Source organism: Arachis stenosperma, chromosome 4 (genome assembly GCF_014773155.1).
Source record: "Arachis stenosperma cultivar V10309 chromosome 4, arast.V10309.gnm1.PFL2, whole genome shotgun sequence".
Lineage (NCBI taxonomy): Eukaryota > Viridiplantae > Streptophyta > Magnoliopsida > Fabales > Fabaceae > Arachis > Arachis stenosperma.
Genome location: NC_080380.1, coordinates 122,046,440 through 122,118,528, shown reverse-complemented (window position 1 = coordinate 122,118,528; position 72,089 = coordinate 122,046,440). Strand labels below are relative to the sequence as shown.

Sequence of the window (72,089 nt, the reverse complement as noted above, 5' to 3'; positions counted from 1 at the left end):
TATAGGGACCAACAGAGTAATTAAACGTTATTTTTATAATAAGAGTGTTGTAGTTAATCATTTTTTATAAAAAAAATTATTAATTTAGATTAGTTTAAAGTTTGACTCACCTATTTTTCAAGTCAAATCAATTTGTTTGATCTAATTTTGATAAAAATAACACAGTTTAATTGATGTTGAATTTTAATTATTAAAAAATGTCTTAAAAAAAGATGTAAGCATTTTTATGTTAGTGACTCCCTAATATAAAAAATAATTATTTTTTAATTTATTTTTTGATATGATATACGTAATTAGAATACACGTATAAACATATTTTACACCGATAGTACATTATTAAAATTAAATTTATTCTTTTATTATAATTTGAACAACACTTAAAAGTATTACTAAAATTGTATAACTACTATAATCATTATTATTATAACCATAAACAGCATAACATGTAACTATAATTTATACTCATATATTATATTATACGGAATTTGCATACTTGTTGAAAGAGAACACATGTAAACATAAATAATTATATTACCATTTTATAAGTGTTAAGTATAGATTGGCCACTTAAATGTGTTCTATTATAAACTCTCCTTTTACTATGGAATTATGGTTCTCGTAGGGCGATACGGTGAAGTGAAAGGAGACATATAAAAAGTGTGTTTCAAAACGATCTCTTAACAGAAGTTGATAGTAGTGCATTGTCAAACTGAAAATCTTTGACTTTGCAATATGAGAAAAACATACCTCCTCCGAGTAAAATAGTAGTGCATCAGATGACCACTCAAACAAATTTTGACCCTATTTCTCTTTAGAAAGAGTTTTCTGACTGTTGAAAATTAAATATATAATAAAGATTAATTCTATAGTATTTTTTATTTGGCGTTTAATTTTTTGTCTAAATTATTTTTATAATAATTTTAAAATATTTAAAATTTTTTAATTTTTATAATTTTAAATTTAAAATTAATTATTTAACCTATTTTAACAATTAAACAATCTCTTTTAGGTACCATAATAAATATCTATAATAAATAATGTATAAATTTCAATTAAAAACTAACAGCAGCACACCAACGAAAAAATTATCCACTCTAACGTAAATTCTATAGACTAAACTAATCCCAGCACACATATAAATTTTACCAAACACATTAAATTCCTATTGGTTGTTTTCCTTAAACTACAAATAGAGGTAACTAAGTTCACTGAACATATAAATTACCCTAACTATAAAGATAATCTTTTTCTATCTTAATTAGAAAATAAAGTAATACCATTAAAATGATAACAAAAAAAATTGGTCTATCATAAAGAATATATTCTTAACGGTAATCTTTCCCATGAAAAAAGTTTTTACTTACTTTACATGCATGCAACTATAATTTTAATGTATCTTTATTCTGCGGAAATTAAACAAAATTTACAAAAGAGTTAACATGTATTATTAATGTTTTTATTAGTTTTTTTTCTTAAAATTTAATATTAAAATATAAGTTTAATAAAATAATTTTTATAATAAACTTAATATAAAATCTTATAGAACTGTAAAAAAGGTCAAATCCGCTGAATAAACGCGTTTATCCGCTTAAACTAATGGATAGACTTTGCTTCTAACTCAGACCTGTTTAAAAATTAGGATGAACCAATTAAGTTCGATTAATCTAAAAAAGTAGCAAGTTAAATAGGCATTTAACTCCATCGTACCTCAGTGGTGGAACTCATTAGTTTAAAAAAAAAAAAACATAAAAAAAATAGTTGAATTTGGTTTAAAATTTTTTTTTTCACCTATTATTTCTCTGAAAGTAAAACCCATTTTTATTGTGATCGTATGTCACCCAACAGATTAATGATATTCATATAATGCATTAAATATGTATTTATGCAAGCAAGGTCAATCTGTCTAGCCTAGAATTCAAGAGTATATCCAATCAACGATGACATAGGGGTGTTCAAATTCAAACCGATCTAAATTAAACAGTTTATTCAATCTAATCCAAATCGAAAACCGATTAAAATTGCACTAATTCGGATTTGATTATATTCTATTTTTCACAAATCGCTGGATCGGAACAGATTTCGAATCTACTTTTTATAACCGATTCAATCCAATCCAAACCGCACAATGTACTATAATATTATTATTTTGTTATTATATTTATAATTATACTTATACCATGTTCAATTTGTTATACATTTTTATATTATTCAGTATTATTATTATTTAATAAATATTTTATGTTCAAAATGTTATTCATTTATTTATTTTAACTAACCTATAATTTTATTTCTATTGTTATGTTATCGTTGGCTTTTAAAGATATTGTTGAGATTTGTTATGTTATTGTTGATTATTTAAAATTTGATGTTAAGACTTGTTATATATATTTACTTTTTTTAATTTACAAAATCGTAAATCTAATCTAATTCAAACTGCTTGAAATTGGATCGGATCGGATCGGATTTTTTTTAAAATCATTTCATCCAAACCACACCGCAAGCAAAATTAATGTTCGAATCGGATAAAATTTTGACTCAAAACCGATCTAAACCGCACTGCGAACACCCCTAGAGACTCCAATAATTTGCTGAATAAGGAAGTTCATAAACGTTATACACAGGGTTGGACTAAGAAGTAGAAAGCACGTCTAAACAAAATTTTCTAACCAAAAGAAAAACGGAAAATGAAAGACATGACGTAAGTCATACGTATTGTTTTTGTCTGCAGAATTATCTACCTTAATAATTTTATGTGGCCAAAAATTTCTCTCCACTACTAGGAGATATTTAATTTTGAACTTGCCAAAATACGACATTTGAACAACATATTCCCGTTAAGACTTGTCAATCAACAAATTTGACCATGCTAGCTCTGTTTGCCTCTATGAAAAAAGTGAAACTAAGATACTGAGAAATGTTTTTTAATGTTCGCAATCTTATTTTATGTCATATTCACTTTATTATCGTTAGATGTTAACGTGATTTATAGTTAGATATTTAATGGATTATCACGGTTTTTTTCACCCTTAAATCTTATTAGAGAACTTCCCTTCATTTTAAAAGATTATTTTAAAATAGAAGTAACAGCAGTAGATAAAAAATGTAATAAATGAATCTTAGTAATACTTAAAATTAATCAAATACTCAAAAAACGATTTTAAATGTTGTGATAAGAATGTAATGAATACCCATTTATAATTGGGCGGCTAATCTTTTTCATGCAAAGAAATCACCTTTTAAGATTAAATTAAAAGTTAATGAAAGTTGAAAACTAAGACCATCTGTAGAGAACTCATTCCAATCCCTATTTATAGTCCACCTGTCATAAAAAGTAACTCTACATTAGCTTTTACGTCATAAACAATAAATAAGAACTCAAAGAATTTCTCTTTTCTCCATTAAAAGGAACTAACTTTAATCATATTGTGGTCTCACTTAATTAATTAATTAAAGTAATTAAAATTAATATAATTATTAATTTTTTATAATAATATTATTTAAATTTATAAATTCAAAATAATTTAATATTATAAAATATTAAAATAAAAACTTAAATTTGGTTAATATTTTAAATTTTATAAATAAAAATAAATAATCCAACTAAAAATTATTTTATAATATGTAAAAATTAATTTATTTTTTATATAAGATAAATTTAATTAATTATGATTTAATATAACAATATAAATAATATTTGATATTGATTTAACATAATTATTTATATTAATTATAATTTAATATAACTAATTATTAAATAATTAATATAAATAATTAATTAAATAGATATATAAGTATTTAATATAATAAATTATTATAATTATTAATAAATTAATTATAATTTAATTATTTAATATATATTTAATATATTTTTTATTTTTTTATTAACTGACCACATGGCATGATTTTATTGGTTGTTACAAATTCCTGTTTAGAAGGACTCTCAACCTTGATCCATGTGAAGAGCCCTCCTTCTCTTTTCACTCCAATGGTAATTGAGTTCTCATATGTCAGAAGAGAAACTCTATTTCTTAGCATTGGAGTTGCTCTAAGACTTGTTACCTGTATAAATAGGTGAAGCCTAGCTTGGATTTATAGAGAAATAAAAATCTTCTCTCTTATATTATTAATAACAATTCTCTCTCTATTTATATTGCCTACATATAAAACTTTTTCTCTTTCTTTCTTTCATAAGTTACTACATATATTAGTAAAATATATATACGAATCATCTATTTTATATTGAGATAGTAATTATGGTAAATATTACTACTAGAGTTATTTAATTATATTTCATATTTTATATTTGTTACCTCTTTTTTATTTATTTATTTAGTTATTTTACAACATTAAACAAGTAAATATATGTATAATTAATACTTTATTGATTACTATTACAATTAAACTAAGAGTGTTACAGAACTATAAAAAAAACTGATATTATCTCAATATGAGAAATAAATTAAGGGAATATTCATTCTAAAACATCATATATTTTTTTAGACTCTTTATTATTGCATCTTTCATTCTTTTACTTGTTTCCTACTTTCCTTGTTATTTTTACTTCTGTTATTTTTTTTTTCGAGATGCAATGCACATACGAATCAAAATACCAACCATTCTGAGTTAACTATTTCTTAAGTAACATAATTAGATAGAGTTTTTAAGCATATTTTTTTTAATCGTCCACGGTATCCATAATCCAACTAGTTATGGACTGATTTGTTGCGAATCAGAATTCTATTTAAGGATTTATCACAGGCTAGTTACTAGACCAATCCAAGTTGGTTTAAGAACAAATTTTTAATTAAGTTGTAATAACAAACGCAACTTTTACGGCACAATGTATGTTATTGGGTAGCAATATTCCAAGTTCAACTCTCATGACATCCCTATTCGATCGCATCCACAATTTCGAACACTGACTGTTTGTCACAGAAAAAGAAATATATGGCAATTCAAGAAACAAGTCATGAATTCGGTCCGCATCCACAATTTGAAGCACTAAACATAACATATGGCAATTCAAGAAACAAGCTAAGCCACGAGTTCCGGGATTCTTCTACCGTGAAAATTAGGGGGTTGACTTTGAAAAAAACTGGCTATGGCAATTTCATAAGTTTTGAAAGAATTTGACATGTCACTATAACTCTTTATTCTTACATATATTATTATTATATTATATTATTTTAGAAATTAAATACAAGTAAATTTGATTATATATTCTAATATTCATTAATAGAAACTCTTGCTGCCAGCATATTTTTTTAAATAAATAAAATAAATATTAAAATTACTGAAATATGTAATTTTTGAAATTTTTATGATTTTCTATTTTTAATCTTATTTTGTTTATAATGTAAACAAGATAAGTATGGTTATATCTCATTTATACGGTAAACGAGATAAAACACGTATCACAACGTGTTTATAAACGTGATATGTGGAGAAGTGTGCATGCATGTCTTATTTCGTTTACACTAAAAAAGAAATAAGATGAAAAACAGAAAAAAAAATAAAAATAACGTATTTTAGTAATTTTAATATTTATTTTATTTATTTTAAAAAAAATCCTTTGCTGCTAGCAATTTTTAGTATTTTTGACTATTATTTTGTCAACATAAACACTAAATTAATTTTAACAAATAAATTTTATTAATTCATATATACAAACTCTGAAAAATATATTAATTCATGTGTATTATCTTTTATGAGATTTTATCTTACACATGGTAACAATTATTTTACGAAAGAAATTGATGCATTATTTTTTTTTTACCAAAGACAGGAGACTCGAATCCGCAACCTCTTAATTGAGTATGAGGAGACTATGCCATTTGAGGTATAACTCATTGACAATTGATGTATTATTTTACTATTTTAGAAATTTTTTAAAGTATATATTTTAAAATTTGATGAATATATCTCAGTAGATATCATGTGTATTATATCTATGCGTTTTCTCAAGGAATCAAATTTTTTTAATCATCATTTAACCAATAAAATAGTAATAATAAAATGTTAAGGATGTGAATTATTATTGTACATAGAAAAAAGAAATTTATTAAATGAAATTAAAGAGAAATATTACCTAGCGGCATTGTTTTTCTTATATCTATATTCATATATGCTGAATCTGTCAAACAGCACCAGTGCCATGGATCAACAAATTCACATTCAAATATACTTCACTTAATCAAACACTCGGCTATAAAAGGAATAACTTCGATCAATGATATACACAATCTTCACCACACATGAAATCAATCATACAAGGTTCAAACACTTGCCACCAAAACAAAATAATGATGTCATTTCAAAAGCTTCTATTTTCTTTGTTCATAAACTTATGCATGATGAGGTTGATTACCAATATCGATGCATCTACTACTACAAGCCAATGCCTAAGTCATCAACAATTCATGTTGCTAAACATGAAGCACAACCTCATATACAACCCTTCCAAATCAACAAAACTTGTTCATTGGAATCAAAGTGGTGTTGTTGATTGCTGTCAATGGAATGGAGTATCATGCAACAATGGTCATGTCATTGGCCTTGACTTGAGCCAAGAATCTATTTCTGGAGGTCTACACAATTCTTCAAGTCTGTTCAACTTTGAACATCTGCATAGCTTGAATTTGGCTTTCAACAACTTTGGCTCTTTCATACCATCAGATATTGTAAAGCTGAAGAATTTGAGGCATTTGAACTTATCTAATGCTGGATTTTGTGGCCAAATTCCAAAGGGTATCTTCCAAATTCAAACTCTGAAGACGCTTGATGTATCAAACAATGAAGAACTTGAGGGATCCTTACCAGAATTCTCACAACATGGACAACTTGACACGTTGATTCTCAGCAACACAAATTTTTTTGGACAGTTAGTAAGTTCTATTTCCAATTTGAAGCAGTTGTCAACTTTAGATCTTTCTAACTGTCAATTCAATGGGACACTTCCTGATTCTTTATCTGAACTCACCAATTTGGTGTATCTAGACTTGTCATACAATAGATTCAGTGGTCCTCTTCCATCTTTCAATAAGTCCAAGAATCTCCAATATTTGTCTCTTCTTCAAAATGAACTGACTGGAACAATTCTTTCTACTCAATGGGAAGAACTTTTGAACCTCTGCATAATCAATTTAGGTGATAACTTCTTTAGTGGTAAGATTCCCAAAAGTCTCTTTACAATTCCATCACTACAAGAAGTTACTCTATCTGATAATGGTTTTGAGGGTCTCTTGGATGAATTCCAAAATGCAACAGCTTCCACATTAGAGTTGGTTGATTTGAGTATCAACAAATTAGAAGGGCCTATTCCTTTGTCTTTATTTGGTCTTAAAAGACTTAGCCTCCTCAATCTTTCATCAAATAAATTCAATGGAACTATACATCTAGATACAATTCACAAAAAATTGCCATATCTACGTGTATTAGGCCTTTCAAATAATAAATTGTCAGTTGAAATAACTGATGAGGATCCTAGTCTTTCATTCTTCCCTAACCTGACAAATGTATTGTTGGCTTCTTGCAATTTAAAGAAATTCCCAAGTTTCTTGAAGAATCAACCCAAGTTATTTGATTTAGACCTATCCAACAACTTGATTCAAGGACCAATACCTAATTGGATTTGGAAATTTGATTCCATGGTTTCCCTAAATCTTTCCAACAATCTTCTCACAGATTTGGAAGGTCCTTTGGAAAATCCCAATTCAAGTCTTTTGATGATTGATCTTCACTCCAACCAAATTCGCGGGTCAATTCCATATTTCACAAAATACGTGGTACATTTGGACTTCTCAAACAATGAATTCAGCTTTATCCCACCTAACATTGAAAAGTACCTTCCCTTCTTGTTTTACCTCTCCTTAACAAACAACAGCTTTCATGGAAAAATCCCTGAATCCTTTTGTAACTGTTCTTCTATTAGAATGCTTGATCTTTCACATAATAACTTTGATGGTCCCATTCCCAAGTGTTTGATAGCAAGAAATAATACTCTTAGATTACTGAATCTTGCTGGAAACAAACTCACAGGTCATATATATGACACAATATTCTCAAGTACATGTAATTTAAGGTATCTTGATCTTAATGCAAATCTACTTAGCGGTACCATACCGAATTCACTAGCCAATTGCCGAAAGCTAGAGGTACTAAACTTGGGAAACAATAGTTTGAGTGATGAATTTCCTTGCTTCTTGGGCAACATTACCACCCTGCAAGTACTAGTTTTGAGGTCGAACAAACTGCATGGACCTATTGATTGCAGCCATAACACAAGCCATTGGAAGATGCTTCGTGTTGTTGATCTAGCCTCGAATAAATTCATCAGCACACTACCTGGAAAACTCTTGCAAAGTTGGACAGCTATGATGGATGATGGAAATTACACAAAGGAGAATGGAATCTACTTGTATTTTAACATGTATGATTTTGGTCATTATATTCGTTACAAGGATATGTTAGCACTGATCAACATTGCTATTGTCAAAAGATTGGCCAAGATCTTTGCAAATGACCCTCCTTATATATTTGATGACATGTTGAATTATGCTATCAAAGGCAATCAATTGCCATATGGAGGAACCTACTTGGATTCAGTTACAGTTGTCAACAAAGGGATGCAAATGAAGTTGGTCAAAATTTTCTCAATCTTCACTTCCTTGGATTTCTCATCCAACCATTTTGAAGGTCCAATACCAGAAGAGCTTATGAGTTTGAAAGCTCTGAATGTACTTAACATGTCACACAATGCTTTCTCTGGCCACATTCCATCATCCTTAGGAGATTTAACTGCGCTCGAGTCTTTAGACCTATCAAATAACACTTTGTCTGGAGAGATTCCAACAGAGATTTCAAGTTTAACTTTCCTTGCAGTGTTGAATCTCTCCTTCAATCATTTGGAAGGAAAAATTCCAACAGGAACACAAATTCAATCTTTTGATATCTATTCCTTTGAAGGCAATGAAGGTTTATGCGGACCTCCTCTAACTAATAATTGTGGTGATGATGGAGTTCAAGGGTTGCCACCAACACCATCAGCATCTTCTGAAACACATAACTCAATTGATTGGAATTTCTTAAGTGCTGAATTGGGATTCACTTTTGGGATTGGTGTTATCATTCTTCCCCTTATCTTCTGGAAGAAATGGAGATTGTGGTATTGGAAGCATGTGGATGATTTGCTTTGGAGGATCATTCCTCAGCTTGATTTTGTATATGAACAACATGGGCAACGCAAGTACAGAACTCTAAGGTGGATATCTGCATGATTTCATGAATGGTAATGAGCATATAAATTTTCATGCAGTCTTTTTCATATCTAGTATTTAAGATTTTGTACAAACATGGACTTTATCCAATAGTATTTTGAAGTATATATTTATAGCTACTGAATAAAGAAATCCTTATCTAAATTTGTTAATGAATAGTAACAATCAAAATTCAAAATATTTGCAGGGATCGTTTTGAGTTGTTTGGGTTCCGCTAGATGAAAGGTTGAAAGATGAATAGAAAAAGCTAAGAATCAGAGTAGAATAACAGGAGAATTTAGAATATACAACTCTTTTGCTTTTCTCATTAATAATTTTACTTTTTGGCTGGTGTCCTATTATACATTGTTGTTTATCAGTTAATGCAGAGTATAATTTATAAGAATATGAAAGTAAGTTGCAAGAAATAAATTGTATGTAGAAATAAATTGTTTTGCTGCGTGTCAATTTTTAATTATTAGTTTTTAACTGTGCGACGAGATATGGGATAAATTATTAAATGTTTAGTTATACGTATTTGTTTTATAAAAAATTAGCATAATATAATATGTATTGTTATAAGTTAATTTGGATAAATAGTTTAATTAAATCTCTTTTAAAAAAATAATTTAAATAATAAATAATTATTATAAATAAATTATTTTATATTTAAATTTTTAATTCTAAAAATACTTATTTTAAAAGAAATGTGATAAAAAGTTTTTTATTATAAGAGAAGTCATTTTTTTAACTTCTCTATAAGTTTTTAAATAGCTTCTTAAAAATGTGCAATTTAATTTTAAAAATTACACCAAATATTAATACTACTACTTTTCATAAGTCAAAAGTTCAAAAAAAATTATTTTTAAAACTCTTCAAAAACCCTAAGAATATTGGCTTTTATTAACGTCTTTATTGATGACTAAGGAGTTTATAATCTATTTTAGCCATGGATAAAGTTCATGAGTAAAAGTTTGAAAATTTTTAACAAATATTACCGATGAGTAGTTATCTGTAAATAATAATAATAAAAGCATTGTCAAAAAAAGAAAAAGCGCAAAGAAAGATTTATGATATACATTTTATAAATGAAGTTATGATGTAACTAATTTTTTTTTTAAACGAAAGAAATTCAACATACAAGTGGAGCAAGAAATTTACAAAAAAAAAATATCTCTTGAAATCACCTAATAAATCTCACACCAATAGCTATTCTAATTTCATATTCGCCATTGTCATTAATAATAAAAGGGATCGTCGCACTCTCACTTGTAGTGAATTAAGGATATGTTGAAGATTTCTTCAACACCTTTTCTTATGTTCTGAAACAACCTCCTGTTCCTTTCCAACGAGACGTTCCAAACAACCGTGAAGTAACTTATGAACCACTTGTTACACTCATCTTTCCTACTTATAACATTTGTCCAGCTTTAAAAATGTTCCTTCAAATTACCTGGACATGACCATTGTCTGCCAAGATCAGATAACTAATCACACCACACATGCCAAGTAAATTCACAGTCAAGAAACAAGTGGTGAACATATTCAACATCCTTGTTACATAATACACACAAGTTATCACCCTGATTAACAATTCCTAGCCGACATAACATTTCCTTTGTATTCACCCTACCTATCAAGACAAACTAGGAAAACAGCTCTACTCTTGGAGGAACTAATCCTTTCCAAAGAGTCTTCATAAAGCTATAGCTTGTTACATCATCCGGAAGCGTTTCCGCCTGTAGCACCTGCATAAAGGAGTTAGTAGAAAAAATACCTTGTCTGTCAAACTTCCAAACAACTCTATACTCTCTATCAAAGGCTAATTTAACCGGTCTCAAAGTGTTGTGTAATTGATTCACAAGTTCCAACTCCCATTGGAATAGCTCACGCCTCCATTGAAAGTTTCATATCTACTCTAACCAATCCCAGAACCCACAAGCCCCTATGATAGAGCCTTTTTGAATTGAAACCGAGAAGAGCCTTGAAAACCTATCCTTTAGAGGATCACAACTTAACATGACATCTTTTAAAAAATGAGTTATTCTCCCATCACCAACCTCCATGGACAAACTAATTATGATATTTTCTCTTATATGTTACTCCTTAATCTGTAGTTGGCATATGTCCTTCCATAAACCCCCTCTAGTAGGTAAGGCATGGGTGGACAACAGCTCATTAAGGGACAGATTATTACAAGAGCATACCACCTTCTTCCACAACGGAGACTCTTTCTTTGAGAACCTCCACCACCACTTAAACAAGAGTGTGGTGTTACGTATCATCGCATCTCTGGCTCCTAGCCCCCTAGCTTCTTCAGAGCTTGGACAACTTCCCATCTAACCAAAGCCATACCCTTCCTTCCATCTTCCTTACTCCACAAGAACTTTCTCTGTAACGAAATCAATTTCTCCTCCACGGCCTTCGGCATCTTATATAAGCTTAAATAATAAACCGGCAAGCTGTTTAATACTGTTTTGATGAGCACCAACTTCCCCGCTTTGTTTAGAACCTTTAATTTCTATAAGCTGAGCTTCTCCTCCACTTTGTCTATAACTGACTTCCAAGTCTTGATCAACCTCGGGTTAGCTCCTAAAGGAATTTCAAGGTATCTAACCGGCAAAGAAGCTTCCTTACACCCCAACAAGCTGCACATGTTTAGAACCCACTGATGTTCACAATTGATTGGGATCAAGCTGGATTTATCGAAATTGATGCTTAACCCCGACATCAACTCGAAACATCGTAGGAGCCTCTTGTAGTTCTTAATAGTCTCCTCCTTTGGCAGACAGAACAAGACAGTGTCATCGGCAAACTGGAGATGTGACAATTCTATATTATCTTTCCCAATAAAGAAATGAGATATCCGGTCATTTCTAACTACCTCTCCAATCATTCTATGTAGTACATCAATAACAAGTACAAACAAGAATAGAGATACGGGATCACCTTGTCTCTGACCTCTTTTCATCTTGAACGGCTTTGTTGGTGAACTATTTATCAAAACTGACATAGAAGTTGTGCTTACGCCTCCATAACCCACTCTTTCCACCTTTGCTCAAAGCCCATTTTCTACAAGACAATGTCCACGAAGCTCCACCTGACCCTATCATATGCCTTTTGAAAGTCCAGTTTGATTATTGCTGCTTTTCTTTTCCTCATTTTAAGCCAATGTTTCACATGCAATAAGATCCCCATCATGTATTTTATGACCTTTGACAAATGCACTCTGAGTCTCTCCAACTAGGCCTGGCATAACTGATCTCATCCTCCTAACCAATACCTTAGAAATCACCTTATATACACAACAAACCATGCTAATTGGTCGAAGGTCCTTAATCTCCTTAGCGCTAATGAACTTTGGAGCTAATGCAACTGATAAACCACTATTTTATGGTTTATCTTGTGCTTAATTGAGTGGATTTTATCAATCTTTCATACATTTATTCATATGATTTGCATGTTTTACAATTCCTTCCCAGAATTTGTTCTATGATTGAAAACATGCTTCTTTGGCTTTTATTTTCTTTTATTTAATCCTCTCTTATTACCATTAGATGCCTTGATATGTGTGTTAAGTGATTTCAGGGATTACAGGGCAAGAATGGCTTAGAGGATGGAAAGGAAGCATGCAAAAGTGGAACGAATACAAGAAGTTGAAGAAACTGCAAAGCTGTCAGCCTGACCCTCTCGCACTAAAACGACCATAACTTGAGCTACAGAGGTCCAAATGATTCGGTTTTACTTGCGTTGGAAAGCTAACGTTCGGGGCTTCGATTTGATATATAATTTGCCATAGTGGCCATACAGATAAAGGACGCGAACGCGTCATCCACGTGGACGTGTCACATCTGCGAAAATCAGCGTGGTAGAATTCGCAAACAGCGAATCCTGGGCTATTTCCGGCCCAGTTTCAAGCCCAGAAAATACAGATTAAAGGCTGCAAAGTGAAGGAATGAAGGGGGGGACTGGAGATCTAATTATATTTCACTTTTCATATTTTAGATGTAGTTTTGAGAGAGAGAGGTTCTCTCCTCTCTCTTAGGATTAGGATTAGAATTAGGATTTTTAGAAATTAGGGATTTCATCTTCTTCATCACAGGTTCAATGTTCTTATTTATTTATTTTCTCTTTTATTTGTCTATGAACTTTTTCATGTTACATTTGATATTTCTATTTAATATAATTTGAGGTATTTTCAGATTTATGATTGCTTTATTCTATTTATGATGTCTTCAATTTAATTTAGAATTTTCCCTTTTGGCTTGGGTTAAATAATTGGTAACTCTTGAATTATCAAATAAAGCAGTGGTTGAAATGGGCAGATCGCTCTAAAGCTAGTCTTCCCACAGGGATTGACTAGGACTTGAGGATCAAACTAATTATTTCACTTGACTTTCCTTTGCTTTAGCAAAGGTTAACTAAGTGGGATTAAAATCCAATTCTCATCACAATTGATAAGGATAGGACTTCCAGTTCTAATACCTTGCCAAATGTTTTATTAGTTATCAATTTATCAATTCTATAATCTATTTCTCTTGCTTAAAACCTTTTTCAACCCCAAACTTTGTTTTTCCATAACCAATAATAAGAACATACCTCCCTGCAATTCCTTGAGAAGACGACCCGAGGTTTAATACTCGGTTATCAATTTTAAAAAAGGGTTTGTTATTTGTGACAACCAAAACTTTTGCACGAAGGGATTTCTGTTGGTTTAGAATCTATATCTACAACGCGATTATTTTTATAAAATTCTTTACTGGTAAAAATCCTAACGTTAAAATGGCGCCGTTGCTGGGAAATTGCAAACGTGTGCCTTATTATTGGTTATTGTAAATATAAAAAAATTTTCTTTTTTGTTAGTTTTTGTTTTTATTATCTCTCACTACTATGAACTCTCACCCCCTTTGGCTATGAGTTTGGTTATAATTATGTTGCAGGAAGAGGAGATTATAATGACAACATGCACCATGGTTAGAACAATCAAAGATGGAAGGAGCCACAAGGATTTGATCAACCCTCATGGCAACAACCACCTCCAATGGACTATCAACGACCATTCTGTGATGCATATCAAGGCAATGGCTATGGTGAGCATTCTTTTGACTACCAACAAGACCCACCATATGCCTATGAACCCCCTCCTCCTCAATATAATTTTGAACCACCATACTCACAAGCTCCTTTCCACCAAACACCTCCGTATGACCCTAATCCATATCCACTATACCAACCAATTTATGAGCCAAATGAACCATACATAGAACCACCACCTTAATATACACCATCTCCTTATCATTATCAAAATGAACCCTCCTATCCACCCCAAACCTCCGTGGAGAAAGCATTTACCAATCTAAACTCTACTATACAAGCTCTCGCCACCCAAATCGAACCACTGAATACCTTCAATATTCAATCCTCAAGCTCCAATGCACTTCCATCTCAACCGCATAATAATCCACCCATCCCATCACCACCATCCACGGAAGAGCATCCACATCTATCAATCCAAGAGCAAGATGATCCCAATTATGCTATTGATATGGAACAAAAGAGAGAGGATCGTCTTCGTGAATCCATACATCATAAGGAGCTAGAGAAGGTACTAAAGGTGAAGGTAGAAGAGAACCTTGAAGGTGAAGGAGTAATTAAAGGAAGTTGTCATGGAAAGGTAATCATCACGAAGGAACAAGAGTCAAGGGTTCATTTCAAGGAAACAGTAGATCAATTTCATGCAACCCTTCATCAATTGGAGCAAGCAATAAATCAATTACCTTCCAAACGTTCGGACACTCAAGGAACCCCCATGGCTTCATGTGGAGAATCTAATGAAGAACGTAGCATGAAGGAGACACTAGAGACTCCAATGGACAATAAGGAGCATGACTTTGCATTGAAACAAGTGGAGAAAGCCATAATAGTTGCAGAGGAAGAAGTGGTTGAAGATTTAGGAGATGCAGAACCTCCACAGGAACCTCAAGTCACAGAACCCTCTTCTAAGGAGTTTGAATTTGTTGTTGAGGAGGGTGTACAACCTCCAAGGCATATCATGGTTGAAGACTTGGAAGAGGTTGATCAAGAGATGGAGATTCAAGAAGAAAAAGCACAACCCCCATACCCTTGGTGAACAATGAAGAAGAAATTAAATTGGAAGAAATCTACCAAGAGGAAGAGGTTGATATTGAAGAAGCTTGCAAAGAGGTGGTCGTTGTCAAAGAAGAACATAAAGGAGTAGAGCTTGCAAGTTCATTAGAAACCCCTCCCCCTAAGTTGCCATCATGCTTCACAATATTCAAGTGGGTAAAATTCATATCCCTTAGTTTTCTAATCCCACTTGAATATGGGCTACTGGAGACGGATGGTCAACTTAGAGCTTTTTGTGACATTAAGCGTAAGAGGGAGATGGTCCGTGGTAGAAGTTGTCAAGCAAGGTTCGACATGGTTGTGTGCTCAATGTTTAAACGTAAAGGTTGGTGTAGAGCTCAGTTGCATGGGTCTAGGAAGTTGTTTGGACGCTTCAGCGAGAATTCTAAAGCTGAACCACTCGGATGGAGTCATGATAATCAACAAGAAGACGGGTGCAGAAACAAGATTTTGGACCCCGGAGGATATTGGATTTGCAAACATTGGTGGAGATTTCTGGATCAGTACAAGCATAAGCCACCATGACAAGGAGCTCGCCAAATGTCCAACTTAAGGACTTTAACTAAAAGTGCTAGGTGGGAGACAACCTGATGAGCGGATATTTTGTACGCTTTTTGGGGGTAATTTCATGTAGATTTTAGCATGTTTCAGTTAGTTTTTAGTAGAATAATATTAGTTTTTAGGCAAAAATCATATTTCTGGACTTTACTATGAGTTTGTGTGTTTTTCTGTGATTTCAGGTATTTTCTGACTGAAATTGAGGGAGCTGAGCAAAAATCTGACTTAGGCTGAAAAAGGACTGCTGATGCTGTTGGATCCTGACCTCCATGCACTCGAAATGGATTTTCTGGAGCTACAGGAGTCCAATTGGCGCGCTCTCAACGGCGTTGGAAAGTAGACATCCAGGGCTTTCCAGAAATATATAATAGTCCATACTTTGAATGAGGATAGACGACGTAACTTGGCGTTAAACGCCAAGTTCATGCTGCTGTCTGGAGTTAAACGCCAGAAAAACGTCATTATCCGGAGTTGAACGCCCAAAACACGTCATAACCTGAAGTTTGACGCCAAGAAAGGCCTTTGCACGTGGAAAGCTTTAGTCTCAGCCCCAGCACACACCAAGTGGGCCCCAGAAGTGGATTTCTGCACCAATTATCTTAGTTTATTCATTTTTCTGTAAACCTAGGTTACTAGTTTACTATTTAAACAACTTTTACAGACTTATCTTGTACCTCATGACATTTTCAGATCTGAACTTCATACTTTGTGACGGCATGAGTCTCTAAACTCCATTGTTGGGGGTGAGGAGCTCTGCAGCGTCTCGATGATTTAATACAATTCCTTTGTTTTCCATTCAAACACGCTTGTTCTTATCTAAGATGTTTATTCGCGCCTAACTGTGGAGAAGGTGATGATCCGTGACACTCATCACCTTCCTCAACCCATGAACGTGTGCCTGACAACCACCTCCGTTCTACATCAGATTGAATGAATATCTCTTAGATTCCCCAACAGAATCTTCGTGGTATAAGCCGGATTGATGGCAGCATTCATGAGAATCCGGAAAGTCTAAACCTTGTCTGTGGTATTCCGAGTAGGATTCCGGGATTGAATGACTGTGACGTGCTTCAAACTTTAACCTGCTGGGCGTTAGTGACAGACGCAAAAGAGGGATTCTATTCCAGTAGGAGCGGGAACCAACTGGTGATTAGCCGTACTGTGACAGAGTGCGTGAGCATAGTTTTCACTGCGAGGATGGGAAGTAGCCACTGACAACGGTGACACCCTACATAGAGCTTGCCATGGAAGGAACCTGCGTGTGAGAAGAGGAATTCAAGGAAGAGTTGAAATCAAAGGACAAAGCATCTCCAGAACTCCAACATATTCCACAATCCTTTACAAACAAATAACTCTATTGCTCAAGTAACATTGTTCCCTCTTTTATTTTTATAATCAAATCTAGTAATTTCACTTTTAATCCAAATAATCCTTGTTGACATCCTAACCAAGATTAATAAAATAAATATTGATTGCTTCAAACCAATAATCTCTGTGGATTCGACCCTTACTCACGTAAGGTATTACTTGGACGACCCAGTACACTTGCTGGTTAGTTGAACGGAGTTGTGAATTCAACCAGTGCCATAATAAGGATTTTGAATGAACAAGAGACACAATAGTTTTGTGTATATGCCAAAGAGCCAATATTGTTGATCACAATTTCGTCCACCACAACCCACCATGGTATGATCGTCCCTTTTCAGTTTTAATTCTAGTATGTTTTGTTTGTTTTTGAATTTTTATTGAACCTGGAATCATGCATAGCATTCATATAAGCATTGCACTCTGCATACTGCATAATCATAATAAAAAAAAACACGCATGCGATGCGGCAGCGTCGCTGACGCGTCCGCGTCACTAGTGAGTTGGGAAGAAATAAATTGAACAGAGAGTCACGCGAGAGCGTGGCTGGAGGCGCGCCTTTAGCATAATTTGACCCCACGCGACAGCGTCGCTCACGCGACCGCGTCATGTGGGAACTTTGGCCTCCCACACGACCGCGTCACCCACGCGACCGCGTGACCTGAATATCGACATGAAAGGAGTGCATGGCCGAAAGTTGTGCTGGAGTTGGGCAGGACTCGTGTTGGAAGCCCAAGCCCTCCCACGCGAACGCGTGCCCCACGCGTCCGCGTCATATCTCCATGATGGCCACTCACGCGATCGCATGACTCACGCGATTGCGTCACCCAGACTTGGCAAAAATAAAAATTTTGAACAAAGAGTTGTGCGAGCGCGAGGCTGCCCTCGCGCCAGTAGCATAAACTGTGTCACGCGACCGCGTGACCGACGCGACCGCGTGACCGACGCGACCGCGTCAATCCGTATAAGTGCAAGTCACGCGACCGCGTGCCCCACGCGACCGCGTCGCTTGCGTCGCACAGCTTATCATAATTTGCCAAACATCTTATCTTTTCTTCTCCAAATCCTTATTTTTCTTATCTTTTCTTATTTCTTTCTCCTTCCTTTCTTATTTTCTTTGATTTCTCATCTTTTTCACCTCCATTCTATTTTATTTAATTTATTTGCATACTTTCTTCCATTGCATTTTAATTTTGTGCATATTTTTATTTTCTTTTCTAAATTTATTGTTTTTCCATTGGTGTTACTTGTTCATATTCAACTGTTGTTTCTTTTCTGGTATTATTTTGGTACTCAGTGACTTGTTTTACACTGTTGGGTAATATTGTTTAAGTCAATGCTAATCTTTTATGATATTTGTATTAATTTTGCATTGACATGAATTTATATTATCTTGCACTCTCTTTCCTATTGTCGCAAATTTTTGCACTCTTGCTTTGCCATGTACTTCTACTGTTTTCTCACTTGCATGTTGTAACTACCATGTAATTGAGACCCTTATTATCTGGCATTAACACCCATATTTTATTTATTTTCTATCTTTATTTTTGGGTTACTTTTCTTTTTTTTCCTCTTCTTTCAGGATGGCCACCACGAAGGGAGAGGAAAAGCTTTTTAATGGAAAGACAAATAAGTCCACCTGCACAATCTTTGGGGAAAGGCATCAGTTGGAGCAGCCCATCCACTTGTACATCTTAGCATGCACCGAGGACGGTGCAATCTTTAAGTGTGGGGAGGTCGATACCGATCTCCATGGGTTAGTACTTCTTGTCTCAACACCATTGTTTTATTTTCTTTGTTTGTTCATTATTGCATTTGCATGTTTAATTGCATGTTTGTTTGATTTTATGCATTTTAGCCACTGCTTGGTTAAAATAATAAGTTTCTTTTTAAGATTCTATTTTTGAAAATTTTCACTAATTTAAATTTTTGTGTAAATTTGTTTGAAGTTGTAATTGGAACATGGTTTTTGAGCCAAAGAACACACAACCTGTGAGATTTTGAGCTTATTTATATGGTTACATTATTTAACCATAAATTTTTATTCTTGTGTATTTTCTTCTCTATAATTGTAATCTTTGCTTTGTTCCATTCTATATGTCCAATATTTAATATATTTACATGCTTGCATATGATTGAGGCCATTGTTTGATTCTAGCTCACTTATCCCAAAATTAGCCTACCTTTTACATCACACTTGTTAGCCCCCTTGAGCCTTTAATTCCCTCTTGTTCTATAAATCACAACACTAGCCTTAAGCAGAAAAACAAATTTAAAATCCCAAGTTGAATCCTTGGTTAGTTTAAGATAAAAATTGTGTAATTGTTTAAGTGTGGGAAACCTATTGGGAACATGGATGATAAAAACAAAGGGTGGAAAGTTGAAAAGAATGAAATAATTCAAAATAAAATTTTTGGGAAGCATGCTCATGTGAAATCAAAATAATTGAATTACCATGTGCATTAAAAAAAATTTATAATTCAGTATTTGAATAAAGGGGATACAAAAGAATTTCCCAAATGCAAAATAAAGCAATGCACATGGGACAAAATTAAAACTAATGCATGAGCATGTAACATCAAAAGTGGGAAAATATGGGAGAATAGGTAAAGAAGCTTTGCTTTACAAAGTATGTATGTTAGGTGAGATCTTAGACTAATCAAGGATTCACTTAATTAGCTCACTTAGCCTCTTATATATATATCCCTACCTTTACCTCAGTCCCATTACAACCCTGAAAAGACCTCATGATGTTTGCATTAGTATACTAAATATTTGTTGATTGGTTAGATAAAGAACAAAGTTTTAGAAAGTATGATTAGAGAAGAGTAGAGAGATTGACCCTAGACACTTGAGAGATTTGAGCGCATATACACTACCAGTGAGGGTTCAATGCTTGATTCTATGTTCCTTGCTTTCATGAGCTATCTTCCTATAAGTTTATTTGTTTTCACTGTATGATTTGAATTAGTGAAATATGATTTATGTTTGTCTTGGAGAACTTGTTTATTTTTAACCAAGTAGGTAGAAACATTTTGCATTTAGTTGCATTCATAGGTTGCATCTCATACATTCTATCATTCCTCTTCATCTCTTTATAGTTTCTCTTGAGCTTAGCATGAGGACATGCTAATGTTTAAGTGTGGGGAGGTTGATAAACCACTATTTTATGGTTTATCTTGTGCTTAATTGAGTGGATTTTATCAATCTTTCATACTTTTATTCATATGATTTGCATGTTTTACAATTCCTTCCCAGAATTTGTTCTATGATTGAAAACATGCTTCTTTGGCTTTATTTTCTTTTATTTAATCCTCTCTTATTATCATTAGATGCCTTGATATGTGTGTTAAGTGATTTCAGGGATTACAGGGAAAGAATGGCTTAGAGGATAGAAAGGAAGCATGCAAAAGTGGAAGGAATACAAGAAGTTGAAGAAACTGCAAAGCTGTCAGCCTGACCCTCTCGCACTAAAACGACCATAACTTGAGCTACAGAGGTCCAAATGACGCGGTTTCACTTGAGTTGGAAAGCTAACGTCCGGGGCATCGATTAGATATATAATTTGCCATAGTGGCCATACAGATAGGGGACGCGAACGCGTCATTCACGCGGATGCATCGCATCTGCGAAAATCAGCGTGGCAAAATTCACAAACAGCGAACCCTGGGCTATTTCCGGCCCAGTTTCAAGCCCAGAAAACACAGATTAAAGGCTGCAAAGTGGAGGAATGAAGGGGGACTGTAGATCAGATCATATTTCACTTTTCATATTTTAGATGTAGTTTTTAGAGAGAGAGGTTCTCTCCTCTCTCTTAGGATTAAGATTAGGATTAGGATTTTTAGAAATTAGGGATTTCATCTTCTTCATCACAGGTTCAATGTTCTTATTTATTTATTTTCTCTTTTATTTGTCTATGAACTTTTTCATGTTACATTTGATATTTCTATTTAATATAATTTGAGGTATTTTCAGATTTATGATTGCTTTATTCTATTTATGATGTCTTCAATTTAATTTAGAATTTTCCCTTTTGTCTTGGGTTAAATAATTGGTAACTCTTGAATTATCAAATAAAGCAGTGGTTGAAATGGGCAGATCGCTCTAAAGCTAGTCTTCCCATAGGGATTGACTAGGACTTGAGAATCAAACTAATTATTTCACTTGACTAAGTGGGATTAAAATCCAATTCTCATCACAATTAATAAGGATAGGACTTCCAGTTCTAATACCTTGCCAAAGATTTTATTAGTTATCAATTTATCAATTCTCATATTTATTATGAAGCATATAAAGATACATATATCGTGAATAATCATGAATAAAAGAGATGAAGTATTTCTGACCACTTAAGGATATATCAGGACAACATATGTCAGTGTGAATCATTTTTAATATGTCAGAACTTCTCTTAGCACCCTTTTGAGACTTTTTAGTTTGCTTTCCCTTAATGCAATCCACACAAGCATTAAAATTAGTAAAGTCTAGAGGTTCAAGAACCCCATCACTTACTAATTTTTTCATTCTCTCAATAGAGATGTGTCCCAACTTTCGGTGCCACAACATGGAGGATTTTTCATTCATACCATTACCATGCATAACCATATAACCATATGGAATATTATTAGCTAAATGGACTTTAAATAAATTACCAATTAAAGTACCACGTCTAATAATATTAGAATTTTTAATAATGTCAACAGAATCATCATAAAAATTTATATATAATCCTTGTTTTACAAGCTTAGATAAAGAAATAAAATTTTTAGAAAAATATGGAATATAAAAAGTTTTTTCTAAATCTAAAATACAACTAGTACTTAATACAAGTCTAAATGTTCCAACAGCTTCTACACGTGAACGCATCCGATTGCCCATATAGATGCTCAGTTCACTTCTTGTCGGTTTCTTTTTCCTTATGAAACCCTGCATGGTATTTGAAATATGAATTTATGCACTAGAATCAATCCACCAAGTGTTATGATATATTTTAATAAAATTATATTCAAAACACACTGATGGAATAAGATCACAAAGGTACGTACCTTTCTTTTCAAGTCAAACTTTAAATTTTGGGCACTCTTTCTTCATGTGTCCTTTCTTTTTACAAAAGAAACACCGTGCACCTCCTTTCTTCATAGGATGAGATGCAATACCCTTTCCTTTCTTCTTATGAGCATGCTTTTTACTATCTTCATTTGTCACTAATAGAGCACTTTCACCAAATTCTTGAATTAGCCTTCTTTCCTCTTGCACACACATCACCAGTAATTCGTTAATGGACCTTTTTTCCTTATGTGTGTTATAAAAAATATTAAATGGTCCGTACTGGGCAAGAAGAGAATTTAGAATAAGATACACCAGAAATGAGTCAGAGATCTCAACTTCTAAAGCTTTCAGTTGTACTGCAATATCTCGCAACATCATGATGTGTTCACGCACACCTCTTATGCCGGTAAGCCCCATGGATGACAATTGTGCCATTAGGGTGCTTGCAAGTACTTTACTAGAAGACTCAAACTATTCATCAATAGCCTTCATGTAATCCTTGACATTCCCGCAATCAGAAATTGAACCTCGGATACTAGCTGAGATACGAGATTTAATAAACATCATACTTAAATGGTTAGATTTCTCCCACCGTTCGTATAATGCTACCTCGGCTTGAGAACTAGTATCAGTAGGTGCTGGAGGCTCTTTCCTACGAAGAGCATAGTTAAGGTCTGGACACCCTAAGTGAAAGAGAACCTTATCTTTCCATTATTTATAGTTGTCACCACTTAACAAATAAACTTCAGATATAGTTTCAGATATCATTATAGCTGCAAATAATAAATCATGCTAACATTACTCAACTTTAAATAGGCACATCAAAATCCATAACATATGATAATACATGCCAATGCAAGTCATATCAAAATAAATATGAATTATAGTGTCATTAAAATTTACTTGTGAATAAAAATTTTAACACACATAATATTCACTATATTAACTAAAGTATTGAAACTAGAAAGTAAAATCCTACTTCTTAATACTTGTAGGCTAATTAAGAAGTAAAAATATTTTTCATTTTAACCTAATTATATGTAAATAACATAATAAATTCCTATGGATAAGTTCATTATATAATTCACAACAATTACAAATATATCATATTAATATTTATGTAATTTCTTTAAATATAATTATTATCAAGGATGTTGTGGCTACTCATCAATAAATTATATATTAATCATAATATGATATGCAGCGAAAGAATTTATATTGCATGCAAATATAATCATCAAATAAATAAATTCAGTGACATAAATAAAATTAAAAGTGAAGATGATCTAGTAGAAAAATATTTTGGCAATATTTAGAAAATCCAAGTTCAAACTTCACTCCTATCAAAGTTTGAATTTTTTTATAAAAAATTTAAATTTTAAAACCCAACAACTTCAACGTGAAAGTAGCAAGCATTCAATATTAAATCACTTGATTTTTAATTAATAAAATCTAATAATTTATAAAAATGGTATATTTAATACGTACAAAGTCAAATTTATTATAGATATACTTCTTCTAGTTATGATTTGAGGTACGAATATAATTTCAGTGATTTAATTAAATGATATATATAGCACTGTTGATCAAATATTTTATATTATTATGTATTTTTTTTAATGTGTATTTCATTTATGTAGGAGAATAAAAAAGTAATATCTCAAATTGTTTTCTGGTATTTGTTTTGGAAAAATTAATTTCTAAAAATATCAAATTAGCATTTAATCTTTTAGATTATTAAATATATTGGCCTCTATTAAAAAAGTGAGCATGTAGTATGTTTTAATTTGTCTTTTTATATTATCTAAAGTTAATTTATTTAATAAAATTTCATAAATTAATATTTCAATATTTATTTGTTAAGTATTAATTTGTTTGAAATAAAATTATTAAAAATAATCTAAAATATTATTTGTGCATGTTTATTTGCTAGTTAAAATAAAATAAATTCAGTTAACATTAAAATAGTATTATATTTGACAATTATTATTCTTTTTAAGTTGTTCGAAAAAAAATTAAAAACAGTGTCTTAACTAATGTTTAAAAAAATTATTCTTAATTTATATGTACAACTTTTTTGTTATGAAAATACTATATACGATACTTTAATAATAACTTTTACTTAATACAATACTAGAAAGAACTTTAATACAATATCTTGACACTATTACCAAATTATAAGGAACAACCTAATATTATTGTTTCTCTTTTGTTTTTGTCAATGTCGTCCTTTACATTTTGCCATTCTTTTGCTATTCCACCTAACATATTTGGCCATGCTTTTTTCTTTTTTTCCATTTTCACCATTCAATAACTCTATCCCTTTCTGAGCCCATCAGCACCGAGTCCGAACTTATGTAACGGTCACACTGTGGCATCAGCGTTAGGTTGAAAATGAATTAATACTTAAAATAATTTCTAAAATTTGACTCCTGATTTAATTTAATCCTCTAATTTTTAATTTATTGAATTTATACTTTAAAATTTTAAGACGCCATTCAAATTGGCCATTCCGTTCAACTGTCACCAGAATAATAATAGAATTCCGCTATATTACCAACACGGATTTGCCAACTTTTGCCAATTTTATTGGACTGAACCCATCAAACACAAAAAAAAAGTCAATCATCCCAGTATATCCTAATTCAAAATTTCCTTCACCCTTTTCACTTAGTCATTCTTTACCACCGCTCTGTATGTTTCCATTCCCCCTCCCCCGTTGCTGAACCTCCCTGCCTCGGAGACGCGTTGTAACCTCTTTCCGACGCCGTTCCCGTCCGCTTGAGGAACGCTGCCCAGTGCCGCCTCTGCTCAAACCCGCGACGTCGCACCGCCACTACCATCATTCTGCCGGAACACGTGCAGTCCGCCACTACCCTCACGACGCGCCAACGCTTTTTCCCATCTTTCGTCGCGGGCTACTGCTGCTCCTTCACTCCATTGTTCTCTAATAGGTTAGTATATGTTTAGGGTTTTATCTAATAGATGATTCTCTGCACTGTCCTAGGATTCATAAACTAGGATTAGTGGTTCAATTGAGGTGTTCTTTAATTTTTACTGAATAACTGGATGTTTCTGTTTTTAATGAAGTTTACATGTTTGACTTGCTAATTTGAATTGATTTTTTCTTGGTATTGGTTCTGCCTGTGATGCTGATTAATTTCTTAAAGGTTATTGAAAAGTGTTTCCTAGTGCATACTAAACCAAATTACTTTCATTTAGTAATTTACTGGCATCCTTTGATCAGGCTAGTTATGTTGAGTTCTTCTTATTTAGAAACCTCTATGTGTTACTGTCTTCATGCAATAGACATTGATTTGTCTTTTTTTAGACATTTTTTTTAATGGATGTGTCCTCTTTTAAAACTTGCTTGAATGTGTCTTTAATTAATGTGTCTTTTATTAGATGTGTCTTTAATAGAGGTGTCTTCTGTTTCAATTTCATTTTTATGCACTTTTTCATGGTTTAGATTATACATAATATTGTGAGTAACTAAATTTAATTGGTTTATCTCAATATTTCAAGTTTTTTATTTGATTAATGGATGTTGCTATTGAATGGTTTTATGTCTTGTTGTTGTTGTACCTTGTACTTAGTTGATGCTTCCATGGTGGTTTGAGAGTTTCTGAAAAAGAAGAACTTGAGACTTAGATTATTTTTTTGTCAAATTAGTCTTGTTTTAAAATTGGAAAATTTATTGATTTATAGCTTTTGAATGGTTTGAATTATGTAAAAGTATTTGAAGTTGCTCTTGGTATTGAGATTATGTTCCTTTTGTTGAGTTTTTTTTTTTAACTGTGCGTCTAGTTGAAATGTGATTAATAGATAAGCTAATTTTTCAGAACTACATGTGGGTGGTTGTTTTTTGAGCTGTAATTCTGTTTTAATTTAGTATTAATCGGAGTCTTTTATTGGATGTGTCTTTAATAGAGGTGTCTTTTGTTTCCATAATTTAGATTTTACGTGAAGTTGTCAGTAACTGAATTTAATTAGTTTCGTTCAATGTTCCAAGTTTTTAGTTTGATTAATGGATGTTGCTATTGAATGATTTTATGTCTTATTGTTGTTGTATCTTGTACTTAGTTGATGCTGGTTTCAAAGTTATTGAAAAAGGAGAACTTGAGACTTAGATTATTTATTTGTCGAATTTGTCTTTGTTTAAAATTTATTGATTTATAGGCTTTGAATGGTCTGAATTATGTAGAAATATTTGAAGTTACTCTTGGTACGGATATTATGTTCCTCTTGTTGAGTTTTTTTTAAACTGTGCGTGTAGTTGAAATGTGATTAATGGATTGACTAATTTTTCATAACTATACGTGGGTGGTTATTTTTGAGCTATGATTCTATTTTAATTTAGTATTAGTTGGATTTTTTGCCTTTATTAAACACTTGTTTAAAACTTATATGGATATGTCTTTAAAATATGTGTCTTATATTTAAAACTTATATAGATGTCCCTTCTGTTTAGAATTTGTTCGGATGTGTCTTTAATGGATATGTCTTTTATTGAAAGTGTCTTTAATGGATGTGTCTTCTGATTAAAACTGGCTTGAATATATCTTTAATGGATGTGTCTTCTTATTAGAAATTTGATGTTGCTTTTCGAGACTTGTGGACTTTCTTTTGTTTCATTCCTAGATTTTTCTTCTTTGTTGGACTTATTAGTGGGTGTCTCTATTGCGACTCTTGTGGAATTTTTTCCTGGTGTGGATGTGTCTTCTCTGTTAGGACATTGATGTGTCTATTTTGTATTTGTTAAACTCTCGCACTATTGCATTGCAACTTTGTCATCATTTTCCTCTTTCTTGTGTGTTTATAGGGAAAGTATTCTCAAGATCAATTCTTTGTGCGGTCATCTGGCACGGAGGATGTTGTTCGTGTATATGCCGAGGTATCTTCACAAGAAGCAGCAAATAGCCTAGCTAGCTCCATGGCTAAACTTGTGGACCAATTCTTGGGTTGACATGCCTCTTCTCTGCGTCCATCATATATATAAGAGCTTGATTTTTCAAAGTTTTGTAATCTTGAAGAGAAAAAAAATCTTAAGAACTTTATTTTATAGAGCATTTTACCAATTGCTGAGATGACTCTAAATCAAATGATTATCCATCATCTTACATGAACATGTTAGATCTGATTTTTCAATCTTTTGGATTTGGAAAAAAATTCTATTGCGATATATTAGAACCGACTGAATTTATCACATAGATTAGCAACATTAAGCTTATTATACAATTTTAGTAGAAAGATTATTGTTGAAGATATTGTGAAAAACATAACTATAGCCTATCTAATTACTTCATAGAATTTTAAATTATTCATATGATACTTTATGAATTTGTATTTGCAAATATGGGCTTCACCAGCATATTCATGGCCAAAGTTAGTACAAAATGCTACCAGAAATTAACCTCAAATTTTTGTTGTCTACTTAAAAGCAATAATGGTTATGGACTATGTATTATTACAAATCGTCCCCTAAACAGAATTCAAAATGTGCTACTTCCACAAGTAATTTATACTCAACAAGCACCAACCTTGTCAAGTGCATCCAAAGCTATCATAATTTTGGATCATTATAATCCTTAATCAAAAAAGTCGGCTTTTCTTCCATCAGTAATGCTCTACATTTCGGTTGGTTATACCAATAATAAGCATCCCAGCAGCCACTCTAGCTTTGATCCGTGAGACAGAATCTTATGATAACAAAATAGAATGAAAGTCAAATGCAAAAATTGAATTATTGATACCACAATCCAATAACATTTAGGTAAAGAACAAAAATCATTATAGCATAGAAGAATGCAGAACTCAAATATAAATGTGTGATCATTTGATGCTTTGAGTGCTTCAAGACCTTTAAGGTAGAAACTGAAGAGACTAACTACTCTTTTATGAAAGGCATAAGCTGAAGAGTACAACTCCAACCATATAACCAATCATATCTAATTGCTCATGGAAGATAAATAACAAAAAAAAGCTAGAATTTAATTTTTAACATAAAAAAATAACATTCACAAATCAGGGGATCATACATGCTTGAATTCAATTTTCAATCCAAAGAAAGCTACATTTCAACACAAACAATATATTACAGACTTGAAAATATTGCTTATTCCTTAAGATAATCACAATTTTTTATGTCAATTAAAAAAATATCATAACAGATTGACAATTGAAGAGTTAAAAACACATTCTGAAACCTAAAACTTTCAATCTAATTTATAATATTCACATCTTTAATTCGGCCAAATTTTTATGATTTTTTATGGGGCAACAACTTCACAACAAAGGTCGAATCATATTCCAAGAATAATCGCATACCTAAATTTTCATTAGCAACAATATAACACAAAATCAATAAACAATGCAAATTTCAAAATGAACCAACACCCAGAAAAAAAATAATAAAATCCTAAATTTTGACATAAATCTACCATCAGCCACATTCATCATCATAGTATATAATAGAAACAACATGTATATTGGAACAACCAAAACAATTAAAAAAGATTGATTTTTAAATTAAATTAGAAGAAAAAGAAAAAAAATAAAAGAAGATAAATTGAATCACCGAAAGGAAGTAGAAAATGATTGAGAAGGTGGATACGAGAGAGAGGGAGTGCGATGCGGTGGTCGGCAGCGATGCTAATCCCGAGGGGAAGGGTGCTACAGTGGTCCTGCAGAGGAGGAAACAACGCATGCAGAGAGCGCGTTGCAGTAAGGGGGTTTGTTCCGGAGGCCACGGGTGCTGCGTAAAGAATCGTCGAGGTGGAGGCCGTGGTGGCACAAATGCGGGCTTGGCCTTAGGTATGCGAGTCATGATCGATGAAGATGCGACAGGCGAACGGTGTGGGTGCGAGTGACACAGATCAGCCAGCGGTGCGACGGGATAGTAGCAACGTGCGCGGCGCACTGTAAAGGCGGGGATACGGCGGTTTGTGTGATGGGAGCCAGGACACTTCCGAAGCTGCAATGAGAGGGAGTGGAGACGTTTATGAAGAGGTTACTATTTTCCTAATCTTTATATTTCAAATTCTATTTAATGCTAATTATTTAAATGTTACTTTTTAATTTAAATTAATAATTAATTATTGTTGGTAAATCTTGGCAGACTCCAACTTGGTTAGGAATACTTTTCCATAATAATGTGACACTCAAATCTCATTATCTTCTTTTTTCTCTTATCATCACCATTCTCAATTCCTCTCTCCTAACACCCCCCCTCTCTCTAACAAACAACGATATTCATAACCTACTAATATTCACACATTCTCACCGTCACTTATGAAGGACCTTTTTATTATCCGATCCTTCTCTTTCTCATCATCACCATCACCATCTTCTCTCTATCAACGTCCTTCCCTTCCAATGCAACAAATAACATTAACAATCACTAACATTAACAAATTGAAGAGAAATAAAAAAATACAACACTACAATTTAGATCCCTTTTAACAGGCACACAAAGATGGCTATGCTAAACTAAATTTGTTGAGAAATTGCAATGGAAACTTGACTTTGTGTAATGCAATGTTGAAATTGTACACAAAATACAGATTTTTTGTGGGTGCAGAAAAATTGTTTGTAAAAATGCCTAAGAGGAATATGATTCTTGAACGAGTTTGGTGATGGCTTATGCACAAGAAAGGCGTTGTTAGGAAGCTGTAGATGTCTTTAAGAGGATGGTGGATGAAGGAGAAGCTATGCCTAATGAAGCAACTATGATCACGATGTTATCTTCAAGTGCTTTTGAGGGTGCTTTGAATTTGGGACAATGGGTGCACTTCTACATTAATTCAAGGTGTAACCTTGTGATTGTTGGTAACACTGGAAATGTATTGCTCAACATGTATGCTAAGTGTGGTTACATACAAATGGGGTTCAAATTTTTTAACATGATTGTGCATAAGGATGTTATTTTTTGGGTGCCGTTATTTGCGATATGGCAATGAATAGTTACAGTAAGCAAGCATTGCAGCTCTTTTCACAGATGGTGGTTCATGATGTGCCCCTGACGATATCATATCCATTGGTTTGCTGTCTGCTTGCAATTATGAAAGAATGGTAAGTGTAAGTGTCTTCAAAGCTATGGCGGTGGAAATGTGTGGGTGTTGGTGGGTTGTGAATGTTGTTGTTTGTTGGGGGAGGGAGGGTTTTGGTAGAAGGGAGGTAGTGATGATGATGGTAAGAGGAAGAAGGAGAGGCATGTGGTAAAGTTTGGGTACCACATCATGACTTTGGTGACGAAGTTAGACAGAAGAGCCAATCTAAACCACGCCTTAAAATTTCAGGGTATAAATTGGATCAATTAAAAATTAAAGGGTCAAATTGAGTCAGTAATCAAATTTCGAGAGTCATTTTAAATATTAACTCCATTTAAAATTGGCTCCATCCCCATTAGCCAAGCCAACCATCACACTCTTTCTCTTACCTAACAACTTGCTGGCTATGCTGATGCCATCACACCCACGTGTTGTCATTGCAGTCATCTGCATGAATTCCAGTACCTCTATATAAACCTTCATTTGTACTGTAGTGCTCCCTGCTAATTGTAAGAACTGCTGGAGGGCGTCATGAGACCCTTGACGCAGGAGCTTCCTTTCTTGCCATCATAGGATTCCTCAGATTATATTTGACCTAATATGTATCACCGATATCATAATGGCTCTCACCTTCTTCCTTGTGTACTTCAAGGAAAAGCCAAAGCATGAATAAAAAGCTAGAGTGTACAAGAAAATTCTGCAAAAATTGTGAAGAAGGACTTGGTGGCATCTCAGTTGCAAAGGGTTGGTTTCAAAATATTAAAATTGTTTGTATACGTGTGACTACTCCGTGAACCCTAGCCATCATCTTTGCCCATAGAGTGCATTTATTTATATGCATGGAATACTATAATAAAAATATAGATACACAAAATTATGTTTAGTAGAAAAAATATGTACATATTGTATTTTAAAATAATATGTATTTTTTTTGACAAAAATATTAATAAGAGACACAATTTATTATTTTTTATTATTTTTATCAAATTCTCATAATGATGTTTTTTATCATTATATTTTTTTTTATAAATTTGTTGTATCGAAAAAAATAATAAAATAAACTTTTATAATTTATTTTAATTTATCACTAAATAAAATATAAAAATACTAATTTTGTGTTTATGTTATTTATATTTTATTTTCAATATCTTGTATTATCCTGACTTATTTTTGTAATCAAATGCAACATTAGCGGAACAAGAGTATGTTTAGCTTATTATACTGTTATACTTGGTTATGATGTACATATTTTAATCAGTTAATGGCATTTAATCGTTTGATCTAGAAAAATTATTGTACCAACCATTTTCATTACAAAAAAATATTGAGTACCATTAGATCTAGCATCGTAGAATAGTGGCGTCTTTACTAGCGAATTTACTGGCGATTTAGGCATGAAATTCGTAGTGACAAAATATTACTGGCGGATTCTTGTTTCCGATGACAAATTTGTCGGTAATAATTGGAGAGAAAACGGAAGAAATAGGCTCGACATTTAAGGTCGGATTTACTATTGGAAAATTCTGACAATAAACCCACTCAATGGAACATTGTGTTTTGATAACCCGCAACATGTTACCGTCGGATTTATCTGCCAGTAAATCCAACAGTAATTGTGCCCTAAATTTGAACCGTGAATCCTGTTTTTCCTCACTTGAATTTCTCTCTCTCTCTAACCTTCTCACCTCCCACTCTCTCTCTACCCCTTTCATCTCTTTGGAAGTCCCCTTCGACGCCGACAACCTCCTTTTCGTCGGTGCTGTTCGTCACCATTGCTGCTGTTGGATTCTACCACTACTACTGTTGCCGCTTCTGCCACCCTCTTTTTCTCGGCGTTGGTGTTAAGGTAATGCTTACGAACTTCCCCTTTTTAAAATAAGAATAAGGTCTAATCTGTTATTATAATTTTGGTATTGATTTGTTATTATAATTTTGTGTTCGTTATTTTATTCTGATTTGTTATTATAAGTTATTATAATTTTGGTACTGATTTGTTATTATGATCTTCGACCATCGGATGACTAGGCGGCTTTAGCAGATGTTGGAGGACGTGCGCGAGCATTGCGACCACCTCACCATTTGGCTCCGCCCAGACATTAACAAGTTACTATACGTCCATTGGGAGTCTAATGAGGGGTTCAAGCGCTGCCGTCTCACCAACATAGCTAACAGGGTATCGGCTAGATCGTCAAAGTATATATACCAATGGATCAGCGATTTTCATGAAGACTAAGGCCGGGCTGATAAATAACTTGTTTCATTTTGTTATTAAGTTCGTTTAGTATTGATGTAATGTCATTATTACTTGACTTTACATGTGGTTTCAAAATGTGTAGTCCAAGTCATTGATCATGAGGTGACGATGGCGGAGACCTTCAAGTATACCCACACGTTGAATGACAACAAGGAGAGATTTGCTGATCAGCGGTCTGCGGATCATTATATAAGTAAACATCATGTGATATACCATTTTTAAATTAACTGCAACCCTAATCATAAAATGTGTTACACAGAACTCCTACACACAAAGATTGGAGGTCGCAACCCAATAATCTCAACGTATTGGAGACAACGGCAGCAACTCCGCTGCACCAACTGTCGATACTGATAGGTTTTGCGCGAGACCACATCCGAACCGTACAAGAATTGCCCAATAGCCTCCATACATCCACGTTGAGACACCAGTAGACCCGTCGATCCCAAGGACGGCGTCGATTTACGGGAGCAGGTGCTACTCTTCACCCAGAGCCTTCACCAACAAGCTCAGCAGCTGCATGCGGGAGTCTGAGGAGAGGTATTAGGCGATCATCTCACGCATGACAGACACAGATAACCTCAAGTTGGAGTGCAGGTGGGAGCTGGAGAGGCTTCAGTGGATGGAGCGGAACATGGTGTCGTACAAGAATCAGATACGCGCTGGTGGTAGCGGCGCTGCTCCTGGTTGAAGCGGCGCTGCTCCTAGTTGAAGCGGCACTGCTGGAGGGATACATACATCACTGCCTAAGCCGCCACCTCAGCAGCAGAACCAGCGAGACGACGACGATGACGACGACTTTCAGTGACTAGGGTTTGTTTTACACTGTTTGATTGTATCATGTCTTCTGTTAGTTGACTTTTCATTTTATTCGTGCATTTGATAAGTTAACGTATTTGACTTCTATTATTTTGAATTTGACTATTAATTGTGCAAAAAATAAATTTAAATACAAAATTTAGAATTTCATCACTAATTTCCTAACAAAAATATTAAAAAATTAAACTTACCGTCGAATTCTCTGTCGAAAATATCCGACGATAAAAATGTGGGAACAAAATAGTTTGGCATCAAATTTACCATCAGAAAAAACCTGCCAATAACTGACACCAGATATTCGTAGCTTAAAAACTAAATATGCCGCTAAATCTATCGCAAGTTACCAGTAAAATTGATACCATCGAATTGAAATTGATACAAAATCCAACGATAAATTTATTACCGGCGGATTAATTTCATTTTTTCGTCAGTAAATCTGACAATACTCGACATTTTTCCTATAGTAGTTGTGTTCAATTATGAGCATTTTGGAGCAATGAAACTAATGATCATAAGAGAATATGCGTGAGGGCAGTTGCAACTTATTACAAAGTAGTGTTGTTGTTGCAAATTGCAAGGACTGGAGAGCAAGCTAATCGGTGGGACTGTGGCTAGTTGCACAATAATTCCAAAGGGGCAGAAGGAAAAGGTATACTTTTAAAGAGGATCGTCTCTATAAAAAAGTTACACAGATGCTTCAATTTTTCTTTTCTAAAATTAGAAAAAAAAAATTACAAAATTCAAAAGATGCCAGAAATAACATGATATATTAGCTATCTAAAGAGAGATATACTTGCAAGTTCTAGAACTAAAACTGCATTTAACGTGTTCCACCATAATTATGCATGACCATTTATTTTAATTTATTTAATGTCACATAATTATGTTAATTGTATATATTTGTGGAAGACGTATAAATGTGTTAGTTTTAGAATCTTGAAAGTATTACTCTTTGAGTAATCAGCTTCGATTCCACCTCAGATATCTGTACCTTTGCTCTCCATGTTGCTCATAAACAAACTCGAGTTGAGGAAAGATTTTAGCAAGCAAATGATCCATATTCTTGGAATACCATAGTCTCCATCTCTTCCATAAAAGAAGGGGAAGGACAATAAGTCCAAACCCAAACGTGAACCCCAACTCAATGCTTAACAAACTCCAGTTAATTGAAGTTTTCTTTTCAGAAGATGGTAACAATGGTTCTTTCATTCCATTGTCACCACAATTCTTGGTTAATGGAAGGCCACATAACCCATCATTACCTTCAAAGGAGTATGCATCAAAAGTCTGAATTTGAGAACCTGTTGGAATTTCCCCCACCAAATGATTGAAGGAGAGATTCAACACTGAAAGAAAATGTTGACTTGAAATCCCAGTAGGGATCCTTCCACTGAAATTGTTATATGATAGGTCCATGGATTCAAGATTCATCAAGTTTCCTATAGAAGATGGAATATGACCAGAAAATGCATTATGTGACATGTTAAGAATATGGAGTGCCCTCAAATTCACAAGCTCTTCAGGTATTGGACCTTCAAGATGGTTAGAAGAGAAATCCAAAGAAGTATAGATAGAAGGAATTCTGGTCAAATTCAAGTGTAAATTTTTGCCGACAATTGTAACTGAATCCAAGATTCTACATCCAAGTTCATTGGCAGTCACATAATAAGCAAATATGTGATCTATCACAGAGTAAGGTTCTCCTCCCAACAATTTATTTAGCTTTATCACAAGATCTTTATCAATGACAGTGAAAAGATCCTTAAAACGTATGGTATCATGGTTATCAAACATGTCAAAAAATAAATTTCCAAATTTTTGATGGGCTTCATTGTCATCGCCCATCATATTTGACCATCTTTGCAAGAGAGATCCAGATACCATACCACTAAAATTATTGGAGGCAAGATCAACAATATGAAGCATCTCCCAATTTCTATTGCTATGTTGGCATTTAACTGGACCATGGAGTCTATTTGACCTTAAAATCAGCACTCTCAGTGTGGCAATGTTGCCTAAAAAGCATGGAAATTCATTTGAGAAGTGATTGTTTCCAAGGTTCAAAACTTGCAGTTTCTGACAGTTGGACAAAGATTTTGGAATTGGACCAACCAAAGTGTTTGAATTGAGATCAAGAAACCTCAAGTTACAAGAACTCGAGATTCGATCAGAAACATAACCTGTGAGTTTGTTTTTGGCAAGATTTAAGACCCTAAGTGTGCTATTCTTTCTAGTCAGACACTTGGGAATAGAGCCCTTGAAGCTATTGTATGAAAGATCAAGCAACCTAAGGGAGGAAAATTTGCAAAATGAATCATCAATTTTTCCTCGTAAGCTATTATTTGAAAGGGAGAAAAAATATAAGAAAGGAATATACTTGTCCAAAGTGGATGGGACATAGCTGAATCTGTTGCTTGAGTAGTCCAAATGGACAGCATATTTTGTGAAAGTGGGAATTAACCCAGGAAGTTGATTGGAATGAAGATCAAGGATATATAGATTAGAATTGAGATTTTCCAAAGGGCCTTCCAAACTTGTGAGAAAATTGTTGGAAAGATTCAAATAGACCAAAGACTCAAACCTCCAAATCCAATTGGGTATTGTTCCATGAATCTGGTTGTTGGATAGGTCTAGTGCATGAAGTTGGAATTGGTTTCTTAAGAAACCAGGAAATTCCCCTAACTTGCAAGATGCCAACAACAGATACTTCATAATAGGAAAGGATGAAAGGCTATGATCATCATTGAAAGGTGGTATATAAACTGATAAATTGTTGTTTGAGAGGCCTAATGTATGCAAGCTTGGTAGATTATGAATCACATCAAGATGTATAGTGCCATTGAATTCATTTTCAGAAAGTTGGAGGAATTGAAGTCCTTTAAGTTGAAAGAACGAAAGGGGGATCTGTCCTTCTAGTCTATTATGGCTCAAATCAACCAAGTGTAGTTGGAAGGAAGAAGCATTTGAAAACTCATCCAATGGACCTTGAAATCCATTATTAGAAAGTGTGAGCTCTTGCAAAGATGGAAGGGTAAAAAGAGATGAAGGAACTTTCCCAAAGAGAGAGTTATCACCTAAATTGATGTTGAGGAGATGCAGAAGGCCCTCAAAATGAGATGATTGAATGGATCCAGTCAAATTATTGTGCAAGACAGAGAAATATCTAAGATTCTTAGATATATTAAGAGATGGAATTGGACCACTAAACTCATTAAACGATAAGTCTAGTTCAACAATTTGGGTGAGTTTTGACATTGAGATAGGCAAGGTTCCATTGAATTGGCAATTGGAAAGATCTAATGTAGACAGGTGCTTCAGATTGGAAATGGAACTTGGTATTTCTCCAGAAAATTTTGTGTTGTCAAGTTTCAAGGTGTGAAGAGACAAATTCTGCAAAAAGTTTGGTAAGTAACCATGAAGATCATGATTATTTGACACATCAAGAACATTGAGAGATTGAATTTGGAAGACACCATTTGGAAAATAGCCACTCAACCTGGAATCCCTAAGCTCCAAGACTTTCAAATTGGAGAAACTCGAGAAGGATTCTGGCACTAGACCTGAAATATTATTCAAGTTTAGTTGAATCACTTCGAGCGCCTCTAGCATTGATATTGAAGAATCAATTGATCCTGTGAGATTGCAATATGACATGCTAAGAACTTGCAGTTTTCGCAGCGATGATAAAGCTTGGCTCCATTCCTTTCCTTCATCTGATATCTTCACGCCATCCAAGAACAACTCCCTGACCTCTGTAAGGTTCTGCACCAGCATGGCAATATTTGGCTTCACAAGTTTGAGAGTATGTTGTGTTGAGAATGATAAAGACAAATCAAGAGCAACTAACTTTGTTAATTGAGATATCTCGGCCAGAATCTGTCCCACAAAGCCTGCATTTGATAGATTTAAACGCCTCAGATTCTTTAGCTTTCCAAATGTGGAAGGAATGGAAGAACCAAATTCATTGTGAGCCAAATTCAAATTCTGCAAATATTGCAGATTGAAGAGGCTTGATGAGTTGTGTAGTCCTCCAGAGATAAGTTAATCACTCAAATCAAGACCAACTACTTGGCCTTTGTTGCATGTTACTCCATTCCACTGACAACAATCATCATCAGTTTTGTTCCACTGAACCAATTTTTTGGATGTAACAGGGTTGAATATAAGGCTATTCTTTAATTGGAGCAACAAAAGCTGTTGATGGCCAAAGCAGTAGTGATTTCTTGCAGCATCAATGCTGATACTAAGGTTTATCAACCAAAAGGGTATAAAGAAAGCCAACAAGATTTGGTGGATTCTCATTGGGATCGGATTTTTGCTACTGGAACTAAGGCTGATATATTAAGAAATTTGAGGATGGTGTATGTAACATTTGGAGCATGATCTATTTATAGATAATCTAAAACTCTTTTTATAGTTGTCGAGTATTATCATTATCAAAAATATTATTTGTACACCAAAATCAGCTATTAAAATTAACCACTAATATATTTGTGTATAAATACATATATAATTTAATTTATTTTCAATATATATTTATATTCCAGTATATATTTTATACTGGTGACTGACTTCAGTAGCTAATTTTGATGTACACGTAACATAACTCTATTATTATTCGTTAGGTATGTTACGATAAGAATGAATGTCCATCAAGTTAACGTTGGGCTGTGCAATATTAAATATATGCGGTGCTTTGTTTCCCCATGGTAGACTTTATATTAATGAAGTTTGAAAAGGTGAATGTTGGACAAGAATAAATAGGGCATGAGTTTGTGATTATATGTACACAACAATAACAACAGATTCTTCCTTCCTTTCTATACAAATAAATCAATCATCTTTTTATGTTGCAATCAAATACCATTCTCCTTATATTACTATTACAATTCTTTCTCTTCTTTTATTTTATAAGTATTTTAAATTCTATTTTCTATTACTCTTTACATATAATATTAATAGCAATATTAACCATCTTTATTATATTGAGATAGTATCAAATGCAAATCTCTCTCTCTTTATTTTTAATACTTTTTCTTATCTTTGTATATATATACACAATACAACATATAATATTATTATATATATAATAATTATTGAGCTAATTATATTAATAATAAAGTCTTCTATTTATACATCTCTATTTTATATCTTTTATTTATTTTACAACACGTTATCAGCACGAGACTCTGATCAAATTTTTAGGAAGACTCAGGTAACAAATTTTCATTATGTCGAAGCTCTCTCATCTTGAATTCAATGCTCTTGATATATCTGGAAACAATTATTTATCATGGATATTAGATGCTGAAATCCATCTTGATTCAATGGATCTTGGAGATACCATTAAGGCCGAAAATAATGCATCCCAGAAGGATAAAGCCAAAGCCATGATTTTTCTTCGTCGTCACCTTGACGAGGGATTGAAAAATGAATATCTCACATTAAAAGATCCTGCAGATCTTTGGAAAGACCTTGAAGAAAGGTACAATCATCAGAAAATGGTGATACTCCCTCAAGCCCGGTATGAATGGACGCATTTGCGTTTACAAGATTTTAAATCTATAAATGAATATAATTCTGCAATGTTTCGAATCACCTCACGAATGAAATTGTGTGGAGAAAAAATAACTGATCATGATATGTTGGAGAAAACTTTCTCAACCTTCCATGCCTCGAATGTGCTCCTGCAGCAGCAGTATCGAGAGAAAGGGTTTAAAAAATATTCTGAGTTAATTTCTTGCCTTCTTGTTGCCGAACGCAACAATGAGTTGTTATTAAAAAATCATGAAGCGCGCCCAGCTGGCGCCGCCCCATTTCCTGAAGTAAATGCGGCAAATCATTACCCCAGAAGAGGTAAATGGCAAGCTTTTAATAACAAGAAAATTATGGAAGGAAAAAGAATTATGTTCAAAAGAGAGGATCTCACCAGAAGTGGGACAAAGAAAAGAATATCGGGCAGAATAAATCAACGGAGGAGAAGTGTTTCCGCTGTGGTGGAAAGGGCCATTGGTCACGTACCTGTCGTACCCCAAGGCACCTAGTCGATCTTTTCCAGGCATCTTTGAAAAAGAACGACAAAGGAAAGGAAACAAATTTTGTTTCAAATGATGCTGAGAACTCCACCACTCATTATGATGTATCTGATTTCTTTGAGGACCCTGAAGGAAATATTGGTCATTTGATCAATGATGGAATAGTTTAATATGTGGGATTGTGAAGTATATATGTAAATAAATAATGTAAAGAACTTATTGTTAAGTTTTATTTTCTATGTATTTAAGTTTCAAATGTGATGTACATAAATAATGAAATATTAATATGAATTTTGAAATTATTAAATGTGTCAAATTTTAAAATAAAATTTTAGTATATGACATTATTTTATGTACAGTGTTTCTTAGAAAAATAATTCTGATCAAGTATTCAATTTAACTGTGCATATTACTCATTTTATTATTTGTTTTTGAAGAATGGCAAGGATATGTAATGAAGATGTATGCCTTGCGGATAGTGCAAGTTCGTACACTATTCTCAAAAGTGATATATATTTTACCCATCTTGTGCCAAAAGAAGAATATGTTAATACTATTATTGGCTCAGGCAATGTGATAGAAGGCTCCGGAAGAGCTGTAATTTTGTTTCTTGGAGGAACAAAATTTATAATAAATAATGCACTATTATCTACCAAGTCTCTGAGGAACTTGTTGAGTTTCAAAGATATTCGCCGAAATGGATATCATGTTGAGACGATGAATGAGGGAAATCATGAGTATTTATGTATCACAACTCATGATTCAAATAAGAAAGTTATATTAGAAAAATTACCCTCTCTTTCATCTGGGTTGTATTATACCAACATTAGTGCAATTGAATCACATGCCACTGTAAACCAGAAGTTTACTAGCCCAAATGAATTCATAACTTGGCACGACCGTTTGGGTCATCCGGGAACAACCATGATGAGGAGAATTATTGAAAACTCTCATGGACATTCACTAAAGAATCAGAAGATTCTTAAAACTAGTGAATTTTGTTGTGCTGCATGTTCTCAGGGAAAGCTAATTTTAAAGCCATCACCAGTAAAGATTGGATTTGAGTCCCCTGAATTCCTAGAAAGGATTCAAGGTGATATATGTGGACCTATTCATCCACCATGTGGATCTTTTAGATATTTTATGGTCCTCATAGACGCATCTTCGAGATGGTCACATGTGTGCTTATTATCTTCTCGCAACCTGGCGTTTGCGAGATTACTGGCTCAAATTATTCGATTAAAAGCACAATTTCCAGAAAATCCAATTAAAGCAATTCGTCTTGATAATGCTGGTGAATTTACTTCCCAAGCTTTTGATGCTTATTGTATGGCTAATGGAATAAGTGTTGAACATCCAGTAGCTTATGTTCACACACAAAATAGGTTAGCAGAATCACTTATTAAGCGCCTCCAATTAATCGCTAGACCCTTACTTATGAGAACAAATCTCCCAACCTCGGTTTGGGGGCATGCTATTTTACATGCCGCAGCACTTATTCGTTTGAGGCCAACAAGTTATCATCAATTCTCTCCTATGCAATTAGCTTTTGGCCAGCAGCCAAATGTTTCCCATTTAAGAATATTTGGGTGTGCAATATATGTTCCCATTGCACCACCTAATCGCACCAAAATGGGACCCCAAAGAAAATTGGGGATATATTTTGGATATGATTCTCCCTCTATAGTGAGGTATCTTGAGATACAAACTGGTGATGTGTTTAAAGCCCGGTTTGCGGATTGTCATTTTGATGAATCAAAATTTCCAACATTAGGAGGAGAGAATAAGCTTCCTGAAAAGGAACTTAATTGGAATGCATCATCGTTGATGCATTTAGATCCTCGATCAGGGCAATGTGAACTAGAAGTTCAAAAGATTATACATTTGCAAAGAATAGCAAATGAATTGCCTGATGCATTTTCCGATACAAAGAGGATAACCAAATCTTACATACCAGCGGAAAATGCCCCAATTCGAATTGATGTCCCAGTAGGACAAATAGCCACGGAAGCAAATACACGCCAGAAGCGTGGCAGGCCTGTCGGTTCCAAAGATAAAAATCCTCGAAAGAGAAAAGAGGTAAATACGATTCCTGTTGAAAAAGACATAGTAAAGACACCAGCAGTTGTCCAAAATTCTGATATAACGCCAGAAGACGTTCAGGTACCTGAAAATTGTGAAAATGATGAGATCTCAATAAATTATGTCTTTACAGGAGAGAAATGGGACCAAAATAAGACAATTGTCAATGAAATATTTGCATATAATGTGGCATCAGATATCATGCATGAAAGTAAGGATCTTGAGCCAAGATCAGTCGAAGAATGTCGACAAAGAAATGATTGGCCAAAATGGGAAGCAGCCATGAAGGCTGAATTAGACTCACTTGCAAAACGTGAAGTCTTTGGACCTATAGTCCGTACACCTGAAGATGTAAAACCTGTTGGATATAAGTGGGTATTTGTGAGAAAACGAAATGAGAAAAATGAAGTCGTGCGCTACAAAGCCCGACTTGTGGCACAAGGTTTTTCACTAAGGCCCGGTATAGATTATGAAGAAACGTATTCCCCTGTAGTGGATGCGATAACTTTGCGTTATTTGGTCAGCTTATCTGCATATCATAAACTGCATATGCATTTAATGGATGTGGTAACAGCCTATTTATACGGCTCATTAGATCGGGATATCTATATGAAAGTCCCTGAAGGATTAAAGATATCTAAACCATCCAATGAATATTCGCAAGGGTTATACTCAGTCAAATTGCAAAGATCTTTATATGGTCTAAAGCAATCTGGACGAATGTGGTATAATCGTCTTACTGAGTATCTGGCCAAAAACGGATTCAAGAATGATGATATCTAACCATGTGTTTTCATAAAGAAATCTGCATCTGGATTCGTTATAATTGCTGTGTACGTTGATGATTTAAATATCATTGGGACTCCTGAAGAGATTCCAACAATTATAAAAACTCTAAAAGAAGAGTTTGAGATGAAAGATCTTGGAAAGACTAAATTTTGTCTCGGCCTGCAGATCGAGCATATAAAAGACGGGATCTTTATTCATCAAACAACATACACAGAAAAGATCTTGAAGAGATTTTATATGGATAAGTCACATCCATTAAGTACCCCAATGATCGTAAGATCTTTGGATGTGAAAAAGGATCAATTCCGTCCTAAAGAAGAAAATGAAGATATCCTTGGTCCTGAAGTACCATATCTTAGTTCCATTGGAGCACTAATGTATCTTGCTAATAATACGCGACCTGACATATCATTCGCGGTGAATTTACTAGCAAGGTATAGTTCCTCTCCAACCAAAAGACATTGGAGTGGAATCAAACAAATTTTTCGATATCTTCATGGAACGGTTGATATGGGATTGTTTTACCCCTATGGATCCAAGTCACAACTAGTTGGCTATGCAGATGCTGGCTACTTGTCTGATCCACATAAAGGGAGATCTCAAACAGGATATCTGTTTACATATGGTGGTACAGCTATATCTTGGAGGTCCACGAAACAGACAATTGCTGCAACATCCTCTAATCATGCTGAAATACTGGCGATTCATGAAGCTAGTCGCGAGTGTTCTTGGCTAAGGAGTCTGATTCAATATATTATGTCATCATGTGGACTGATTGATCATAAGATAGCTCCAACTGTCCTGTTTGAAGATAATACAGCATGCATTGCTCAACTTAAAGGCGGATACATTAAAGGCGATAGAACAAAGCACATTTCTCCCAAATTCTTCTTCACTCATGATCTTCAAAATCAAGGGACAATTGATGTCCAACAGATCCGTTCAAGTGACAATCTGGCAGATTTATTTACAAAGTCACTCCCGAAATCCTCCTTTGAAAGATTGGTACATGAGATTGGGATGCGCCAATTTCGAGACATTAAATGATGTCGGCAAGAGGGGGAGACTGTACTCTTTTTCCCTTGGTCAGGTTTTTTTTTCCATTGGGTTTTTCTTGACAAGGTTTTTAATGAGGCAGTCTCCATCACAAAGGATATTGTACTCTTTTTCCTTCACTAAGGTTTTTCCCACAGGATTTTCCTTTAGTAAGGTTTTAACGAGGCAATAATCCTAAATGGACATTCAAGGGGGAGTGTTACGATAAGAATGAATGTCCATCAAGTTAACGTTGGGCTGTGCAATATTAAATATATGCGGTGCTTTGTTTCCCCATGGTAGACTTTATATTAATGAAGTTTGAAAAGGTGAATGTTGGACAAGTATAAATAGGGCATGGGTTTGTGATTATACGTACACAACAATAACAACAGATTCTTCCTTCCTTTCTATACAAATAAATCAATCATCTTTTTATGTTGCAATCAAATACCCTTCTCCTTATATTACTATTACAATTCTTTCTCTTCTTTTATTTTATAAGTATTTTAAATTCTATTTTCTATTACTCTTTACATATAATATTAATAGCAATATTAACCATCTTTATTATATTGAGATAGTATCAAATGCAAATCTCTCTCTCTTTATTTTTAATACTTTTTCTTATCTTTGTATATATATACACAATACAACATATAATATTATTATATATATATAATAATTATTGAGCTAATTATATTAATAATAAAGTCTTCTATTTATACATCTCTATTTTATATCTTTTATTTATTTTACAACAAGGTATTTGAATATTTTACAACATATTTATTAATGTATACTTACTTTAAAGACTTTAATAAATTACTCTTTTAATATAATTATATTATTAATAAAAATTAGTATTTAGAAATATAATTATTTTAAAATACACTTTAAATATATTTTAAAAACAAAAAATATTTTATGTATTTATACATATTAATTTATATATTTTAATTTAAATAATCAGCAATTAAAATAATGAAACTTACCATACTAGAATAATTAAATATATAATAGATGAATAATTAAACTTATTTATAATAGTATAATAAAACTTTTTTTGAGAGAGCTTTTTTTATTTTAGTGGCAGATGCTGAAGGGAGGAGAAAGTTATTGGGAGTGGATCATTTTCAGTGGAAAAAAATTAGATGATATCCAGTGGAAGATCTCACCGTTTATTGTATTCTTTCTCTCATTTATTTTTGGTCTTATTTATAGAATTAAAGGTAGGAAATTACACTTTATTCTCTTCAATAACAAAAAAAATAAAAAGAATCCATCATCCTTAAAAGCTATTCTATGTTGGAATTGCTGAAAAGCAAAGAACCGGTTTATTTTTGAGAACGAAGTGGTACCGGCATCAAAAGGGGTGGCTGACTCGGTAAAATTTGTTGAAGAACTCCAGGATGGTGCAAATATACGATTTCGTTTTGAGCAATGAAGTTCCTTTTCCTATCTGAATTAATTTTTTGTTGCCTGTGTAGTGGTTATTGGAAGACCCAATTTCTAATTCTTATCCTTAATTGGATGATATTTGTTATTTCTCTTATCATTAATGAATAACAGATATCTTTGAAAAAAAAACTTTTTTTGAGGTGCCAAATATATATATTCGTATATGCAATGAATAAATTATAGCTATTTTTTGGATGTTACAATATTCCCCTAATGTTTGGAGTTTTAAAATTCTTTTACAATATCAATATTGTAATGTGTGTTGGCACAGTATTCTAACAGGTATTCTATTAATAGAACTTTTATTATATATTGATAACATTATTAAATAATTAATACCAACAAATTATATTTTTTAAAAAGGTTAATATTTAAAAAATTAACACTAACTTAAAATTATACTTTTAAATAAAATTATAAGATAATCATAAAATATTAATCTTCCATCTTTATTTATTAAGCAACGTTTTTTTAATTAATGTTTTATTAGTGTTATTTTTTTTACTGAAATAAAATAAAAAATTATTATTTCTCATAACAATTTTTTTATTTTTATCTTTTAAAATTTATTTTGTTTTAGAATTTTATAAACTCATTACAGTACCATCTAAAATATACTGGTATATTTTTTTTATTTAATTTAATTTTATTCACATAATTTAAAATTTAAAATTATAAAATTTTTAAATTAAAGTTTAAATAAATATAATTAATTAATAACTTAATTTAATTTAATAAAAATAAACGTATTATTATATTTATATGATTAATTATATTTATTCGATTTAAAAAAATAACTATTTAAAATAGTTAATTATAAATTAAAAAATTAATATACTCATATTATTTTTAATACGATTATGTTTATAATACTCTTTTATAGTTTGGTTAATTAATAATGTATAAAGTTTTTAATTATTTAATGAACCAATACTCCATATATTTTTATTTTTAAATTAGTTTTCTGTAGCTGAAATTTCTATTATTTTCTTTATATTTGTTTTATCTCTTCTGCTTTAAATTAAAAAATTCTTTATATTTATTTTACCACATAGCTCTCTTTTCCAAATTTCACTTCTAACCAAATTCATCACGGTCGTTCACCACCGTCGTCGGTGTCTCGTTCAACGTTACATCTCCTTCATCATTTCTATTGTTGCGTCACCGTCTCAGAGCCACTTCGTCTCACTGGCTTAGTTAAATTTAATTTTAGATTTTTATAATTAAAACTAAATTTAAAAATAATTTTAAAAAAGTAATCACAAATTAAAAAGTAAAATAGTATTACATTATCATCATATTTGTAACTAGAGTTGTTCCTTCTGATGTTTAATTCATGAAGTTAGGGTATAAATATGTTTTTGTGACTAAATCCGGACCGATCATATCATTTTGCATTGATTTGAATATCGAATTAGAATTAAATTTCTAAAAAAATAAGAAAAGGAAAAAAATTTTGCAACGAAGAAAAATAAAAATAAAAAAATGTAAATGATGGTTAAAGTTTGATTAAGGTTAAGTACAAGTTATATAAATTGTATATTTTTATTTTTTTAATATATAAGATAATTAGCTCAAATCGAGTCCCAAACTCTAAAAAAAATATTCTGTGAAATTTAAAATTTTTTATTTTTTCAATAAAATTAGTGGTGATTTCTAGATTTTTTTTAAAAAAATATTTTTGTCTCAAAATTGTATCTTCTCCTCTTTAAAAAATATTAGAGAGTTAAATCTATTTAATTAAATTATGTATATAAATTATTTAAATTATATTTATTTTTCTTTAAATTTCAATAATAATTTTAAGAATAGTTTTTATTTTTGTGAATAATATTCTCTTTATAATACTTAAATAAATAATTTTTTATTATATATTTATGTTTATTTTTATGAATTGGTGTTTAAATAAGAAGATACAGAACATAAAAAAATTACAATATAAATGTGTTTTAGTATGTATAGTATAATAAAAATAAATTTTGAGTATAATAGAATGAATTAAGTATAAATCAGTAAAATTAAGATACAAAATGCTTAATATAATTAATTTTTTAAAATTAGAAAGAAGAACAATAATTAAATTCATTCTCTTTATACAAAGTATTTATTTTATGTTATATAGTATACATATAAATTTAAATTTTTAAAATTAAAGTTAAATTCATAAATATTTATAAATAATTAATGGCATAGAATTTTTTTCCCTTTTAATATGCTTCCACAAAATAAATGATATTTTGGTCTTTTATTTTAATACATTTAAATAATATTAATACTAAAAGAATATTTTTTTTTAATTAAATAAAATTAAAATTAAAATTAAATAATTTTAATATTAAAGGGTATTTTTAGTCTTTTAAAATTAATACTAAAAATATGTTTTGATTTTTTAATTTTTTAAACATTTTATTTTTTTTAATTATAATGTTATAATAATTTTTTTAAATGTTATAATAATCTAATATGGGTAATATTAATCAAAAAGTGTAATAAGCTTAAATTGGCTTTTTAAGTCTAACGGATTTAATGTAAAATTTTAATCCTAGCCTAAACAAATTTTAAATAAAAATATAAAACAATTATAAATGCTAACTTTTTTCTTAACTTTTTAACAAGAGTTTTAGTACTCCAAAGCTTTAGAAAGTATGTAATCGCGTTCCTAGAAAGATTGTTTAAGACCGTGTAAAAAAAATTCTGCCTAATACCCTGTCTTGACCAAGTAAACGAGTGAATAATGAGTATTCAATTGATAGGTTCAAACTTAAAAGATTACAAAATATCATTACACTAGACAACAATGACTCTCAAAAGATGGGGAGCGAGTTTGTACTATTGAGGTCTTTTGCGTATTGGTGGAGGCTTGACTTTCAAAGATGGGGAGGGAGTTTATATGCTAAAGTGATAAATACTGTTTTTTTTAATAAAATAAATCTTATGAAATATTGTGCAGGAAAGTTTAAGCTCAAAATTAAATTCAAAACATTATTCATTAAAAAATAATAGTACAATTTTTCTTAAAAAATTTATGACAAATTCGATTTGATGATAAAATATTCTTAAAATTTATTCAAATTATATTCTATTGATTAATTTCGTGTCCCTAATAATAATGCTAATAGAATAAAAATTCACTCTAATAGAATAAAAATTCACGTGGTGAGACAGGTGTTTTATTCTTGAGTAAATTACTAAGAAATGTACTAAAAATATATTTTATTAATTAATTTCGTGTGTCTCTAATAGCATAATTATAAGAATCGAATCGTTGATCGAATCAATTAAATTATTGGTTTACTGATTTATTGGTTCAACCAATAAGTTATTATTTAAACTGATAAAATCGGTCTTACGTAAATAAAAATATAAAATAGTTAAAAGATTAAAATTAAAATTTAAAATAGATATCTTCAGTAATATTTTTAAAACAATCAAATTTCAACAAATTATAATCAACAAGTTATAATTCAATTATCATTAAATAAGTATATAAAATTCTAATATTTTTTCATAATAAATATTTTTAATTTTATTTTCATATACTAAAGTAACTATTTTTTATTTCAATAACTAACTCATTAGTTTATATTTATTATATTGTTTTTACTGAAAAATAATATTTAATAAATATCATACAAATCATAAAAAGAATAATGATATTGTAATTAATAAAAATATTTGATATTTTATTTATATATGTTTAATAATATTTATATTAATAATTATGGATAATAAAAAATATAATTAATTTAAATATAAGTAAGTATAAAAATAATATTAACAAAATTATTGTATGTTTTTACTATATAATTAATAATTAGCATATAAAGTAATAAGGAATAGTATAGCTTAGTGGTAAGGACAGTATGCAATAATAAAGAGGACCTAAGTTTAAGCCACATTTTCAAGTATTTTGGAATTTTCTTTGGAACGGTTTTGTTAGACCGATTTTCACTTATTTAGAGTGGTTCTTATCGATTATAATTCTTAAACAGTTATATCATTGGATTGGATACAGTTAAGGGTCCGGTTCACTAGTTTTTGGGTCGAATCGGCCGATCCCACCACTCTCTCTCTTCTTCACCCATTCACCAATCACCTCAATACCTCTTTCCCAAAAGCCCAAGAACTTTATAAGGTGGCGGACAAGTCCTCTACCTTGGCAAGGTTAGCCTTTCCTCATCTCATTTGTCACCTCTGTTATTCAGTTGGAATTGACATAGAGGGAGACATCCTCATTGATGAGGACAAGCCCATCACTAAGAAAAGGATGGAGCAAACAAGAGATCCCACTCATCATGAAATCCCTGAGATACCTCAAGGGATGCACTCTCCTCCACAAAACTATTAGGAGCAAATCAACACCTCCCTAGGAGAATTGAGTTCCAACATGGGACAACTAAGGGTGGAGCACCAAGAACATTCCATCCTCTTTCATGAAATTAGAGAAGATCAAAGAATCATGAGAGAGGAGCAAAAAAGGCAAGGAAGAGACATTGAGGAGCTCAAGCACTCCATAAGATCTTCAAGAGGAAGAACAAGCCGCCATCACTAAGGTGGACCCGTTCTTTAATTTCCTTGTTCTTTATTTACCTGTTTTTCAAATTTTCATGCTTATGTTTATCTATGTTTGTGTCTTATGATCATTAGTGTCTTAGTGTCTATGCCTTAAAGTTATGAATGTCCTATGAATCCATCACCTTTCTTAAATGAAAAATGTTCTTAATTGAAAAAGAGAAGAATTGCATGAATTTTGAATTTTATAACAGATTAATTATTTTGATGTGGTGGCAATACTTTGACTTCTGAATGTATGCTTGAACAGTGCATATGTCTTTTGAATTTGTTGTTCATGAATGTTGGCTCTTGAAAGAATGATGAAAAAGGAGACATGTTACTGAGGATCTGAAAAATCATAAAAATGATTCTTGAAGCAAGAAAAAGCAGTGAATACAAAAAAAAAAAAAAACAAAAAAAAGCTAAAAAAGAAAAAGAAAAGAAAAAAATAATAAAGTCATGATCCAAGGCAAAAGAGTGTGCTTAAGAACCCTGGACACCTCTAAATGGGGACTCTAGCAAAGCTGAGTCACAATCTGAAAAGGTTCACCCAATTATGTGTCTGTGGCATGTATGTATCCGGTGGTAATACTGGAAGACAGAGTGCTTTGGGCCACGGCCAAGACTCATAAAGTAGCTGTGTTCAAGAATCATCATACTTAACTAGGAGAATCAATAACACTATCTGGATTCTGAGTTCCTATAGAAGCCAATCATTCTGAATTTCAAAGGATAAAGTGAGATGCCAAAACTGTTCAGAGGCAAAAAGCTAAAAGCCCCGCTCATCTAATTAATACTGATCTTCATAGATGTTTTTGGAATTCATTGCATATTCTCTTCTTTTTATCTTATTTTATTTTCAGTTGCTTGGGGACAAGCAACAATTTAAGTTTGGTGTTGTGATGAGCGGATAATTTATACGCTTTTTGGCATTGTTTTCAGTATGTTTTTAGTATGTTTTAGTTAGTTTTTACTATATTTTTATTAGTTTTTAGTTAAAATTCACTTTTCTGGACTTTACTATGAGTTTGTGTGTTTTTCTATGATTTCAGGTATTTTCTGGCTGAAATTGAGGGACCTGAGCAAAAATCTGATTCAGAGGCTGAAAAGGACTGCAGATGCTGTTGGATTCTGACCTCCCTACACTCGAAGTGAATTTTCTGGAGCTACAGAAGCCCAATTGGCGCGCTCTCAATTGCTTTGGAAAGTAGACATCCTGGGCTTTCCAGCAATGTATAATAGTCCATACTTTGCCCGAGATTTGATGGCCCAAATCGGCGTTCCAAATCAGCTCAAGACTGCCCAGCGTTAAACGCCGGAACTGGCACAAGAATGGGAGTTAAACGCCCAAACTGGCACAAAAGCTGGCGTTTAACTCCAAGAAAATTCTCTACACATGAAAACTTCAATGCTCAGCCCAAACACACACCAAGTGGGACCGGAAGTGAATTTTTATGTCATCTTTGTAAACCCTAGGCTACTAGTTCTCTACAAATAGGACCTTTTGCTATTGTATTTTTAATTTTTGGACGTCTAGTTCTTAGATCATCTTGGTAGCTATCTTTAGTCTTATGCTATCTTAGATCATGGGGCTGGCCTCACGGCCATGTCTAGACCTTGTTCTTATGTATTTTCAATGGTGGAGTTTCTACACACTATAGATTAAGGTGTGGAGCTCTGCTGTACCTCGAGTATTAATGCAATTACTATTGTTCTTCTATTCAATTCAGCTTATTCTTGTTCTAAGATATTCATTCATACCCAAGAACATGATGAATGTGATGATTATGTGACGCTCATCATCATTCTCACTTATGAACGCATGCCTGATAACCACTCCCGTTCTACAAGCAAACAAGGCTTGAATGTTTATCTCTTGGATTCCTTAATCAGAATCTTCGTGGTATAAGCTAGAATTGATGGCGGCATTCAAGAGAATCCGGAAGGTCTAAACCTTGTATGTGGTATTCTGAGTAGGATTCAAGGATTGAATGACTGTGACGAGCTTCAAACTCCTGAAGGCTGGGCGTTAATGACAGACGCAAAAGAATCACTGGATTCTATTCCAACCTGATTGAGAACCGACAGATGATTAGCCGTGCTGTGACAGAGCGCGTTGAATATTTTCACTGAGAGGACGAGACTGTATCCACTGACAACGGTGATGCCCAACATACAGCTTGCCATAGAAAGGAGTAAGAAGGATTGGATGAAGACAGTAGGAAAGCAAAGAGACGGAAGGGACAAAGCATCTCCATATGCTTATCTGAAATTCTCACCAATGAATTACATAAGTATCTCTATCCTTATTTAATGCTTTATTCATATATCATCCATAACCATTTGAATCTGCCTGACTGAGATTTACAAGGTGACCATAGCTTGCTTCATACCAACAATCTCCGTGGGATCGACCCTTACTCGCGTAAGGTTTATTACTTGGACGACCCAGTGCACTTGCTGGTTAGTTGTGCGAAGTTGTGATAAAAAGTTGAGATTGTAATTGAGCGTACCATGTTGATGGCGCCATTGATGATCACAATTTCGTGCACCAGCCGATCTTCTCAACGGCGTTCTCTTCTGACTAGAATCTCCTCTCCATCGAAATTTTGTGTTGTGAACCGAAACTCTCTCCTTATCTCCTTCAGTGACGATCTCTCCAGCGATAATCTTCATGTTCTCCTCCGGCGGTGCGTTCTCCTCCTCCGTCAAGATTTTCTCCAGATCTGTGAGCTTCTCCTCCTTTTTCAAGCTTCTGCTCTGCTAGCTTCTCCTCCTGCATTAACGTGCCTTCTCCTCCTCGATCTATTTCTCAGTTTGCGTTCTAACTTCTCACTTTTAGATCTGTAACTAAATTCACATTCTCTTGTTCTAATTACTTCAATGATTGCAGGAATGATGCATAGGACAGATCAATGGCGGCATGAATTTGATTCACAAACATTTAGTAATAATGCACTGATTGCACTCTATGTGTTTGTTATTTTGCTTCTTAGAAATTACTTCTGTTAGTTCTATATTTGGCTGTATCTCCCGGTTTAAGACCTGGTGTTTGTTCTTCGTTGCAATTGAGTTTCAAGAATTTCGTGATTTAACTTAAATTCTGCTTGTTTAAAACTGGATAAGTTATTGGTTGCTTGAATTCTTTCTATGTTTCGATTATTGATCATAGTTGGTCCTTCTTGGAAGAAGGATCAAACATTGTTAACCCTGCTGGTTGCCAAGGTTGCCCGGATTAATACTTAACTTTCTTTTTGCCAGTGTATGTCTAGCTAAGTTTTCATTCTCATGCGAAACAAGTATTCATTGATACTTCTATTTCATATGATGAGGAACACATAGATTCTTTGTACTACTCAGAACAATATTATTTTGATGATGAGGAACATGATCATGTGTTTCTAGAACAAGAAATGGATTCTAAGAGTGAATGCATATTTCTCATTCTCTACTCTCACAGCTTCTCTTGCTATTAACTACCTTAACAGATTCCTCTTCACCTTCACCATGAAGAAGAAGCAGCCATGGTTGACTCATCTTGCTATTAGTTGAGTGGTTGAGTCAAACAATTTTTGCTAGACGTAACATGATATGTTTGGATGTCTCTGGGTACTAAGAATGTATCAAAATTGAATTCTGACTTTATGCTTATCTCTTTTAGATAATTACATTATGCATGTCCCCTCAAAACAAGAATTTTGCAATTTTGCTGCAGGCCAAGAAAATGTAAGACTCAATATATCCAATGATTTTTTTTCACTGATCAAGCGAGGTGTTGCTTCCTGCTAGGGGTGTTATCAGTTCGATTTGGTTCAGTTTTGGACCAAAAACCAACCGAACCGATATGTTCGGTTCCTACAAACACACAACCGTTCGGTTTGTTGTTTTTACAACAACCGAATCGAACCGAACCGAACCAATAGCAGTTTGGTTCGGTCGGTTTTTCAGTTTTTAATTCCTGATAAACAGAATAAGAATCACAATAACTAGAGGTTTAAAATAGTAAATAAACTGAAATAACAAGGGTACATCATATCCAAATTCAATACATTTTCAATCCATTCTAATAACTAAGCATAAAACAAACACACTTAGAAATGTCTAACAAATACAATCTTAAAACCAAACAAACCAACAAACACACTTAGCAACTAAATAACAACTAAACCATAGGATGAGAAATAACAACTAAATAATAACTAAACCAATCATAGTTCCTTGTTCATGCACAAGCACAGCAAGGTCTTTAAAAATTTCATTTACTTCACTAATTTGCTGCTGAATTTCTTGAATGTCATGCTCTCTTTCTTCAATGATAGCCTCATTGAAGACAATCTCATTATCTAAAAACAAGACCTCCTGCCTGCAGCAAGATAATGTAATAACTGAGATACTAATCAGGTCAAATCTAAAATTGTCGAAATACATTTTGGTCCATGACAAAATTGGAATTCAATATTAGTCCCTAAATGAATTTGCTAATACTTTCAACCCTAAAATAAAAAATGTTATAACAAGTTAGTACTTCCATTTGGTAGCTTGGGCATTCATTATATGATCATTGAAATGCAGTGTGTTTCAATTAATTACAGATTAGAATTTTGAAATAATTAAATTCTTACAATATATCTTTACTTAGGAAAATAATAAAGAAAAAAAGAAGCATGTTAGCATCAACGTGATTATAGCATAATTTCCGATGACAAATAGGTTACATTTAAGAACTAATTTGATATACATTAATTCATGTTAAAGTTTTCAGATTTTCATCAAATTCACATAGTCTTGTCTGTCATTTATAATGTAAATTCCTCCACAGCACCAGAAGAAAAAAGAAAAAATGAATGTGCTTTTCACTATCAATTGTATTTTAGTTTCATGTAACATACAAAAATTACCTTCTGAATTCCACAAGAAGGGCACGCTGTTCTGGAGTCTTACCAGAATTAGCATATGCTTCATTAGCTGTATAGCTGCAAAAAGAAAAGCCCAAATAATAAGTGTTATGTGCATAGATGACAGCCAGTAGAAAAGCAAAATTAATAATCAACAGTAACATATTCTTCTTTAAGAATGAGTTCAATATATAAAATCGTATCAACATAAGTATTATGCCACACAAATAAACACATTCTTCCACTGTTAGATTCCACTAACGGTTGATTAGTCACTTGGATAGAGCAGCTTGTGGAACAAATGGGGTATAAGCAGTTTCTCTCTCTGCCGTAGGATGTTGTGCCTTCTGAAATTCTTTCAACATTGCCTGAAAATCTTTTGCGAGTTTAGCATCTGCTATCTTCTTGCTTGCTTGCAAACACACACAATAAAGACATTAAATGCCTGTTTTATTTTATTCTGGTCAATGTAAAAGAACTCAAGGTCATAGCAACCAATACATTAACATATAATTATAACTAAAACTATCCCAAAAATTTCCAGCAAAAAAAATTCATTCAAAGACGAATCCTAGCAAAACCATCCCCCAAAACAATCTGGGAAATAAAAAGCACAATTTCCAGAGAAACTCATGATAACAAAATAATTGAGAAATCCTACTTGAAAAAAGAAAGGGGGATGACAATATAAAAATAAAGAAAACATAACTGAAGCTAACCACCAAAAGCATGAAGTTTGCAAGACTAGACATTTGTAGATAGAAACAAATTTGCTCAAAATAATTGAGATTTAATTAAGAAATCTTATCAGCCAATCTTTGTACTGGAGCTTCCCTGCTTTGTGCCTCTTCAACGAGGCACTGCAGATGAGGGAGGGTCGGACTGACGGAGGGAGGCGGTGAGGCGATATGGATGGAGGAGCCGAGCAGGGGAATGGAGAATGGAGAACTAAGAAGTAAAAAATGAGGGATTAGGGTTAGGGGAGGGGAGGCGCTGAGTGCTTGAGATGGTGAGTGACTTGGGCCTTGGGGGGAGGGTTGGGTAAATAACAAAAAAAAAAGAAGAGATGTATGTATATCTTCGGTTTGATTTGGTTTGGTTCGGTTTTTATCGAGCCAATCGAAAACCGAACCGAACCGATCGGTTTGGTTGAAAAAAATAAAAAACTGGTTTTTTCAGTTTTCAAATCGGTTGTTGTAATTTTTTATTCGATTTTGTGATAATTTTCGGTCCAGTTCGATAACTTACAGCCCTACTTCCACCAACTTTGGACTGGAGTTACAAGATTGAAAAGAAGGATCCAAGTATACATCCATCAAAACTCGAGGGATAATTGTTGTATTGTGACATAATTTTATTTTTTGAAAATATCTTGTGTAAAAGAACAAAAAAATATCTTGTTGAAGAAATTTAGAATTAAAAATCATGTTATATTTTATAACTTTATTTATATCAAAGTTATTACTTTTGATTTTCAAGACTAAAAAATTCTATATTATATTTAATACTTTATTTGTGAATTATGTAATATTTTGTTTATAGGTTATGATTTCTTGTTATTGTGAAATTTTAAACAAAAAATTATTTGTTTAACACGGTAAAAATGACAGTTAAAACTACCTTTTTAAACGATAAAAATGTCACTTTTATCCGGTAAAAACGGTGGTTTGTAATTGCCATTTTAAAAAACATGAAACGCCATTTTAACATGGTAAAAACGGCGATTTCAAACGCCGTTTTAACAATTAAAAATGCCATTATCAGGGTAAAAATGGCAGTTCAAAATGCCGTTTTAACCAACTAAAAATGTAGTTTTAATCGGTAAAAACGGCGGTTTCAAACGCCATTTTAACTAACCAAAAATGCCACTCTGCCAAGATAAAAATGGCGGTTCATAAACGCCATTTTAACCAACAAGAAACGCCGTTTTACCCTGGAAATAACACCAACAAAAATGCCATTTTATTTGGAAATAACGACGGTTTGAACCGCCGTTTTAACCCAACTCAAAATCGCCGTTTCAACCAGGTAATTGTGGTGGTTTTTCAAAAACCGCCGTAATAACCTAATGGCGCTTCAAATTATGGCGGTTTTTCTTGAGCGCCGTTCAAGGTAATAAGGGCGGTTCAAACCACCGTAATAACCCTAAAAAATCGCCGTAATTACCAATTTTTTTGTAGTTCCAGTGGAGGCACCATGAATATTCATCAAACCATTTCATCCTCTTCGATTAGATCACGGCTTCAACTTTTGTTGTGAAACCGAGACGGATCTTTTCAAACAGATTTTTTTAAAGGCTTTAGACTCAGACCTCAAAAAAAAAAAAAAGCTCTCTAGATAATATATAATAAAAAATACACTACAAGAAAAAAAGTTTATGGCCACGTTTTTTTTGCCACGCTTTTAAAAGTGGTCAATGGCCACGCTTTTGTGAGGGTGGCGATTGAATAGAGATTTGGCCACGTTTTTTCTTGCCACGCTTCAATAACGTTTTCTCTATGGTTTCATCTTGCTCATGATTCAACTAAATTCCTACAATTAAGAATTTACATAGATAATAAGATAAACATAATGCAACTTAACTAAACTCAATTTATTTTATTTTTTGCAAATCAATAATATCACTATCACAAACAATTAATAATGAGAAAAAAATTAAAAACAATACAAGGATAACATTATAATTACATGATTATCATCTTCAATTTTTTTCAAAAATCTAAATTATTATTACAATATTATAAACTAGATAAATAAATAAATAAATAAATAAATAAATAAATTATTCATAAAAACAAATAAAATAAATAACTTACAAAAGAAAGAAGAATGAAAGATGATAATGGAAGACCAAAGACTACTTGCTATCTTCTAAGTTATAATGATAATGAAAATATGGAGTGATGTTTTGTTTTCTAATTGAAAAAGAAGAGGAAAGAATGAAAGAAGTGATTTGTTGACTTCTTGTTATTGTCTTTTCAGATTCTTCACTTTTAATATGAATTGGGGCTTTTTTTAACTAAGTATATGACCCACTATTCATAGCCCAAATAACACACTACTTTCTAAACTATTTTTTTAATGAAATTATGGACAGCATATATTTTCCAAAGGGGGAGAGGCCTACTTTTTTTAGGGGGGCACTCTTTGATTTTTTATTATTCTTGTAAACAAAAAAAATTTTTTGGGAGGGGGGGGGGGCATTGCCTCCCCTACAACCTAAGAAGCTTCGCCCCTGCTATGAAGGGCACTTAGTGAATCTAAATTAGTAGAAAATATAGGAGTATCATGTCTCATATTAACATATATGTCAGAAAACCTAATATTTTCAAATGAGTCATTCAAGTCAATGAGATCTCTATCAAGTTGTTGAATTCTTTCTTGTAAAGTAACAGCCCATTTACCAGTAGTTCTATCAGCTCCGAACAACTTCTTCAAAGTATCATAATACTTAATTTGCATTTTTTTTCTATTTTTTTGCATGTGGTTTCTCCTACATAAAAAATATTTAAATTGCTTTTGACTAACTTCATCAATAGTATAAGTAATAAAAACAAAGTTTAAGATACCTTAATAAAATTTTGCTGCACTTCTTCTTCAGCTTCAAACTTTCTAGTAACAAGATTATTCCACGCAAATCCACTAAAGTGATGAAATAAGTCATATGCTTTAGCGAAATGATCTTTCAATGTCTTCATTCTATTCTTGATATAGTTCTTTGTTATGTGCGGGCCTATTGCTATACTCAAAGTCTTGACAACATTGGCAAATACTTTGGTTGTCCAGGAGCTATCATGTTTATTACCTTTGAATGTTTTTTCTACTAATGCATTCAGCAACACTTCATTCATATTATCAGACCATCTTAGGTTGATTATTTTTTGTTGTTTTATTCCCTTTATTCGGCGTTATTTAACGTGTAACATCCCCTCAAAAAATTCAATTAAACAATTTCGAACGTAAACTATATATATATATATATATATATATATATATATATATATATATATGAAAACATATCACCACTCATAATGTTACAATGTTATCTCGTAACAGTGTTGCATGTCTATATTCCTCATTACGTTGTTGATTTAATTGTGATCTATCTATGTTGCGTTCTTGTAGCAATTTTCGGTCAATCGCATCAATTATAGATTGATCAACATCGACACCCATAAAAAAGTTATACAGTATACAATATGCTAAAAAAATGTGTCTCATAATTTCAAATGAATAATTAGGTTTAGTGTCGCTAGCTATGATTGGGAATCTTTTCTTTAAAACTTCGAAACATATTTCAATGACATTTCTTAATGAAGAATGTTGGTGGTTGAATAATTCTTTAAGATTTTGTGGCTCACGTACTGAATACTTTTTCAAGTGATACCCAATAGCTCTATATAGTGTAAGTATCCCAGGTTTCAGTATAAATCTAGCATCCCCTAAATAAAATTTTTGTACAACAGTTGCATACACATATTAAGTATAACATATTATGACGATGAATTTAATTTTATATAGATAATTTCATAAATTATACTATCACAGACCTTCGGGGATTCAAAGTGGATATTTCCTATTTAAAATAATATTTTAAAATATTTGAGTTAGAGGCGGTTCCTTTTCAACCAGATAACACATAAGTGAATTCTATATTAAACCCATAGGCAGTTAAAACATTAGAATAAATGACTATTTGTATCATGAGAGATGAAAACGCTGACATTTGTACCCATGAAAGCTCGAAACTAATCTTGTACCCATGATAGATGCTGTCCGTCTGACAAAAGTGCCCTGACTTGGATCTGAGCTTGGTTCGTGGGTTTCCGAACCTACGTGGCACTTCCACCCCCCCAAAGCCATATCTGAGCCAACCATTCACCATCATCATCTTCATCTTCTTCACCATCATCCCCATCCATCACTGTCTCTTCCCAGCCACCATAACCTACATCACCATCACCTCAGTACCGCCACAGCCACCTCCCTTCACCACAACCTCCGGTGACAACCCACACCGTCGCGCCCCTTTCTCTTCTTCTTCCCCTCTTCTCACCTCCGCTGAGCCCAGAAACCACAGCGCCAGCTCCTCCTCTCCACCAAAGCCCAGAGCGGCAGCGGCCACCTTCTCCATTCCTGGGTCTCCTCTCGTCTGCTACCAAACAGCCACGACACCCAACCTTCTCCGTAGTGTCCTTACGTGGTTCCAACCCGTCACCACTCCCCTGTCCGAACCCTAGCTCCGCCAACCATCACCGTCGGCCTCTACGAGCCACCGCTACCCTCTTCCCTTTTCTCCCCTTTGCGTGTTCTCTGTCTTCCTCAGCCACACCAACGAACCGGCCACCTTCTCCTCCCTCTCTCTTACTGGCCGAACCGCCGCGCCGTCGACGAGCTACAGCGACACCGACGATGAGCCCCTTTTCCCCTTTCTTCTTCCTTCTCTGTCATCCCGTCTCACCATCGCAAACCAGCCTAGCACCATCGCGATTCCAATCTTGTTTCCCGTTCTCCCATGGAACGACCAGAACAGGGTGCAGCCCCTGTGTCTTCCATCCCCTCCGTTTTCCCCTGTTTCATGGCTGCGTTCACTCTCCACTGCTGTAATTGAAGTAGTGACACTACCAGGCCGCCGCTTCAGCCCCAGCCAATTCAGCCATCATCTTCCCTTCACCTGTTCATTCTCTGCTTTCCAGGTTCCCATTTTTATTTGTTGAGTTCTGATTCTTTCATTGTATTGCTTTTAGTTCATTTTTCTTAATTTGGTTAGTTAGAAATGCATGTTAGTTGCTTAGGTTGTTAGATAATCTGAGTTGGATAGTGGATTTAGGTTTGTTTTTATTCATGCTGCTGTTTAAAAATTTTGTTGTTTTGATTCATGCTGCTGGTTGAAAATTTTGGCTTGTCTGATGCTGCTGGGAGCTTTGGGGGGGGGGGTGGGAGTGCCACGTAGGTTCAGAAACTCACGAACCAAGCTCAGATCTAAGCCAGGGCACTTTTGTTAGATGGACAGCATCTATCATGGGTACAAGATTAGTTTCGAGCTTTCATGGGTACAAATGTCAGCATTTTCATCTGTCATGGGTACAAATGGTCATTTATTCTAAAACATTATGTGTGGGGTGATCTTTTCTTTGACAAAAATGAGGGACTTTTACCTGTGGTACCTTCACACGACTATGAGTTTCGGTTACGGTTCCAATGCAATCCTTTTTTAGAAAAATATATTAACATATTAACATAATATTTTTATAATTATTTCATTGACAATTACATAAATGTCACTTGTAACAGTCCAGACCACCCGCTAGCATGATATTGTCCGCTTTGGCATACAAGGCCTCACAGTTTTGCCTTTGACGATAGGGATGATAGCCGAAGCCCCCCACATTAACTCGTCAAAACGCGTCATACTAGGGAGAGGTATCCACACCCTTATAAGGCATGCTTCATTCTCCTTTCCAACCGATGTGGGACCTTACAATCCATCCCCCTAAGGGAGTCTAGCGTCCTCGCTGGCACATCAATCCGGGCTCTGGCTCTGATACTATCTGTAACAGTCCAGACCACCTGCTAGCATGATATTGTCTCTGTAACAGCCCAGACCACCCGCTAGCATGATATTGTTCGCTTTGGCACACAAGACCTCATGGTTTTGCCTTTGACGATAGGGATGATAGCCGAAACTCCCCACACTCACTCGTCAAAACGCGTCATACTAGGGAGAGGTATCCACACCCTTATAAGGCATGCTTCGTTCCCCTCCCCAACCGATGTGGGACCTTGCAATCCACCCCCCTAAGGTAGTCCAGGGCCCTCGCTGGCACATCGATCCGGGTTTTGGCTCTGATACCATCTTTAACAGCCTAGATCACCCGCTAGCATGATATTGTCCGCTTTGGCACACAAGGCCTTACGGTTTTGCCTTTGACGATAGGGATGATAGCCGAAGCCCCCCACATTCACTCGTCAAAATGCGTCATGTTAGGAAAAGGTATCCACACCCTTATAAGGCATGCTTCGTTCCCCTCTCCAACCGATGTAGGACCTTACAATAACCTTACAATAGATTTGTAAGGTCCTACATCGGTTGGGAGGAACGAAGCATGCCTTATAAGAGTGTGGATACCTCTCCCTAGCATGATGCATTTTGACAAGTGAGTGTGGGGGTTTCGGCTATCATCCCTATCGTCAAAAGCAAAATCGTGAGGCCTTGTGTGCCAAAGCGGACAATATCGTGCTAGCGGGTGGTCTGGACTGTTACAGATGGTATCAGAACTAGAACTCGGATCGATGTGCCAGTGAGTGTGCTGGCTCCCTTAGGGGGTGGATTGTAAGGCCCACATCGGTTGGGGAGGGAAACGAAGCATGCCTTGTAAGGGTGTGGATACCTCTCCCTAGTATGATGCGTTTTAACGAGTGAGTGTGGGGGGCTTCGGCTATCATCCATATCGTCAAAGACAAAACCCTGAGGCCTTGTGTGCCAAAGCGGACAATATCGTGCTAACGGGTGGTCTGGGCTGTTACAAATGGTATCAGAGCCGGAACCCGGATCGATGTGCCAGCGAGGGCGCTGAGCTCCCATAGGGGGGTGGATTGTAAGGTTCCACATCGGTTGGGGAGGAGAACGAAGCATGCCTTATAAGGGTGTGGATACTTCTCCCTAACATGACGCGTTTTGACGAGTGAGTGTGGGGACTTCGGCTATCATCCCTATTGTCAAAGGCAAAATCGTAAGGCTACGTGTTTATTGTAACATGCCAGAATATCGTGCTAGCGGGTAGTCTGGGCTGTTACAGATGGTATCAGAGCCAGAACCCGGATCGATGTGCCAGTGAGGGCGCTGGGCTCCCTTAGGGGGGTGGATTGTAAGGTCCCACATCGGTTGGAGAGGAGAACGAAGCATGCCTTATATGTGTGTTGATACCTCTCCCTAGCATGACCCGTTTTGACGCGTGAGTGTGAGGGGCTTCGACTATCATTCCTATCGCCAAAGGCAAAACCGTGAGACCTTGTGTGCCAAAGTGGATAATATCGTGCTAGCGGGTGGTCTGGACTGTTATAAATTACAATAATAATATAACTTAGTTACAAAATAAACAGAATATTTCGTATAGATAACAAAAAAAAGCTTTCATCTTGTGTAATAAGTCAACTTTCACTCAAATTTTTCATATAAGCTAGTATAGTTAAAGGATTTTATAACTTAAATATAAACTTTTAAGAACTCAATTTAAAAAACATAACCTTGTACAACTAAAATTATATGATAACTAGTCTCAAACTCTATTCTTTCACATAAATTAGGCAGTTAAAGAATTTTAGAACTCAAATTTAAACCTTCAAGAATTCAATCTTAAAAAACATAACCTCATATAAAAACATAACTTTATACAACTAAAATTATATGAAAATTAGTCTCAAACTTCTTTCTTTCACATAAGCTAGTACAATTAAACTGTTTTTGAACTCAAATTTAAACTTGCAAGAATTCGAACTCAAATATAATGTATCCATACGACCCTTTGGATGTTTCAATAAGGATAAGGTGAATGTCTCAACCTAAAATATCTCAGTCTCAGTCTATGACATTCAAAAAATTAATCTATTTATTAGTAATAATTAGTAATAATATTATGTATTTTAAAGATGTAAACTCTTTTCACATAAATTAATTTCAAAATAAAATTAAGTTTTTGTTTTTTTTTAAATAAAATGATATGACATTGCTTTACGAGGTTGGGATCTATATGTTATATCTGACTGACGTACTTAGAGGGAAGACGAAATGGGCTTTGTAGTCTATTATCACAATCCTAATGTTGTGGGACAGGCAAGAATTTGCTTCTGCTAGAGAGAGTACTGTTAGAGCAATTGTTACCAATCTTTATCTCCTTGATATTCACATGCAGGTGATGTCCCTTTTAATTGTCTAATGTGATTTGCCTAAACGGATTTTTACCTAGGAATTGCGAATAGCCTTAGGATTTTACTAGTTATAGATGCTTATGGTAGAAAGCCTAAAATTAATTAATGCATACTTTATTGCCAAAATTCAGTGGTATCATGCAACTGAAGGCACTTAATTAAATACCAATCCAATTAAAAAAATTTTTTTTTGTACTAAACATGAATTGGTGCAGTGAAACATAAATTCAAAGATGGTTGAATTTTTGAATTAGAATGAAGGACTCATTTGAAAGTAGAGAAGAAAGAATTGGTTATTTTTTTACTACAATGATAAGAATCATCTATGGAATATAAAAGCAGAATAATATCTCAGTTGCAAAAAAAAAAACTTCACAAACTATGTGAAGTAATGATTTTTTCATTTCATTTTGGGAGAAACTACAAAAATGATTGAAAAAAGACTCACCTTTATCTCGAAGATGCACGGATGAAGATACGGTAGAGCTGTCACGACAATGACAAATCTGCTATGGCGCTATGGACGACGCCGGGAAGTTGCGGTGGTGCTGTTGAGGACGACGATGAAACAGGAGAAGAGAATAGACATGTTTTCAAGTTCTAGGAAGAATGAATTAGAAATTTCATTTTCTGTTACTTAAAGGGTAAATTTGTACTTTTATTTTTATTTGCACTTCTCCATCAGTTTTTTTCGCAACCTTGAAGAGAAAACATTTACATGATCTTCACATACATTTTTTCTCTTTTCTACTCAATTTGGTTCTCATCCAAATAAAAAAAAGTATTTTTTTTTCATTCAATTTTCTTCCTTACATTTTCTTTCTTTTCAAATTCCTCTAATCAAAACAATATATTAGAGAAGGTGAACAACTGACTAAATGTCTAAAGAAAATCTTAAAACTAGTTTGGGTAACACTTTATTGATCAACTCCTTAGAAAGTCAACTCAGGTTATTTTTTATGATAGCAGAGGAATTACTATACCCTGTCAAGTTAGAAATGAATCCTCTTAATTTTTTTTTCACTTAAGAGTGTAAAGTATAATCTATCACTATTAATTTTATAAGTAGGATAAAAAAAATATGAAATAGAAAATATTGAAGAGTTAGATCACACTCTACTCTCTCAATTGAAACAAAAAATTGAAAAGATCTCATTAAATACTGTAGTTTGTTTTCTTGGGCCCTTAGCCTCATTACTTTTATATTAAAAAAAATTAATATTTTTTAACCAAGTAATACCAAAAAAAAAAAATCTTAAACCAACAAAACTAATAGTTAGATAAATAAAATTCAATGAACGTAAAAAAAATTATCATGACAAGAAAATTCCACTTGATGACCTATTGATAACTTGTTTTCCAAGGTCATCATCTCACAAATTTTATCTTCTTCACACAGAGTTACGTTAAACGGTGCCTCCCTTAAACCATATCTAGAGCCAATCTTAGTTCCGAAAAATAATATATTAAAAAGAAAAGAAGAGAAAAGAAAATCAACAAATTAATACCAATAGACTTGAATTTGTTCTTGCATGCAATTCCAGCAACTTTCTTTGCAACTACCCGATTGCATCGAGTTCATATTTTTCTACGGTCTTCAAAACGAATTCTTACGCGCCTCCCAGAGTTCACAGCTATCCACAGATCCAGAGCTTATTGGACTGCACGAATTGAGGAGAAAGCCCAAGCAACAAAAGATCAAGGATTCAAGAAGCTCCAGAAAGGCCTAACAAACCCACTATTGGCTCAGCCCATTAGGTGGTGCATCAATCAGGAGGACACCATTTGTGAAAATATTTTTGCAAGAAGTTGTGTTTGTATTGTAGACTCCTAGTACTACGACTAACTACTAAGATTTTACAAGAACCACTGAACCAGTGCAAATTTTACAGAAAAGAAAATCACCACCCATATATCCAAACCAAAAATATCTGATAACCAAACAAAATTAACAAAAAAAATAATTAAAAATTTATTTTATTTAATGTTCATTAATTATTATTAGAATTAATATATATTAAATAAAATAAATCTAAACTTTTTTTTTATCTCTCTAACAAATAAAATTACCAATATAAAAAAAATTAAAATAAATCCAATTGATCCTATTTTGAATTCATAAATAATAATAATAATAATAATAATAATAATAATAATAATAATAATATACTAGAATAAAACCTTAAAAAGTTTTTTTTAACAAATTTTATGTGAGATTTTTGTCTAAAAAAATTTATTACAATAAAATAAAAAAGATTATTACCTTAAAATCTTGAAACTTTATAGAATCAAATAAATTCCTATGTTAGTCATCGTTATTGTCATTTGGACAAATAAATTCTAAAAAATTATGGTAAAAAGAATCCATATGTCTTATTCTTATAAGTAAAAGAAAATCACCGAGTATGGCAAGCTAAGTAGCTAGCACATATAAAGGCCAAAGGATCCACTGGAAAAAGTTAGCCATGTTCATCATCTTCAAGAACAACAATACAACTGTACACGCCACTGAAAATTTCCCAGCAACAATGCAACAAGCCCAGCTTCAAATATATGGATTTCTGCCGCATAGTCCATATCCATATATATACTCAACAAGAATTCTACCAAAATTAACAAAACAGACTCCCTAAAAATTAAATTAAAAAGAAAACGCCAAAGGATAAACACAAAACAGATTAAACTGAAAATTGAAAGAATCCTGCTTGTTTGGTTGCAGCTTAGTGCCAAATTGAAGCAATAATTTGGCTAGTCACGAACAAGAGAGTTAATCAAAATAGACGCCTCGTCTGCCGTAGGAACCGCACCCTCTGCTGAAACAAACACCCATTCCCTATCACACACCATTTTTCTTTCCTTTTTTTTTCCGATTTTGATAAGGTATATTTTTCTCAATAATTAATAATATAAAATAAATAAAATATAATAATTGATATAGCAGGTATTTTTTATTTTTTGCTGCGTACCTGGGAGTGATGGAGGAAAATGTGAAACAATGTCATGAACGATGCTTCCACCGCCGCCATTATCATCATCCCCAATCTTCACACGCTTATTCTTCTTCACTTCCTCGTCGTCTTCTTCTCCTTCTCTCTCTTTCTCCTTCTTCTTCACATTCTCCACCGCCACACCACCTTCACTCTGATGATTATGAAACAAATTCGAAACAATATTGCTTATGATTCCTCCTCCCTCTCCACCATTATTTCCTTCTTCAGAACCAGCACCTTCACCTTCCTCAGAGTTGAACACCCCTTTCTGGCTTTCATGTCCTGATTTTCCTGTTCTTGGAGTGCTCAAGGGTGACACCAGTGTAGAGATCAAGTTACTAATTACTCCGCCACCTTTACCTTCTTCTTTAGCATCTTCACCGCCATTGTTGTTGGCCTCGTCATCGTTTTCTCTATTGGATCCATCTTGTGGATTCAGATTCAGAGGTGGAACCAAACTCTGATCAATTTCGGTTACACCGTCTTCCATAGTATAGATTTGTGGATTGTAACTGTGACTGTAATTGTGATTCCCCTCGATTTCCTCCTAAATAGATAAGAACAACGTAGAAAAAGAATAAAATAACACTTCTAATACACGGATATCAATGAAAATAGATAAATTATTTTGACAGTAATAAAAAAAATTTATTAGTGAATACAAATGTTTTTTATAAAAAATTAAATATTAATTAATATAATCAATATTTTATTTAGGCCAATTTGAGTAACCAACTTAATTAAGCTTCTTTAGATAAAATAACTTAAATAATAAATAACTCTCTTAAAAGTAATTTATAAATAAGTTATTTTGTATTTGAATTGTTAACTCTAAAAATGCTTATTTTATAAAAATATGATAAAAAAATAAAAATATTATAAGAGAAGTTATTTTTTTAATTTCTCTATAAATTTCTGAATAACTTTTTAAAAAATTACAATTTAATTTTAAAAATTATATTAAACATTAATACTACTACTTTTTATAAATCAAAAATTAAAAAAAATTACTTCTAAAATTTTTAAACGGGCCTTATTCATCTTTAAAGTTACATTCTTATTAGAATAAATTTGGAAGAAAAACTAACACAGCAACACTTGATGTTATAATTTATAAATATGAAGATATTTTATAATTAAAAATATAATTGAGATAAATATTATAAGATAGATGAACTAATTTTTAAAAATATTTTTTGTCTTTATCTTTTCACATAATTTTAAAGATAATAAATAATTAAGTATTTATATTTTATAAATAAATTTTAACTCATGGGCACTACTGATCAGAGTACAAATACTTAAACTAATTGTTATTGGAAATAGAAAGTTATATCAGTTAATTGTTTGTTTAAAATATGAATATTATTATGTTTTTCAAATTATAAAATAATGTATTTTTTATTTTTAATTTGTGTAAAAAGGTTAGAATTTAGCTGATGTATATTTTAGAGACATAAATTAAAATTATTATTAGTAGAATATTTTAATTTTTTTATTTTAAAAAATACACAATAATCTGTAGTATTTATCCTTTTAGTATTTTTTTTATTATGATAGTTTTTGAAATTTTATTTTTTATTTTTAATTTATAGTGATAGCATTGTAGTCTTTATTTTTTTAGTTTATTTTTTCTAATGAGTTATGAACTTTATAATTTGGTGCGTTATTTTTTTCTCTGTTATAACTAAAAAATATCAAAAGAGCTATAAAGATAAAAAAATCAAGAGTTTCTTAAACTTTGTTAGTTGCAAATAAACGTTAAAATTTTGTCGATTTTAAATAGAAAAAAGTATATTTTTTATCTTTAAAATTTGACAAAAATTTTAAAAATACTTTTAAATTTTATTTTGTTTCAATTTTGTGTTAATAGTTTTCGATTTATATTAAATATACTATTGACGGCTAACTTTTCAAAAAATTTAAGACATATTCAACAACAATTTCATAAGAACAACCCTTAACATAAATAAATCAAACATAATATATTGTACACATGTTATATTTACAATGGCCAAGAAAGTTAAGAAACCTAGAAGAAATCATATTATTGGGAGAGAATAAATTCAAGCGACTTTGTTGCAACTGAAACCAATAGGTGTGATATTTTGCGAATAGGCCCTCATGTCTGTACGGAGTTATGTGAAAAATTAAGGATAACTGGTCATATAAAAAATACTATACATGTCACATTTAAAAGAGCAAGTAGCTAGATTCTTATATATTATAGCTTATAATGTTAAAAATAGAATCATTTCATTTTTCTTTCACCGATTTGGAGAAACAATCAATGGTAATTTTGATGCTATATAATGTCACTCGAATTTTGTTCAACAACCTTTCGGAACTACGTTTTCTCAGAGATTTTTCTTAGCAATAAATTTTATCCATATTTTAAGATATGACTAGTTGCACATTGAAGTAGATAGTCATAATTAATATATACAATAAAAATTTTCTTTTTAATTAAGTGATATCATATAGGAATGTATTGGAGCTATTGATGGAACACATGTCAAAGTCAAAGTTCCAATAGCTGATCAACCTAGATTTCGTGGTAGAAAAAAATGGCCAACTCAAAATGTACTTGCTACGTGTGGTTTTGATATGTGATTCACATATGCTTTAACAGGATGTGAGAAGGCACCACGTTTGATTCAAAAATTCTTAAGAGTGCATTATTAATGGATGATATGCTTAAAATTTCAAGAGGTCTATTTGTTAAAAAAAAACTTTGACATGTTTAAATAAAGTAGTGATATCTAAAGTATACTCTCTCTATATGAATTTTTTTAGGAAAATATTACCTTGGGGACACTGGATTCATGCTTAAACATGCTTTAATTACTCCATATCGAGGTATAAGGTACTATTTAAAGGAGTTTACCGGATATGAACCTGAAAATGCATATGAATTATTTAATCTCTATCATTCGTCCTTACGAAATGTGATCGAACAATCCTTTGGAATTTTGAGAAAAAAAGTTTGAAATAATAGCAGGTGGTATGAAATCATATTATGACCTGGAGGTTATGGTTATTGTCCTTGCATGTATTATACTCCACAACTTTTTAATGTGTGTAGATTCTAATCAATATTTAATTACTCAAGTGGATCAAGAATTACAAAATAATAATCTACAAATCACTTATGAGAAAAAGGAAGAAATAAGTGAAGATTATAGGAGAGGTGTAGTTCTTAGGTACAACATTGTGGCTCAAATGTGGGCTGACTATCAAATGAGAAGATGAGGCTTTCTTAAACCTATCGTCCCTACTAAGAAAAATGACATTTTATTTTCAACGAAAAATATAATGTGTGAATCTTATATAAATGTCATGTGCATTACGTGTCACACTAATATTTTAAAATATGTAAAACTCATGAACATTGTGAAATTTATGATATTATTGTATATAAAATGTATAGTTGAAACATTCACTTATGATGACAATGATTTTCTAGAATTAATTAAGAAGAGTGTTAGGGGGCCAACAAGTATTGTAATTTGTAGTCATCAATTAGTCATCATTAGTGTTTTTAATAGTATGAAATTAGATCTAATTGCATAGGATTGCTTACTTTCTTTTTGGCGATTAAGTGTTGGCCATATTTTAGTAAAACTGCTGGTCCCATAAACATTCTCATTAATTAAATTTCTTGTAACATACGAATCACTTCTTAAGGTAATATCCTTGATTAATTGATGAATTAATTATTAACACTTTTTATATTATTATTTCCTTGAAGTTATTGTATGAAATCTGGTTTTTATAATGAGTCCCGTTATGGAGACAATGGACTATTTCTACAATGTGTACAATGGGCTATTGAGTTACAAAATGAACATCCCTCATACTATCTAGAATAACCATCCGAGTACTAGGATAATAAACATCTTATTAAATTGATTTTGGGGTTCACCAAGGATCGAACTTTTGACATTTCGGATCTAACGCTCTAATACCATGTCATAATACCACTCATCCCAAAAGTTTCAACTGATGAAAAAATGTAACACTAATGATTATATTTCTAATACTCCCTAAACCTCCATTGTACACATTGTACAAATATTCCATTGGCTCCTTATACTTTCCCTTTTATAATTTACTGTTTGATTTTTAGATTAAGACATGTCAATGGCAAAAAAGATAGCATCCCAAGGTGACACATCAAGCAAAGACAATTTAAGATTGACTAAAGAAATGGATGCAACTTTTCTTGATGCTTTGATTGAGAAATGTAGCAAAGGAAATAGAGTTGACAGTACTTTTACTACAAGTGCATATGGCAATGTTCTTGCAACTCTAAGAGCTTCATTTGGAAACCACCTTCGCAAAGATAATCTTAAGAATAGATTAAAAAATTTGAAGGATCACCAAAGGAGGTTAGTATATGATGTATATAATAATAGTTAGTTACATCTTTTTGTAACGTGGTTAGCTATTTGTTAGGCACGTGAGCGTGTGTGCTATGCATAGTTTGTTAGAAGAGTTAGTCACACTAGTTGGTATGTAAATTAGCACACACACATCATTGGGCATCAACCATACATTTCTAATCCAGATCATTATTTCTCCTCTAACACTCTCTCTTTCTCTCTCACACACATAATTGGGCATCAACCATACATTTCTAATCCAGATCATTCTTTCACCTCTCTCTCTCTCTCTCTCTCTCTCTCTCTCTCTCTCTCTCTCTCTCTCTCTCTCTCTCTCTCTCTCTCCCTCTATTGAGTTCTGACCTGATATCTTTATGGTATCAGAGCTCCAGATTCTTTTGACCATGACTTTCGCATCACTCACTACTGCACAAATTGCTCCAGTTTTCTTAAGTTCGATTGCAATAAAACTGGATGAAGAAAATTTTCTGCCTTGAAAAGATCAAGTAGAATCTATAATAAAAGATTATGAAATGTTGAATCACATCACAGGCGAGTCGATTCCAAAGAAGCATCTTTCAATCAAAGATGAAGATTCAGGTATAGTGAATCCAGAATACGCAACGTGTAAAAAATAGGATGCACTACTCAAGACTTGACTTCTTGCATTAATGAGAAAGAGATTTAATACATGCATGGTTATATGTGTGTTTTCTCACCAGATCTAAAAAGGATTAGAGACTTTCTTTGCATCACAGATCACGTCGAAGATTAGACAACTCAAGAACAAACTAGTAAACACGAAAAAAGAAGGTTCAATTTGCGATTACTTGCTAGACATAAAGAAGGTAGTTGGTGCACGAAATTGAACTCCGCAAACTTCTCACAGATGAATCGGCAAGTGCATCGGGTCGTCCAAGAAATACCTCAGGTGAGTGAGGGTCGAATCCCACGGAAATTGTTGGATTGAGCAAGCAATGGCTATCTTGTAAATCTTAGTCAGGCGATTAGAAAAGATGGTTGTTTGTTTGAAAGCATAAACGAAATAGTAAAGAATGAAATACCAGATTGATGTGGAAATAGTGATAAAGATTCAGTTAAAGCTTCGGAGATGCGTATTCTTTCTGGATTAAGTTTTCTTACTGTCTACTTCAATAACGAATGATTCATTCAATGGCAGCCGTAAGTGACTAACTCATGTTCTCTCATCAAGTTAATCTCTTCTAATCCACAACAGTCCACCATATCCGAGTAACTCATGTCCTTTCATCAAGTTGACTCATGGCTTCTCACTACAGCCGAAGATGAAGCTCTAAGCAATCCACTCCCCTTCGTGATCCTACTCAAAACGCCACAGATAAGGTCGAATCTTTCAGATCAGAGAGTGCTGCTTCTCTGACTCTAGCCTTAGCGCCACAGAGACCTCAGTAACCCATGGTCA

General features: G+C 33.0%; 3 protein-coding genes across 4 annotated transcripts; 1 reads left to right on the top strand and 2 right to left on the bottom strand.

The window, feature by feature from the left end:
* The first annotated feature begins 6,431 nt into the window (after nt 1–6,431).
* Nucleotides 6,432–9,668, top strand: LOC130975411 (receptor-like protein 47). The gene is made up of 2 exons (XM_057900210.1): nt 6,432–9,286; nt 9,463–9,668. Exon 1 carries the CDS (start codon nt 6,432–6,434, stop codon nt 9,273–9,275), a length of 2,844 nt encoding a protein of 947 aa, XP_057756193.1. The 3' UTR covers nt 9,276–9,286; nt 9,463–9,668.
* Nucleotides 9,669–34,454: 24,786 nt separating this feature from the next.
* On the bottom strand, nt 34,455–59,267 carry LOC130975410 (receptor-like protein 6). Its single transcript, XM_057900209.1, has 5 exons — nt 59,182–59,267; nt 54,349–54,423; nt 53,714–53,813; nt 37,563–37,688; nt 34,455–37,478 (listed from the first exon to the last, which is right to left on the bottom strand). Exons 1-5 carry the CDS (start codon nt 59,265–59,267, stop codon nt 34,455–34,457), a joined length of 3,411 nt encoding a protein of 1,136 aa, XP_057756192.1.
* Nucleotides 59,268–65,650: 6,383 nt separating this feature from the next.
* Nucleotides 65,651–66,795, bottom strand: LOC130976964 (uncharacterized). Of its 2 annotated transcripts, none has more exons than XM_057901935.1 (2): nt 66,240–66,795; nt 65,651–66,086 (listed from the first exon to the last, which is right to left on the bottom strand). In XM_057901935.1, the coding sequence occupies exons 1-2, from the start codon at nt 66,751–66,753 to the stop codon at nt 66,022–66,024; spliced, it is 579 nt and encodes a 192-aa protein (XP_057757918.1). In that variant the 5' UTR covers nt 66,754–66,795; the 3' UTR covers nt 65,651–66,021. The 2 variants fall into 2 exon arrangements, with proteins under 2 accessions (XP_057757918.1, XP_057757919.1); XM_057901936.1 differs by having other exon boundaries at nt 65,651–66,083.
* Between the last annotated feature and the right edge of the window lie 5,294 nt (nt 66,796–72,089).

Bases quoted from the DNA above. Each gene is read 5' to 3' on its own strand.
- LOC130975411 (XM_057900210.1), top strand. From the start codon at position 6,432: ATGAAGCACAACCTCATATACAACCCTTCCAAATCAACAAAACTTGTT.
- LOC130975410 (XM_057900209.1), bottom strand. From the start codon at position 59,267: ATGGATGGGGATGATGGTGAAGAAGATGAAGATGATGATGGTGAATGG. The intron at 53,814-54,348 runs GTAATTTTTGTA...ATCTTGCTGCAG, and splicing joins CTTCTTGTGGAATTCAGAAG to GCAGGAGGTCTTGTTTTTAG. The intron at 37,479-37,562 runs GTAGTTGGTCTT...CAATATTTGCAG, and splicing joins TAACATGCAACAAAGGCCAA to AATTTGAATTTGGCTCACAA.
- LOC130976964 (XM_057901935.1), bottom strand. From the start codon at position 66,753: ATGGAAGACGGTGTAACCGAAATTGATCAGAGTTTGGTTCCACCTCTG. The intron at 66,087-66,239 runs GTACGCAGCAAA...TGTTTGTTTCAG, and splicing joins TTTTCCTCCATCACTCCCAG to CAGAGGGTGCGGTTCCTACG.